We start from the raw sequence: 72,089 nt of genomic DNA, 5'->3' as shown, positions 1-72,089 counted from the left end.
TATAACTTTAGTTACTTTAGACGAAACAATTTTTAGTTTTTTCAAAAATAGATGGTTTATAAAAAAAACATTTAATAAAATAAAATTCAATTAACTTAAACACTTTGAAAATACGATAATAGCAGTTGAAAATACTATAATATAATATATATAATATACTATAATATAATATATATATATACTATAATATATATATATTGAAAATACGATAATACAATAAATTATTGTATAAATTAAAAAAAATAACTAAAAAATATTTGTAATAAAAATTAGATAGAAAACAATAAAATTGTTTTAAAACAGTTATTGATTTCTTACATATTCCTCATTTATATTTTTAGTAAATTAGTTTTCGTATTTTTATGTTAAAATTTATGTTCTGTTTTTAAAAATTACTAATAAAAGAAACGTCAATAAATTGTTTACTAAACGACAAATAAAAGCGCTCAAAATATTTGGTCCTAAGTCCTCTTGCACGAACATACCTTAAAGTTATCGAGTCGCACACCAAAAATATCTTTTAACGTCTTTTCCACGTCGAAAACAATAATGTTTAAAACATAATTAATAGGTGATAGTTTTTCCAAATTTAACAAAGAATTTTTATTTTATTATCACGTAGCAATTTTATATTATTCTTTATCTATATTTTATTTTTATAAACACTGTTAGTTGAAATTTTTTATATAATAAAATATTGTATGTAATACTATTTTGAAATTTAAGTAAAGCACAAAACACAAAACTTTTTACATCAAAAAAAAAAGCTCAAAAATTTTAGATTAATATTTTAATTTTCTTTTTGTAACATTTAATTAACATTTTCCATAAATTTACATTATTTGGTATTTGATTTTTGTAATTTTCTTTAGCTTAATAATTGATATTTTAATTTACTATGAGTTATCCTTAGTAAATATTTTTATTTAGTTATGATTGACTTTGGGAAATTAAATTAGAAGGAAGTTTAAATGGATTGAAACTGAGCGTAATTCTTTTTTTATTTTTTTTTAACTTCTTTTTTTAAAAGTAACACCAACACTACTAATATTAATAAATTATAAACATTTTAAATACTTGTAAAGCTACTATGAATTTTTTTTTTAATGCTGTTTAATTATATTGTTTAACTTATTTTTTTAATTATTTTATTAAATAAATTAAAATTTCTTTCTTTATAAATACTTACTGTTTTTTATACCAATAGTTGTTTAAACATATAACTTTATTCAATATTACAAAATTCTATTAGAAATTAATTCTTATTTCGAAAAAAAATGAACTCGGGTTGATTTTGATCGGGTGGATTTTGAACCGGGTGGATTTTGAACCGGGTGGAATTTGATCGGGTGGATTTTGACTCGGGTTGATTTTGATCGGGTTGATTTTAATCGGGTGGATTTTGAACCGGGTTGATTTTGATCGGGTGGATTTTGAACCGGGTTGATTTTGAACGGGTGGATTTTGACTCGGGTGGATTTTGACTCGGGTTGATTTTGATCGGGTTGATTTTAATCGGGTGGATTTTGAACCTGGTTGATTTTGATCGGGTGGATTTTGAACCGGGTTGATTTTGATCGGGTGGATTTTGACTCGGGTGGATTTTGACTCGGATGGATTTTGATCGGGTGGATTTTGACCCGGGTGGATTTTGATCGGGTGGATTTTGAACCGGGTAGATTTTGATCGGGTGGATTTTGACCCGGGTGGATTTTGATCGGGTGGATTTTGACTCGGGTGGATTTTGATCGGGTGGATTTTGATCGGGTGGATTTTGATCGCGGGTGGATTTTGATTGCGGGTGGTTTTTGAACGTGTCCCTTTCAATAATGTCTTTTTAAGAAAAGAAAACTAATGAGTACTATTGTGATTTGATTTAGAATTAAATACTTTAACCTTCTTCAACTAGTTTCTGTTTAGTTTTATTAAACTATGTTTATTCTTTTATTACTAGTAAATAATGAGACTAGTAAATATACTGCAAAATAAGTATAATGGGCTAGTATAAAATTATAAAATAGAGGATATACTGTGGATAAAAAAAAGTAAGGTCAAAGTAAAGTCATAGTCAAGTACAAATCTAATTTCAAAACGAGCTATATGCTTCATACACAGTTAAAATATCCTACTACTTCAAGGTTAAAAATTACAAGTTAGTTAAAAGAAAATTAATCAAACTATAAAAATTTTCTCAAAGCTATTTAAACATTTAAGAAATTAAAACAGATATAAAAACTAAAAATTTTTATTAATGTCTTCCTCAGAAATAATGTCTTCCTGTAATTGTCATTTTCGGATTAAATATGTTTCTTAAATAAAAACGTTTTTTTTTGAGTTTATGATCTTCTGAGAAAAAAATTGAAGAGTATTTTTTAAAACTAATTGTTCAAGTTCAAGCATCAAACAAACTAATTACTATCATGCTTTTTGATGTACGCTTTGTTCTTTCATAAACTAAATAATTTGTTTTACTTATTAAGACTATATAAGTTTTGAGTCATGCAGTATTCAAACAAAAATTTACAAAAAAATTGGCATTGAAAATAATGTTGTTTACAAAAACTATTTTTGATAGAATCTATTTTAGATATTTACTTACAGGCGTTAATATACTTTTTTACTCAAAAATAAAACTAATTTTAAACTGAACAACTGAAATTTATTTTTTATGGCTATTAGTAATTTTGACCAAAAAATATTCAATAAAATCAAATGGCTTCTCCTTTGAAAAAAGTAAAAGTTTAACGAACCAAAAATAATTTTAAAGGTTATTCATATAAACTAAGTTGCAAGAACTGCTGATTTTTTTTATATAAACTGAAATCAAGATATCAAACAATCCAAATTTTGCAGCAAACAAACATTTCAACATAAGGGTTTTTAGTAAATTAAAGGATTATAAAGTTATAGCTAGATCACAAAAGGTATAATTTTTACAGTTAAAATTAAAAAAGAAAGACAATTTTATTTGAGTATAACAGTATGACCCTTTTAAATTTGCGAGAACAATTCTAGGGCTTAATACATTCATACTAAAACGAAAGTATAGTTGAAGCTGATCTAAAAAAGTTAAGTAGATTTTGTCTTTTTTTAGAAGCTACTCATTTAGCACTCAAAAATTAAAAAAAAACTGAAGTTTTGTTGTCAGATAAAGAAAAATATAAGTAATTGTTTAAAATTTTTGATCTCAAAAGTTTAGTCGAACAATAAAGAAAAAATATAAAACAATAAAATATTTTTAAAATTTGGAACAGATACTTTTAAATACGTTGAGATTTTACTCTATCTGTTGAATAGATTTTTTTAAAGAATTCTTGTAAACTAAATAGTTTTTAGTTAATGGGATCAAAGTTAGAAAAAAAGTTATTAAGCGTATAAAAATATATAGGATGTTTATTAACTAATTGATTAACTATAGCATTAAATCTGTTAATCGATATATTTATTAAATCTCAATTTTAAATTACTATTTAACTACTTAAAAAATCGAAGGACTAATGGACTCAAATGATTTAACAGAATGTTTTAGATTACCAATAGTTAATAAAAGGTCATTATTAAGCTATTTTTATGTTTAATTATATGTAAACAGTCACGAAATAAAACTACGAATTTATTTAATATAGTCAAAAATCAGACAACAAAAAAAATTGCCGGTGAAATTTCTTTAGTTGTTCAATAGATGACCACAAACGCCTTTTTTGCAACAATTATCATAAACAGATGTAACTTAAAACTATGTCTTTGTTTTTATAAAACATGAAATAACTATATCATATAAAAACACTTAAATGACACAATTTAAAAACATCTAACTGTTTTTAAATAATATTACTAAAGGATTTTTGTTGGAAAAATAAATGTTTTTTTAATTTAAAAGTTAATATACGACCATTAGATTAAAGTTTACAGTTAAATAATAATAATTAGTATGAAGTTTATAAATTGAACTTATATTATGTAATAAGTACAAATATAACTATTTTAAACAAACTAAAATAGTGACTTTGTAAAACGATCGAGTCTGATAATCTAACATGTCATGTTTGAATTTTCCAGAGTAATTTTTTAAATTTGAACAGCCATAAACAACTTTATGCATCTAAGAAGTCGAATTGGGAAAAGTTTCATTAAAACTTCCGAAAGTTGAATAGCCATGCATCTATCACAACAAAAACAAGTTTCAAAAAGCTTATCCTACAGAAATTAATTACAACTATAAAAGTTAGACTTGAAAGTACTTAAGATTTAGGTTGCTTTTATAAAGTATGTGTTTTCAAATATTTACTATGTAGTATAATTTTTAGAATTAGACTGACAAACAAAAGTATGTAAAAATAATAAGTAATAAGTAGATTAGTAAAAAAAGTTGTAAAGTAACTTAGTCAAAAATTAAAAATGTTCAAACTCATTTTTTTAAAAGTTAAAAATGAAAATTCTACTGATGTAATATAATTTTTCTTCTGATTAAAAATAATAATAGCTTAAAGATTTCAATGTGAAATTAGTAATAATGCATAATGTACAACACATAATACAAAATATTTATTAATCTCAAATGGAACAAGGTTTCTAGTAGTTTTCATTATTGCATAATGCTGTAACTTTTTTAGTAGTTAATTGCAATTAATGAAATTTAAATACTTAGAAGTCTTGTTAGAAATTGTTTTAACAAGTAGTCTATTAAACTTAGTCTTGTGTAATTATTTCAAAACTAAATTACTAACTAAAAATAGTTTCAGTGTTAGGTCTTTCAAACTGTAAAATGTATGTTGTTAGAGTCCCTGAGAAAAACTGCTACCAGGCTTGTGAACTCTACTGTCCACCTCTAAACAAGAACGAAAATTCAGAATCTACCAAAGTGCCAAAAGTGATCGAAAAAAAGTTTGATTTACCACCAACAGAAATGCATTTAGGTTTACAATGTTTTATTTTAGTTATGATTAATTAAACACGACAAATTTTAAATGTATACAGTAAAAACGTTGTAAAGGAGGTTTTAAATCGGTTTAGTATAATACATTATAAGTATGAACTTTGTGAAGGTGATATCTATATAACAAACATTATACAATCTTTGACAGCCTTATGTTTACTTAGTTGACATTTTACATTGTTTCTGAATGTTTGTCATATTTTTAAATCAAACTTCTTAAAAAACTATTTTCAGTGAACTTATATTAATTATAAATGAAATGAAAAAATAAGAATATATTTTTTTTTGAGATGAATTAAATAGTCAATACTGTTCTCCTTTACACAATTGTTTATGAACGAACAAAATAAAATATAAAATCTAAAATGCTTTTGTTTCTTTAAATTCTCTTAAAAATGAGGGAGCTCATATGAAGAAAACGAATACTGATGATGAATACCAAGGTTTGATTTAAATACAGAAGGCTTTGCTAAAAATTATGAAAACAACAGTTCAATGTTTCAATCAAACTAAAACAAAACAGCGTTTAAAGTAAATGTTAACGAAACATTAATTTTTTTTTTTTTTAGCTTATTATTATTTTTATTTATAAACTTAAATTTTAGCCAAAAGTTAAAGATATAAAACTTTTTTTTTAATTCTTATAAAAACATTACTTTAGCAACCAAAATAGTACAAAAAAAAGTTTAGTCTTTAAGTAGTTTTATATAAGTAAATTATTGAATTTTGCAAGACTAGAGATCATAAAAAACAGTCTTTTTGTTTTATGTACAATGGTTGAGAAGTATTTGATGTACATACCTGCACAGTGCACATACACCAAAAACAATAGGTATCAAAGAAGGACAAATAGTTAATATTCATGATCGGTAAATGAATACTTTTGTTTGATCGTATCTTATATACCAATTAAAATTACTAAACATTACTGTTTTTAATTTAATTTGATTTGTTAAATAGAATGAAACTTAAAGTTAATAGTTTGAAATTAAAACTTTTTAATAAATTAAGAGCTTTCTTAAAATTGTTTTATTTTATATTAGTAACTTGAAATAATTGATACAAAAAGTGTTATTGGAGAGAGAATCGTTCGTAAATGTAAACTAAAATATTAAAAAATATGAAATTTTGGTCAGTTCGTAAATTTTTAACTAAAAAAGTAAATTAGTTTTTTTAAACAGCATCAGCAATTTTCTGTTAAGTAAACTTATGTGCTAGATATAAGTAAAAAAGCTTTTAAAATGTATAAATGAGTTAAAAAGTTTATAATATTTAAAAGATTAAACTAATCATAATTAAGTTAAATTTTTGTCCTCCAACAAACTTTATGTGAGTTTATTAAAGCAAAAGGCACAGCGAAAGTTTATATAAAGTTTCTGCTTATACTCCAGTCATATCTACACCGTCTGGTACTCTTAAACCGTCAGAATTGGAAAAGTGAATAAAGTTCAACATAAGTATTCATCAAAGTATGTCCAAGTTAGTTTAAGTGTTTCTTAGTTTTTTTCAAAAGGTGAAACAAACTATCGAAAGGTGGCATACTTTATGTTGAGAATTTGTCTTAAACAATAAATTAGTGTTTTAAAAACTTATTACAATAGAAGAACAGTAAGCCCAGAATAATTATATAATACTTAAACACTTAAAGTAAATAAGGTTGTCAAAAACTATGAAAATAAAAAGCACCTTTTATAGCATTTTATAATAAACTTTCTACAATTAAGTTCGTCATAAGGTTACTATCCTGATTTTTGCACGATTACAAGACTTGATAAAGAAAATGTTTATTTCATGTACTTCGGTCGACAAATATTTGAAACAGACACACCAATTTCTTTTGCTTTAAAAAAAGGTGACACAATTGACTTTTATGACAAGTAAACAGCAAAGTATTAAATGCACTAAAAAGCTTAGAGTTTCAAATCAACCAGCATAAGTCTATATGTCACTTGTAGTCTAAATTACTACGTATCTAGCTGGTGAAGTCTGTATTAAATGTTAAAGAGTTAAATAAAATTTGAACACAGTAGCATCGAACTTTTTTAAAACAAAATTTTTGATACGTTATACTTAATAAATTCTATTCCAACACAGCTAGTAATGCACAAGGACTTTTTCGTAAATAACTTCAAAACAATATTTATTTATAAACAAGTAGTTGTGTTCTACACAGAAGTCCTGAAGAAAAATTAAGTGTGAAGCCAAATAATGACTAAACGACTCGTGGTGTTGAACCTTTAGACAGTCAAAAGGAAAGTCTTCGTTTTTCTGGTCCATGCAAACAACATTACCACAAAAAAAACTTTTCTACAGTGACAATGATAGCTAAAGAAATTTTCCAATAGTAAATGTTTTATAGTTGTTAATTTATTTATTAAGTTTATTTATACAATACGTATAGTTAGATCAAAACACGTAGTTTAATAACCTGTAGTAGACAATTAAATAACTAGTGTGAGTAGCTTCATGTGTTTAATTAATTAGTTTGATGATTAATTTCTTTACTTTAATTTCTTTACTTTTTCCTAAGACTATTTTCTGAATACTTTGAGAGAAAAAATATCCATAGGGAACAAACCTGGTTCAGTTACAAATGCAGAAATTTGTTGAACTCTTTTAAATATATCTATAAGTTGTCGTTATTTTTTTCAGTTTTTAAATGAATTTTTGCGAAGAAAGTAGTTCTAACGGATTAAATTTATCATATAACTTTACAAGTATAAACAATAATATTTTTACAGGATTTCAACTTATGATTTCAAAGTGAACTCACTAAAAAAGGGAGACATCGTAGACGAAAAAAAAACCTAAAGCTAAAAGAAGAGTCCAGTTTTAATCTTCGTACAAAATCATCGGAAACAAATTGTAACACAGAGCAGAATACTTTAAATAGTAATTGTAATACCACCGAAAACAAGTCTGTTAACCAAAAATCAGAACCTGTTGAAGTGTAAAACGAAAAAATTTAGTTTAAAATTGATACTAACAAAACCATGAAAAAAATTTTAAAATTAAAATTTAAGATCAATTTTATAAACAGTTAAGAGCATTAATAAATGAGCTAATGAAAAAAATAACTGTTTATAGTAAATTATATAAACTAACTGAATAGTACATTTAGATTATCAACTGAATACTGCAAAACGAAAACATGAGTAAAAATCTAGTGTGTTTTACATTTGGTGACCACGAGATATCGGATACAGAAACACTTTTTTCAATATGATTTAAAGAAGGTGATGCTATCAAAATGGACGACAGCGAAATTAACTACTTGGAATAAGTATTTACTAAACGAAGTATAAACTAAATTTAGTACAGCTAAATCAAGCTTTAAAATATAAGGTTTGTTATAATATTTTTTTTAATAGTTATAGTCTGTTTATGAATTTATTATGAAATACTTAAATTGCTAAACTATTTAAATCAATTAAATTTAATTTATGAACGTTCAAGAAAAATAATATTACAGGAAATTCGTAAGCAGCAAACAAAAGAAAGAGATAATTTCTGTGAATGAACAGTTTTCTGCACCTAGCTTAACTTTCGTAAATTCAAAGGACACTAAATTAGTTTAAAAAAACTTCAAATATTTTAAATAAATTCGTAAATAACGAATCAAAGGAACCAATTATTGCTCATGAAAGTACTCAATATATTTCACTGAAATGTTTGATAATGAAAACATGCTGTTCAAAATAAACAGACACAAAAAAGTTGGAAGGTAATAACTTATAATAAACTATTTAAACAAAATGCAAATATGTTATTTATATACCGTATCACAATTAAACTTTTAAAATACACTTGGCTTAAGTTTTTTTAAGATAAAAACTACAATACTTACAGTTGGTATACAAAAATTTCAGACTGGTGTATAACTACTGCAATGTGAATAATATACCAAAAAAAGAATATACAATTCAGCTATAAAGGTAAACCGATATCTGACTTTGAAACGCTTGAGTCATTAGGATTTGAGAAAAGAGAAACTATTGATGCTTGGTTAATATACTGTTTTGTTAATAATTAAATTACTCTACAAAGAAAATTTTAGAGATATATTAAGTTTTCTAAAAACATAGTAATTTTAAAGTTAGTTTTTTCTCTAAAACTTCTAATATATTTAGTTTTAATACATGTATAAAAAATTTATGATATCTAAGAAAAGTCCAGATCCTAACCTTTCTGAAGTTAGCCCACCGTTAAATTAAAAAGACTCTTTGACAAGTTTGAATTAGCATATCTTAAAAAAGCTCACAGTGGTAAAATTGAAAACATACTACAAAAATATAGTAACGAGAAAATTGAAGCTTGCTTAGGTCTTCTAAAAGCAAAGTACTCTTTAGACATAGATGACAGATCAAATAAGTTGGAAGCAATGATAACAGTGACTCCATTTAAAAAAAGAAAAAGTATAAGGATATTAGTATTAACGACAAAGTTAATGCTACATCAGTGAAAGTGCAAAATGTTTCAACGAAAACGAAACTCCACCAGATTCTAAGAAAAAATATTTTTTTTGAAAAAATCTAATGAAAAGGGAGAAAAAATTAGCTTAAGAACAAATTTTCATCAGAAATTGAATAGTTAACAATTTTATAATTTAGTTAACTAAAAGTACTAAAAATAGTTAAATCAGTAATTAATTATTGTAACTAATAATTATTTCATTGTAAACCTTAAAGTAAATTATTACAACAAAAAAGAAAAACTATTTATCAGTTATATGCTGACTATTTTGTAGACTTTCAGGTTATTTAAAAACTTTTGTGTTATTAATCAATTTAAAAGAGATCAGGTTTATTTTGAATATCGTGGTTTTCGAATAACCGACACCGATACACCTAAGTATATTAAGCTGGAAGAAAACATCCAAATTCACTCTTACTTCCGGTAATATTTTACTATTTTAACATGAGTCTGTCATCTGTAGTATAAACAATAAAGCAAATTAATAAAGATTTCTTATGTGTTAGAAAACAAAATTTAATAGTCTGTAACTTCTAGTCTTAAATCTCTATTAACATCCTAATAAACTTAATATTTAGAATCTCTTCTCTTCCCGAACTACCTGAGAATGAAACGTTGATGAATGATAATGACCTTAACGAACTATCATCAAACCGCACAGCGGATTCTAACCAGAAGTCTGTATATAAATCAGTTGCAATTACGACTAAAGATGTGGACAGTCAATGTATTGATAATTTAAAAAGTGCAAACACTTTGGATAATAACTTTATCAATGGAGACCAAATTTTAGTTAAGAACAAAAGTGAAGAAAAGCCTGCTTTATGTAGCGCAGATAGATCAGCAAATTCTTGTTTCATTAAAGAAACAAATGTTTCTTGAAAAATATGTTTCAAACAAAACTTTAACATGTACTGAAGACAGAAAATCTAGAAAAATTACAGCAGGACTGTCAGTCAGGCCTTCTTTAGTTGAAAACAAGGCAGTCGAAAAAATTAAAACTAATGTTTTGTTGCCCGCAGTGGAAAAATATAATAAGTTTTGTTACAGAAACTCCAACAGTTGTGTTGAAAATTGACGATGAGAATAATAGGAAACTAAAGTTTACACTTAATTTGAAAAAAACTATGTTCAAGTGGATTTTTTAATTCAAATATAACAAACTTCTAAAATCAGTGTATATGTTATTACCTGGTTTGATAAACTATTATAGTGAAAAGCATTAAAATTAGAGATTTATTCTACTAAAAAAATAGTATAAACGCAACGTATAAATTAAATCTTTTTAAAAATTAATTAGTCATCAAATAGATTTATTGCTATATAGTAAACAATTATTTTTGTGATTACAGATTATTAAAGTCATACTGCAAGTTGAAAAACATTAAAAAGGAAAAGTTGTACTTTAGTTTCGGTTCCAACTTCATTTTCGGTGAAGATAATCCTAGCTCGTTGGAATTAAAGATGGAAATGTTATCAGTGCAATTTTATTTTAATTGCGTTGAATTGAGTTGTAATTAAATGTTTTTTTTTTTTGCTTTTTTTGTCAAATAATTTCTAATTTTCTTCTGGTAAACTCTTTGTTACTTTTCTCTTAATTGTTTTACTAAAGGAAAACTTCGTTTTAATTATATACTAAGCTTACACTGTATAAAATAAATTATTAAAAAAAAATTAATAGTATATTTTATCTGTATATAAATAGAACAAACTTTAAGTAATATTATAAAGTTTTGTTATAAAGCTTCAAATAATATTTAAAACAAAATATGCAAGCATATCTAAAAAATTTGACATAGTTTTTAATTTTTTCACATTCAAAATTGAAGTACCAAACTGCGAATTATAGTTGTACAATATATAAATTAAATTTTTTGTTGAAAGGCTTAACGTTTCCTAAATTATATTAACTTTTATTTTTGGCGTTCTTAATAAATAAAACTTCTAAATTGCTAAATTTGGAGATTAGAGTTACTATCACTTCAACCGTTGGCATTTTCAATGAGGTTATAATAAGTAAAAACAATTGAAAAAAATGTTTTTTTGAAAACCAGCGGTACTAAATAAGCATAATTTGTAATTTATAATGTCGTAAACATTAAGCTTTATTGACTAGTTTGATTTTCGTCAGTTTTTGTCATTACTTTTAAAGAAATGTACGACTATCTAAAAAATGCTTGAAGCTTTTTTGTATCACAACTTTACATTTGAGAACTTCTAAAACGTCATTTAATAAACTAAAAAGTTAACTTAATATAGTGTTGTAGAATGTATTCTTTAGATTTTCACAAGTATTGTTTATTAAGTCTTCTTTTGTTTTATAATGTTTTCAATTAATACCTCATTAAAAGTTATAACAGTTGAAATGATAGTAACTCTGGTCTTAAGCATAAGCAGTTTTAAAGTATTTTTGAACTTTATGTTTAATTAGAATGTCAGCATTTAAAGTTAATTTATACATTATAACTCTTAAATAAAATGTTTTAGATTTTTACAGTATTTAACTTTTATTTTATTAAAAAAAAACAACTTTTTTCCATCTTTTTCTCATTAAACATCAACCAAATTATATTAATCTTAGTACAACATTGTAAAACCGTTAACTGTTTACCATTGTAAATAGAAATAAAAAGTTACAAAAAGTAAAAATAAACTTACAACACAGAAAATAAAAGTTATATAATTGTACTAGATCTACAACTTAAATATAAGATAAATTTAAACCTAGTATTTTAAAGGTTAATGATTTTTAATCTTACAAACAAACTACTTATGATCAAATAATTAACTAAAGATTTAGACGTACTAAAAAACACAATTGTAAAGATTAAAGTTTAGCTACAAAAAAGGAATATAAACTTATTTTTCAAATAGTAAAAGCTTACTATAAATAATTTACTATTTAGTAATTTTTTTAAACAATTTGTAATAAAAATTTAGTATAGTTACAATGTAATACATATTTATTTAACAATATAAATTTTCTTAAATAGTAAACTTTGTAACTTATTTTTTGAAAAATGTCTTTTGTTTTAATCATAGACAATAAGTTACACAATAATTCTAAGTTTATATGTTTTTGAAGAGTTTTTTGCTTTGTTTTCGAATATTAAGTATAGAATAGAGAAAGTGTTCTTGTTTAAATATAAAGAAACATATTACAACCGTGCTTTAATCACAATCAGATATTTTGTTGTAGTGTATATTGTGAAGAGTGTTCTATATAGTTTTTTATGGTTTACAGTCTTTTTTTTGGAATTTATTTACTTCGCTAGTATTAATTTCTACAAATTTTGTTTATTTATTCAGTAACTGATTAAGTGTAGAAATAGATTAAATAAACTATTTCAAAATGTGTATCTCCTTAAATTGGTTAATCAGTTCTAACTTTTATGCTGTTAGAATTGTTTTTATTCATTTTCTATTTTATAGTTTAAATAAAAGGAGATACATATTTTGGAACAGTAATAAACATATTTGGGATTATGAAAAAAAATATAAATTTTATGTGAGTCTTTTCTCTAATACTTTGTTTAATAAACTTTTTTTGGGCAGTAAAGATTATTTTTTTCAAATAACTTATGTAAAAATTACTATAATTTGAAAACGGTATTGTACAATTTAAAGTCAGTTTGATAAAATTAAAAAACGTAAAGTAAAAAGTAATGATTTAGCGTATTATATTTTGTTGTCATTAAAACGAGGCCTAAAAAATACTGTTAACTTAAAACTACTTTAAAAATAAAGTTTCATATTATATTTAATATTTAAGTTGTTCATATTTTTGTCAACTTATTAACTGAAAAACATGAATTTTATAATTTTACAATTCAAGTGTTTTTTAAACTATTTTTGTGAAAACGAAACTAATGCTAATTCTCGCAAACAGATAGTATCAAAAATAAAGTAGGTATAAAATACAAAGTTAGTTACGTTTTTTTCCATCAAAAAATCAAAAGTAAAATAATATACAAACAACTGTGTTCGAACGGAAACACTGTATTCGATTAACAACGTTTCACTAATTACGAAGGCAGTAATATTTAGAATTTATATTTTTTTTAAATGTCCACTTTGATGCATTTCATAATTTACTAATTTCTAAAAGACCTTAAACATTAGTATAATAAATAATAAACTAAGCTTCAACTAGAAACTGTTTAGATACTTTATAAAAAACTATAAGAATGAATGTTGATAAATTGAATATTCAAACAACAGAATATGAGACTAATAACAACACCTTTCTTACGGAAAATAATGGAACTAATCAAAACTATACAGAAACATATCAGTATCTTTGGATGTGCTCTCAGGCGATTATTCCTTTCAACTTTTTGTTCTGCTTGTGGGCTTTTGTTTCATTGTGGAGGTTTGGAATAATTTCAGGTAAACTAAGAAACAAAAAGAAAAAAAGTGTTTTTTTAATGACACTGATTTCTATAATATTGCCTATTGTAGTTGGCTTTAAAGTCATTTTAACTCAGTCTGTTTTAGTTTTAGGGCGAATTTCTTTTACTGACCATAATAAAGGTAACAACTTTTGTGAAAATTTAATGGATGTTTCTACCTATATGTACTGTGCATCGGTATTAACAACCTATTCGTTTTACTGGGTAAGACAAAGAATACTGTATTCAAAAAAATCTATACGGTATCTGAACACTACTTTTGTTAAATGTTCTAGAGTTTTTGCCCTTCTCTTTATGGTGTTTGGTGCTATAATTGCTACTTTATATACAAAAGAAAACAGATACGTCCTTTTAGAACACGGTTGTGCAAAAAACTTTGAGGCAAATAAAAATGTCTTATACGATTACTTAGCAATATCAACTATGGTCATCTCACAAGTTATTTTGTTTTGCCTTTTCATTTATCCACTTTGCTATTTAAAGCAACAGTCTAAAAGAAATATCAACAAAGCAACATCTGCAACAAAAGAATGTCTTCAAAACGCATTAAATACAGTTACAAAAGGGTTTTTGCTAGGCGTTGCATCTGATTTAGTTTCTTTGTCAATTACTTTATTTAACTTACCACACACTGTTCCAAGAGATTCTTTGCTAACTGTTTACGATGTTGGACTATGCGTCAGCGTATTATCTATCGTTTTGGCATCAGGAAAAATAAAAAAAATTATGTTGTTTTGCAATACTAAAAGTTTGGGAACTTCTCATAAAAAGAAATCAGTTATCAAGAACTACACTCATAGTGGAAGCACTAGTGTTAATAGAACTTAAAAAACATGAAATACATTTGAAATATTGTTGTTTTTACAACGAATTTCTTACTTTAGACAAGCTTTTTTATTAACTAAAAGTTTAATTATTTTAAATCAAAATTCTAAATACCACATTAATTTTTATAGTTTTAATGTTAAAACAACAACTTTATAATAATTTATAACCACAGTCAATTATAGTTTTAAACTTTTTCCACTATATACATATCTTGTTATTTATCACAAAATTTTCTTTTAGGTGGGAATAAATCAAAGTTACATGTTGAGTTAAAATAAAATTTTAAGGGAAACTACTCATAGCGATATATTCCAAACACTACTGATTTCAATTTTGAATTAACTAATAAACTTTGGATAAATGAGAAAAGTTGTTTTTATCTTTTTTAATTTTGCTTAGTTGTAATTAACAAGATTTAACACCAATTAACTTTATCTAATTGGGTATGATTAAATATATCTAAGCAAACCGAATAAAAATTACTCTATTTGACTAACTTTTATATGAACTAATTAAATGGAACACTAGATTAAGTCACAGTATAATCCATTTTTTAATATTTCTTAGCTACTAGTATAGAATAATAATGATAAAAAATAGCGCTCTGTTAATATCAAAAATTTAATGTCAAAAACCTTAATTTGATTAACAAATCTTACTTTGGATTTAAGTTAGTTTAAAAATAATGAGTTAGTTTAACTCTATGCCTTTTTTTGCTAAATCAGTGTAGTTTTACTAAAAGGAGAACTAGCAAAACATTTTATTGCAGTTTTATAGTACGCTTGTTATAAAGTTATTTTGTTTTTAGTATTTAAGTTTAAAGTTTATTTGTTATAATAGTAAAAATAAACAAAATACTAATTTATAAAAGCAACGGTTTAAATTGGTTCACAAACTAGCTAAAATATTATAAACACAAATTTGGACAATACTGTTGTTGTTTATAATAATTTGGATAATACATATTGTTGTGTATTGTAAATGTATATTGTTATTTGTTTGAACGAGTTTAATTCTATTTTAATCCCTAGTATTTTACAATAGAAATACATGTTTTTTCGAGTTGAAGTATTAGACCATTGCAATTTTCAGCAATTGATATGTTAATTTTCGTTTTTTTAGTCGCTGAGATCTGAAATGAAAAAAAAAAAGTTTTATCCTTTATTAAAGTTGCTTATTTTTGGGTGAGATAATATTACTGTTTGTTAACATATGGAAAACAAACTGTTTTGTTTTTGAAAGCTATTTTACTAAAAAACTGAAAGTTATTAGTCTTTAAAGTTAAAAATAAACAACTAAACATTTTATAGTTATTTTTTCATGAAAAAGCTCGCAGGATAGTATTTCGTAAACACATGAAAACTTGACATGTATGGTGAAGCTGTATTTTATGACATATCTTAGCCAAAAACTTGGTATAAAATTATAAAAGGATTTGAAAAATATTTATTTATTATAAATTTAACAGGTTCAGGTACAAAAACATATTGTAAAACAAAAGCAACCAATGTTTAACAGTTTAGAAAGCATTAGCAAGTTTTAATGAAAGCAAGCTTAATTCTTTCTATTATTTTTAAAAAGTGTACAAAGTGAAAACTTTTTTAGTTGAGAACTTTAGAAATAAATCATAAAAAAAGACAACTTAACAAAAAAATGTAATATTTTGTAGTAACAAATTAATTAAAAACATTTTCGTATTAAGAAAAACAACTTTTTTAAAATATTTTTCTAACAATCTACATATGTGAAATAAATTTAGTTTAAAACTTAAACTTAATCATGATTGAGATTATATTAATGAGTTTATAACTTGTTTGTTATATTTGTCGAGAACAGCACTATATTTAGTCTTATTATAGTATAAAAATCTAGCTATTTTAAGCAGTGTAAAATTATAAGTTTGATATATTAATACTGTTAATCAAATAATTTCGAAATTTAACAGGTAAATATTAGTAAAGCAGCTTCAACTAAACATCTTTAAAACATATTGGTATAAGTTTCAAAGAAGTCCAGATGACGCTACAAAATCCTTTTGATAACCATACAAGTTCAATCTTAGTAGAACAAAATGTAACTAGTCGGTTTATTGCTGATGACAAAAATGTTACACATGACATTTATTCAACTTATAATACAGACTGCAACGAATACCAATGTTATTTGTGGATAATTTCCCAAGCTATTACTCCGCTTAATCTAATATTTTGCATTTGGGCATTCGTTGGACTGTGTTTTTACGGAAAGAACTCAGGAAGATTCAAAATAAAAAGCAAAGCTTCTCTGATTATGGTGACATCTTCTACAACTTTACCTGTTTTTGTTTTCTTAAGAGTTATTCTTACTCAATCTGTTACAATTTTAGGAGTTTTAAACATTGATGACAAAAGTTTAGGTACAACTTTATGTGAAAAACTTATTGATGCTAGCTCTTTAACGTACGGTTTTTCCATCTTAGTGATGTATATGTTCTACGGGTCTAGACAACATATTTTATATTCAAAGCAAACTATAGAACATTTAAACACTAAATTTATAAAATTTTGTAGGTTTTTATCTATCATCGTAATATTTTGCGGTCTTGTAGTTACTTCATTGTACGTGAATGAAGACAACTATGTTTTTTCTGATTATGGTTGCATTAAAATATTCAAAGAACACAGAAACTTAGCTTATGACTACCCTGTCATTGCTTCTTTGATTTTATGCCAAACAATCTTGTTCTTTCTTTTTGTATATCCGCTTAAGATCTTAAAAGATACAACTGAGGAAAATTCAGAAATTTCAAGAGTAAAAACTAGAAAAAGACTGCAAAAATCTTTAAAGAAGGTTACGTTAGGATTCGTTCTGAGTTTCGGGTCTGACTTGGTTTCTCTTCTAATAACGTTACTAAAGGTTCCACATACCGTTCCAAGAGAAGCCTTGTTTGCGGTTTACGATTTCGGACTTTGCATTTGCCTTTTTTCTGTTACATTAGCTTCTGGTAAGCTTAAAAGCATTTTTATTTTCTGGAAAGCTGACAACAAACAAGCCTTCACAAGCACTGCTGAAACAAAAAGTGTTAAAAGTAAAGTAAATTCGACTACAGTGGACACTGATAGTTAAACTTTTTTTTAACTCTTGTGTAGACAATTTTCAAGTTAAGTTTTACGTTATATCTTTTGAAAGTCTAGTTATTTATTAAATACATTTTGTAACTGAATTTCTAATGTGTTTTAAAATCTATAAACCTTTATCAATAAATTGAGTAGTGTACTAAAAAATAAAAAAAACATTATCTTGTGTTGAAAATATTACAGTAATAATCAGTTTAGTAAAACTAAAAAGCTTTTAAAAATATAGTTGCGACATTAATAAGCATTAGTTATGAAAACTAATTAACATATTGTAGAAGTAATAGAAACGTTGTATTTTTAGTCTAGAGTTTTCATGTAATAAATTAAGTACAAAAAATTACAAAGCAAAAAAAAACCAATGAATTTACATGTAACACTTTTTAACTCATTTCAAAATTTTATTTTAATGTAGTATTGGGTGTGCGCCTCGACGACCGAGAGGTCTATTTGTGCACCAAGATCCTTGGAAACAGTATTTTTGAACTTTATTTTGTTTTTGTTAAATAAACTTACTGGTATTTGATTATTTTAGAAACTATTACTAGTGTTATATTTTTATTTTGTATAAGACACGGCTGGTGAAACGTATAACATGCGGCCCGCGAGCAATCAAATATCGCCCGAGAAACAATATTTTTAAAACTTACACAAGGTATTCTTAAAGTGAAAACTGAAACTCTAAGTGCGACCCACAAAAATATTTGTTTTTTAAATTTAGCCCGCGACCACCAAATGCCTGCCGACCCGTGATATAGATCAATTTTACATACAGTTTATGAATAAATAAACAAGTTCTTACTTTCCAGCATAGATTTAGATGCAATTTTTTTTCCCAAAATTTATGGCAAAATGAGATCTTTACTCAAAGTAGAGTCGTTTTAAATAAAACTTATATAAATCTAGCGATATTAAATGTTATAACTTTGTGCACTTAATTCATTAAAACTTATCGCATGACGTTTTAAGTTTAAGAAATCATAGTATTTTAAACCTCAAAATGATATAACAATTTTTGTTGGCTATAGAATATTGTTCAATTTATTGTGTAAATTAAAGTTTTATTATTAATAGTTATTATTTAAGTAATAAACGGGATAATTTACTACTTTATTAGTGACCATTTTTGGAAAGAAAAGTCCGAGCTAGTCAAACATTTAACAAAGTAGTGAACTGCACTGTAACAATATTGTTTGCATGATAATTTAAACTTATCCATGCTTGAAAATATAAACAAAAAAAGAAACAAAGACAAAAACCAAAATTTTGATATCATAATGAGTGAAAAGCATGTATAAGAGACCTGCGAACTAATAGGATTAAAAATTCTACAGGGACTAAAAAAACATCCTTGCAAATTTAATAACAGGACTATACAAAGACGACGGAAAAAATACTGTAAAAAAAGGCATGCACAAATTTAATTAAAAAATGGTAACATTTTAATAATAGAAATCCCTGCTGAAAGATCGAAAACTTAAATCTAAATTTTAACCTCCTAAATAATACATTCTACCCACGAAAGGACAACAACAAAAAGTTGTATAGATTTAAAACTGAACCATCCACCAACCATACTCAAAAAATTCCCAAAAGTTATATAGACCAGACTTTGCAAAAATTCGAGAAGTAACAAAAACTATTTAATAACATAAAAAAAAATTATAATGATAGTCGCAAAAAACTGGCATATGCACTTAACCCCGCTTGGTTAGATATCAACAGCGGTTTCTCGCGATATTGCCTGCTTGATGAGTCCTAATAAGGACGAAACCGGTCGTAGGTTGTCTCAGATGCTTTTTTTGATGGTCGTGTGGTGAAGTCCATTACTTGTTATTGATGGCAAATAGCATCTTAACTTTATTGATAATTGCCGAAATAAATACTGCTTGAAATATACAACAAATATTTCGAATAAAATAGCAAACTAAAAAAATACGTGAATAAGGACAATATAAAACTATGTTACAGCTGTTTACCAAATGTTAAAACAATCATAAGAACTGGGAATGGGTCAAATATGCACGAAGGGACATTTTTGTACGAAAAGTTTTTGCACGAAGACACTTTTGCACGAAGGGTCACTTTTACACCAGAGTACAAAAAATAAAAAAATAAGAATCATAAAAAAATATCAAAAAAAAAAACAGAAAAGAAGAAAAAATAAGTTACCGATCGAGGGTAAGGAATAGGATTAACAGTGATAGTAAAAATAAAACAGAAAAAAAATACATAACAAAAAAGAAGCAAGAAGAATAAAATAAAAATAAATTAAAAAACAAAAACCAAGAACAAAAAAGTAACCGACTGAGGGTAAGGGTTAGGGGTAACAGTGATAATAATTTTTTTATTAATTATGATAACTAATAAAGGTTTTTAGATAGAAAACAAGAAAAAAAAGTTACTGACCGAGGGTAAGGGTTTGGAGTAACAGTGATAGTAAAAATAAAACTAAAAAAGTATAAATAATTTGAAAAATTTCAACCTGTGCAATAGTTGTCTTCGTGCAAAATTGACACCGTGTTAAGTGTCTTTGTGAAAAAATGTCCTTTCGTGCATATTTAACACCTTTCCTAAAAAGCTATAACAAAAGAGCTGATATATAACAAAAATAAAATAGAGAGGTTACATGACAATTCAAACTCGGACAACTCAAGTTCCGACAGTTCAAATTCTTAAAAGAATATATAAAAGACTAAATCTCAAATAGTAATATAAATTTAAAAAAATAAAAACTACATATGTAGATCTTATAAACATCTACAAGCCACTTTTTTCTTTTTTGCAAAGTCTAAAATATTTTTTAAGATATTTTAAAATTACTAAAAATAACTATGTTTTTTACTTTATTAAAGCCATATCTCAAAAAATAATTAATTTTTTGAAAAACGAAAAAAATGGCTTGTTGATATTAATATGATTTACATATGTAATTTTATTTTTGACAAATATACATTACTTTTTTATTTGTGACCGTTTCAATTTTTTTTTTTAATTTGAGTTGTCGGAATTTGAATTTTCCGAATTCGAATAGTCGTGCACCCAACAAACAAGCTCTTTAAAGGAGGAAAATGTTGAATAGAAAACGTAATTTACAAGGCAACATTTGAAACAGAAAATAAAAAAGTATATACATTGAACTAGGTGCAAACTAGCTAGACAAATGAAAAGCAACATAAAAAACTACAATCAACAGTAAACGTGATGACAGAAATTACCTTCTGTACAAACAAGCCAGTGAACTATTAAAACTAATACACGAATTTAAAAATGAAAAAAACTATCTACAAGTTTATTCGGAAAAAATTAAAAAGAGAAAAATAATCTGAAATACTCGAATCCAATAAAAACTACATTAACAAAAGAACAGAATTCATGCAGACACATGCATAGTTTTTTAATAACTAAGGATGTACCGAACCCGGATCCAGACTTTTTTTCAAATTAGGATCCGGCCGGACCCGGATCCGGACTTTTTTTCCAAATTAGAATCCGGCCGGATCCGGATATTAGACAAAAATGGCAATATCCGGCCGGATCCGGACCCGGATAGTGAGTCCAGTACATCACTAGTTTTCACATAAAAAGTAGAACTTACATTTGTAGTTTCAAAATTTCATTTCTATAAAATCAAAAAAAAATATGAATAACTTTAAATTTAGTATAAGGAAAATTGATAGAAAGATAAAATACATCACATAAACAATATCTGGTAGCTAAGATTAAAATCTATTAAATAAGACCAACTTGTAAAATCAAGGAGGACCCCCCCCCCTATAGCCTTACCAATCTAAAATCAATTAAAATCAAGTTCTTGAACAAAACTTAAACTCATTCAAAATTAAAAAGAAAACTAGCCTGAGTTTTTCAAAAAATCTTAAAACTAGCCTAACAATTTGGTAGTAAAGTTTTTAATTTTACAACATAGGTAAAGAGTTGCATTTCTAAAATGTTTATTTCATAGTTTTAATGTAAACAAATGTAAATTAGTCACGTGTTCAAAATGAGCCAATCACGGTAGGTGTTTAATTTTAACTAGCGAAAATGACTCTTTTGAATTTACAAAGGGTTGGTTTTTGAAAAAATACTTTTCTGTATGTTCTTTTTTACTAACTAGATCCGAATCGGCCGGATCTCTGTTAGAATCCGGCCGTAACCGGATCCAGACTTTTTTTTCAAATTAGGATCCGGCCGGAACCGGATCCGGACTTTTTTTTCAAACAAGGATCCGGCCGGAACCGGATCCAAACTTTTTTTTCATATCAAGATCCGGCCGGATCCGGATATCAGACAAAAATGGCAATAACTGTCCGGATCCGGACCCGGAAAGTGAGTCCGGTACATCACTACTAATAACTAACATGAAAGAAACTAAGACTTAAAAGTGTCGATACCGGTAAAAAATAATTCTTAATTTTTTCATTGATTTCGAAGTCTTTTTGATGTTTCTTAAATAACTGGTTTAAATTAATTTTAAGTTTTTTTATAAACTTTTTAGATAACCTTTTGTTTCATTCAAGTTTTAAATTTTGACTAGTTGCGTAAATTTTACTCTTAAAAATTAGTCCATATTTTATCAAAATTCATTTAAAATTTATCACTTGACAATGAAACTCGTACAGTTTTGAAAAGCTTTGTGTAATAAAATATAATACAAAATGAATAATCTATTGATATTAAGTTGCAAATGGTATATAAAAATTTGAAAGGCTTAAACAGCAACATCTAAGTTTATGTTTTCGAGCATCAAATTCAAATCAGATTTTTTCTCAACGAAATCAGTCGAAAATAAAATAATAAATTAGCACGTTTATTTTTCAACCTCTAAATTAACAATATAGTTTAAAACAACTCTCCTTCCAAGTAAACAGCAGGGGCGTCGCTTTGGGTAGATCATTGTATAAAATGCTCCCCTAAAGTAACTAAACAACTTATTATAATATCATAAAATAGATAAAAAGTTTATTATTAGTAAACTTTTGTTTACAAACGATTTGTTATAACTTTAGTACTTTTATGTAACTAGAAGAGTTTAAAATAAAATAAAATTGTAGGTTTTTTTAAATATTTGAAAATTTCAAGCACCCCTTAATGAAAATACTACGCTTTGCAATTGGTATACAGTATACTTTCGTTGTTGTAAAACTTATATTAACTCAAGTATAATTAAGAAAATAAAAATCTTCATAATAAAAGTATCAAAAATTGCTTTAAAAAATAAAAAATAAATTTACAAACTTATTTATGCTTCAAAAGTTTTAAGCGGAATATTTATAAAAGCTAGTTCTAAAATTTACTACCTTATTTTTTGTGTACATAATTAAGTATCAAAGTAAAACAAAAAGATAATTTTTAAGATATAAATTTATAATTTTAAAATTAGAAACAAATTTCAACTAGTAATTTTATAACTTTATTTATCTATTTACATAATAAATCAGAATAACACACCACAGTTATTTTGGAAACAATCAAGTTGTACGAAAAGGTTCTTTAGCCATATATTAGGAAGTGTAAAAGTTTAAATTAAGTTTTTTAAAACTCGTTCTGTAAGGAAAATTTTGATTTTCTATATTTTTTGTTAATTAGTTATAAATATAACAACATTGTAAAAAAATATATTTGAAATTATTTATAACTTAAAAAAACTTTTTTAGAAAAAAAAAAGATACAGGCTATCTTTATTTCATTTTTTTTTAACTTTGACCAGTTAAAAAAGTTAACATAGATTAATATAATAATTGTAATAGTAAAATTAATAACCGATAACCATGAACAAACTTTTAGAAAACTAAACTTTAGGTTATAGATTTTTAAACTTAGTTTTTTATTGTTTCTAGTTTAGTAGTTATAAAATTTCTAAATATAAAGAGTTAAATAATAGAGCTGCATTAATATTAAACATAATAAACTACTTTGGAAACAATAAATATTCAAAACTTATTAACAAATATAAAAGGATTTTTAACAAATAAAACTGATTAAGGTTCATTTACTTGTAAAAAATAATGTTATAAATGCATACAAATTAAGTTAAGTATAAAAAAAAGTAATGCTGTAAAATAACAAGTCTAAAATTAAAATATATGTTTTTACCAAAAAAATACAGTTAAAAAGAAATATATCGAATGTATAGCATATTAATAATTTAAACTTTTTATCGGGGGTCTTTTAGATTATTGCAAAAAAGTTTTAATTATGTAGTATCTAAAAAAAACCAAAAACTATAATTGCTTGAAAATGTCTACACTTTCTTTAAGCTACAATAAGATGTCAAAAAAGCATAGTGGCTAAATAATGTAACTTAAAAAAAATAAACAAACAACTATTAACTTTTAAAGTTTTATGAATGACTATAAAAGTTTACTTAAAAGTAGTATTGTTCCTAAAAAAAAAAATTCTAAAAAGAATAAACTAAATTTATCTCAAAAATGTAATTTATTTTTTAAATACATAGTTAGTTTACTGTTAAATAAACTAAGAAAAAATTAAATTAATTGTTAAATTGTTGATATTTGTAAGTTATTTGCGACGATGTAAGTGACAAAAAACTAAGTAAAGAAAAATAGTTCTTATAAAAACTTGGCTAATCGAAGTACGCTTTGATGGTAATATTTTTATTAAAAATAAATGGCAATAAATAAACTATTATCTAAAGCTTACTGCAAAATAAAAATAGAAAACGAAAAAATAAAAGTTATATAAGAATTGAAAATACTTTTTATCTATTATCAAAAAATAAATGTTATACTTATATGTTTGATACTGATAAGCATTTTACTTTTTCTCTTAAAACTGAGAAAAACTTTAAAGCAAAATACTTAAAATAATTTAAAACCCAAGTTAAAACTAATTTCTACAATGTTTTTTTAATCATAATTTTAAGTAATATTATTAACTTTAACTTTTAAAGAATTATACACTAAAGCTAAAAAAAATTCGAACTTTTATTACCTTAAGTAAACAAAATTTATTATTCTAGTATGTTTAATTTTTAAATAGTTGAAGTTTTATTGACATAGGAAATCTAAATATATAACATAACCTATTAGTTAGTAATTTTGTTGTTCAGAGTGTAAGAAGCAACGTCATAAACAAGTTTAAATTTGAACTTGATCGTTACAAACGATTATTGTTGTTTATTTTTTTCTTTTTAAGCACTAGACGTCAGTTTTTGTTAAATAAAAAAATGTATAAAAATGTTTGTGAAATAATGAAGCACAGCCTTTTCTTTATACTGATTTAAAAAGTAACTTCTAGAATTGGTGTTTGTTGGCTTTAGAAATTAAAAATGTTAAAATACTAGTTTTAACATAAATTTAGTCTAACAACTTTCAACTTAGCATAAATTATAACTATAAACGAAATCAAATTTTCTAAGCTTTAAACTTACCAACACTTAGTAAGTACTTTTAGAATATGTTTATTAATTTATTATCTTATATTTTTTACTTTTTTGTTATTTTAAACTTAGATATTAGGCTAACATTTAGTCGAAATTTATTTGGTTAAACAGTTTATATTATTCAATTAAAAAAATTAAAACTTTTTGTGTAAAGAGTAATTTTTCTTAATAAGTAAGATAAAAATACTTTGTTAAACCTAGCTTGGAAAAATTCTTAAACCTACTCAATCACTAGTAAATTAACACGCTAAACTTAATTTATAGTTTACCTTTACAATAAAAAAACGTAGCCAGCTTACGATAAATTTTTTTGTCTTAAAACTTGATACTAGTTGAAACTTTTTTTCTGGTTAATAACATTAATATGCGTATTAAAATGTATTTAAAAACCTTGATTTATTAATAAGTATTACACAACAAAATTATTTTGACTTCATTAATCATAAAAATATAAAAATTAATTGTAGTATTTATAAATTTTGCGAGTAAACAACTTTACTTTATTTATTAAAAATTAAAAATTTTACACTAATAAAAAGTTAGTTTTCAAAAACTTACTTTTCTTATCATAAATGTATTGTATATATTTTATTTAGTTTAGGAGGTTTATTTTCTTCTTTAGTTATACTAAAACAATACTAATCATTTTTTTGAATATTTTTAAACTGATCAAACTATTTTTTTAAGTAATTTACTTCGACAAATAAAAACATATCATTTTATGTCATTGAATAAATTATTAGTTTCATATTCTAAAATTAAAGATTAAAATTATAGTACTTTAGTAGAAAACAAAACTTAACAATTTAAAACCAGTGCATAAGTATCATACAAAATCATAAATTGCAAACAAGAACAGAGCTAACAAAAAAAGCTTAGATAAAAAAAATAACACTTATGATTATCTTAAAAAACAGACTTTTTTTAAACCACATTTTACTCATGGAGTTCTGTCAAAATGAAAATATTGTTATGAAATACGAAACAAAAAAGCTAAACAAAAGTTCTAGTGACTACTCACTTATCTGTCTTGCGTTTAAAAATACAAACATTCAAAAACGAGGGTTTCCCAAAATAAAAAGCATAATTGATATATATAGTATAAAAGAAGTGTTCTGCAATGTTCATAAGCCAAATAAAAGTAGTTTGCTACTCTTTCATGGGACAGAAAAACAAAATGTTTCTAAAATACTCAAAACAGGGTTTAAAGAATCAAAGGACGGTTGTCTTGGTAATGGAGTTTACCTGACACAATCTATTTCAATAGCATTATTGTACGCAGATAGAGCTTGTAAAAAAGGAAGAGTTTTTGTATTTGTTTGTCAAGTTTTTGATTCAGATAAAATGAATGAAGTAAACTCAATACCTTATTCTTTTGCAAAAAAGAATAACCACTTTGAAAAACTATCAGGCATAATAGGCACTAATCCTAGAAATAATTTAAAAGACAGTTTTGATAGGACAATAAATATTGGTCCTATGATTCAAAATAAAAACTCAGCCACTAATTTTTTTGTTGAAGAGTTTGTCGTAAGTTCAGAAAGAATTAACCCAGTTTATTTAATCGAATTAATTTTACAGTAAAACTGTTACAACTTTCCGTAAAAGTATTCTGTTATATTTTCAAACATCTATAGTATCTGTTTAAAAAGTTTTAAGTTATATAGTTTTTATTTTCTAATTAAATATATTTTTACATATCAATTTTTGGTAACTTTTAGCAAACGTAATAGTTTTGTTTTTTTTTGTTTTTAATTTTTTCAAAGCGTATACTTTTTTCAATAAAAGACATCATAACTTTACTCTTTTTTTTGTTAAAGATGTCCTAATAATAAATTATACAAAATTGTTAACCTAAATTGTTAAATATAAAAATACATCTTCTGAATTAATTTACTTAAGATATTAGTTTGTTTAAATACTTTTTAGCTATCAGTTTTCTTTCTACAAGTATAGTTTAAAAAAAAAGTTTAATCACAAGTTATTTTCTTTTTTAGTATGAATTAAAAGTTTTTATATCAATATGACTTGTTTATAACACAATTTAGTAGAGATAGTGTAAATAACGAGTTTTAAATAAACATTAACAACTGGTAACTGCTCGACGTGATACTGATGATTTTTGATAACTTTCAAATATTTATTTAGAAATATTTTTATTATTGTAGAAAAAGATAAAAGTAATACTGTGCATTTTATTAAATTAAGGAATGTTATATTTGTTTTAAAATTAAATCAATTGCAACACTTTATTTATCGTTAAACTTCATGCATTTAAAGATATATTAACAAGAAAAGCTATAAAATAAAAGTATTAAATAATTAGAAAGAAAGGATTTTAATTAACTGTAAAAAAAACTAAATTGTTTTTTTTTGTATTTGTCAAATTTTAACGATGTAAGTTTTCAAAGTATATATACTTTTTTTGGCAAGTTGTGTTTACTTCAGTTATAGAACTCATTCATCAAAAAGAGATACATAACTTTAAATAACTTACATTTGTAAGAAACTTAAGTAAGAAAATTTAAATTCAAATTTCACTTACCAGACAAGTCATTTTTTTTTGAGTAAATTTTGCTTTAAACATGTTTAATAATGCTAATTGAATACTTAAGTGAAATTTGAATTTAAATTTTCTTACTTTATACTTCTAACAGAGGTCTATAACAACTGAATTATAAAAAACAACTACTTTTTTAACAAAAAGTTTAACAATTTTACATTTTTAAGTGAGTAAAGCCTCTTTTTTATTTTGTTCATACTTAAATACAGCAAGTACAATAGTGTAAAAATGTCTAAACTGCTATTTAATGTAAGAATTACTTTAAAGTAGTTTTAGTTTTTTTATAAATACATGGCTGAAGATCAAAAAGTTGTTCTAATTTTAATTTTTATTAAAAACTTTTGAAATTGTACAATAAATTTACAGATTTAGTATTATATTTTTTAGCTGTAATTTTACGGTGAAAAGTATGTCTGTTTTTTAAATAGAGTCGTTAAAAATAAAACTTACTTAGTCTAGCAATGTCTAGCAAATTTTTAAACTTTTTCACCTAATTCCTTTAGACTAAACGTTTGACGGTGGAAGTACAAAAATGAAAGGCAAAACTAGTTTTAGTGTATAATTTTATGCATATTAATATAAATATGTATTTACATACACAGTTTGTTCTTAAAAAAGTTAAAATAATTTTTTTCAAAGAAGAGTGATCTTTAATGACATTATCAGGCTTTTAGTTGATTATAATTAGAATTTTATAAGAAACGAATTAAGCTATTTTTAATTAAATGTAAAACAACCTATAATTTACGTATTTTAGTTCTAATTAATAACATAACTAAAAAAGAAGCAAAACTTCCAGATTCATTTTAAGTCATTAAAAAATTCCTGTGTACTTATAAAAGCTATTGGTTATTAAAACTGCATACTTTAATATTTTACAGCTTATGTTTATCTTTGAAGTTGTAAAGTTGCGACCCATTGACTGTGCTGTACTTAAAGTTTTCTTTTAAATATTTTGATTTGTTTGCGTTTTTGTTTGTTTTTCAATTCTATTGTTAACTTTAAAACAAATCTACTTTTTAAATTCAAAAAAATTTAGGTACGATGTTTTTAAATTGAGATATACTTTACTTTTTTATTTCAACAAACTAATTTACTTTTTTGAATAGAAAACAAATTTTACCGTATTTTAAAAATATGTATATAATATCTAAAGGAAGTTATATAAAACTTTTTTTTTAACTGTATTGCTAACGGTTGATAATGTTTTCTAATACTTTATTTTTGATTTAATAACCATTATCTATAAATTATATTTTTTCTTACAGTTTTTTAAACCAGACTTTTTTGCTAATGAATATTCAGGACTATAAGTTGATTAATGTTTAAAATAAATATTACATTTTGTAACTTTGTTTTTAAAATTTTGTCCATAAATTCCAACAATATTTTTTGTTAAAACAAATAGTTTTAAAAAATTAGGTTACAATCTCTATCAAATCACTTTTGAAAGAGATTAAAATTAAATTTAACGTTCAAAAGTCCCTTCACCACATGAAAAAAGTTTAAAGAAATAGATAAGTACAAACAAAAGTAATTCTATTTTTACACTCTAAGAGAAACCTTTTGTAAACAATATACATATTTATTTATTTATTAACCTATTAATTTTCAATCATAAGCATTAAGCTTTAGGGTGTATTTAAATATTCTGAATTACTGTTTTCTATAAAATTGTAGATGCAGAATTTAATGTAGTATTAGCATAGTGTAGTATACTATATTTATGGTTTACCAAACGCAAAAAAAAAAACACTCAAATTATTTGGACCCTGGACTTGGTGCACGAAGAACCTTTCGGTTATAGAGTCGCATACCACTTGGGTAGCTTTTAGCGTTTCGTCCAGGACAATTTACAAGTTATAGTACTAAAAACAATATTAAATACTTTATTTGATGTTTTCAACGTTCTATAGTCATGCAACTCAATGTTTATTTCGGGAGCCGATCATTTCTAACCCGCTATCACTTCTAACCCGATTACTTCTAACTCGATTACTTCTAACCCGATCATACCTAATCCGATCACTTCTGACTCGATCACTTCTAACCCGATCATTTCTAACAAGATCATTTCTAACACGTTCATTTCTAACCCAATCATTTCTAACCCGATTATTTCTAAGCTGATCATTTCTAATCCGATCACTTCTAACCCGATCGTTTCTAACCCATTCTACTTGTTTATTTTATTTAATTTTTAATCTGGATTTCATGTAAAAACATACTAATCTTGATAAAGTTATTATTTTTTTTATTTATATTTTTAGTTTCTTTAAAACACTTTGATTTTAATGTGTTACGTAAAAAACATTGTTAGTATAAGCTTTAATTTTAGTATAAACTTAACATAAGTTTAACTTATTTTTATTACTTCATTTTTTGATATTTCATCCTACACATAATTTCAATATTTTTTCATTATTTCATAATTTTTTGTTCTTTCAATCTACTTAAACAGACGATTTTAGTTAATCATATACAATTCCCTAAGTTGTTAAATTGTACTCTTCTTTGTAAGATTTTAGAGTAAACAGTTATAAATATATTTAAGTTGGATCTTATAGTAATTCACGTGGATATAATAACTTTAACATAAGCAAATTTTAAAAAGTAAACCTTTACAATTGTAATATTCAGATACAAAAACTTTATATTACGGTCTAAAAACTACATTGAAAGTCTGTTGTAAATGTTGTATTATTGCTGACTAATGTATTAACGTTTTATAGGAGGTTAGTTTTAAGTTAAGTTTTAATAACTTTTACAAATTGTTATACAACTTGCATAGGCCTATTAAGATAATGGAATTCAAACAAACATTATGAGAAATTAAATACTTTTGTTATATTAAGTGGAAAAGCATGATTTTTAGGTATAAGCTAGATATTAAAACACTTATGTCATTTAAAAACCGCAAAAGTATGTTACGTCGATTTACCGTCTTGATTTCACATAATTAATAAATTCCTTCTTAGTCCTAGAGCAAAAAAAAAGTCACTAATAGTTAAACAGACATGTTTATTTGTATAACAAGTCCGAGGTTAATCAAATCTCGCCTAGGTAATCTTCTTTAAAACCTTCACTTAAATCTATATAATATACAAAATGTTTCAATTACGACTTAAATTAGTACTTTAGTTGAAAAAAAATTCTTTAAAATTTACTTTTTTATGAATAGTTTAAATAACATAAGTAAAAACGAAATAAGTACTGAAAAAACTTTTTGAAATACAATAATAAATTACTTATAGTTAAATTAAGTATAACTTGGAGCAGAAGTTTATAAAAACTCCATTAAGTTCTTTGTTTCCTTTAATCAACTATTTTTTCAGACGATTATTACACGCAACATATTTGCTTTTTATTCATTACAGTTAAGCCAGCTTAAAGTCTATTGACTTTATTCTCGGTGGTTTTTTGCACCTCTAAATTTCTATAAATGTCATGAGTTTTTTCTTTATCAGAAATTTACCTGTATTTTTTATGTGCTTTAGAATTTAAATTTTAAATTTAGTGGTTAGTCAATGCGCTTAAATGTTTGACTTTTTTTTACAATTGTCTGTACCTTAATTCTTATAATGTTTATTTTATTGTATCGATTATGATTTGGCAAACCGACTAAAATAATTGAAAAAAAAAAAAGAAATACCAAACGGTTGCACAAATGTACAGAACCTAACTCTAAAAGTCAGGATGTGTATATCTGGTTGAGGTGTGAACAAGAATAATTTTTTTTAATGAAATTTTGTATTTTGTTTGAATTCTGAAATTCTAGTATGTTCTAAATGAATTTTTTAAAAGTAACTATGAACCTTATTTTAATGAAGAAGTGCATGATTCAGACTATTTTGCTGGTGGCTGCACTAAAATCATTGAAATAAATTACTAAATCGTCTCAATATGTGTTGTTGAACTTTGAAGAAAAGCTTTTTTGAAAAGAAATCGGAAGTTAATTTTAAATTGAAAGATTGTGCAGCTGTGTTTGGTTTTATTGGAACTGACTGATCGATAAAAGAATTGGTGTTATTTACTATGGAATAAAAACCAAATTTGCTAAAAACCTTCTCCTTCAAAGCATAAATAAGTCATTTAGTATTATACTAAAGTGTAAACTTCTTTTGCTGTTAATCTATAAATATTAGATAAAACTGTGTTTTTTATTTTAAAGTATATAAACTTTTGTCTCTTTGTTAAGTGTTATTCAGTTTAAGCGGCCCGGATTTTGATTTCTGGGTCTAGTGTAGGATAACAAACTTCTAATAGCCATAAATAACAAAAATAAAAACTTAACAAAAGCTATCTGAACATTCAGTTTATTTTAAACAAAAAAAACTAATTTTCATTAAAAAAACAACTTTGTTGAGATTAATTTGTTTTTAAAACAAACCCTTATATTAAAACAATAATAAATAAACATATTAATACAGATCGGGTTAATAATTGTCTGGTTAGAAACAATCGGGTTAGAAATGATCGCGTTAGGTATGATCGGGTTAGAAGTGATCGGGTTAGAAATTATCGGGTTAAAAGTGATCGGGTTAGAAATGATAGCGAGTTAGAAATGATTGTAAACCGTTCTTTTTTTTCATAAGTGATGTAACAAAATACCATTTTTGGTCTGAAAAAACTTCTTTTATTAAAATTTTTTAAATACTTAAAAATGTTTTATAGATTGCTGTACAAGTTTTGTAATTTTGCAAATTAGTCACAAACTTATTTTTTGCCATTTAAGTCGTAAGTGATATTTGAAAAAATTGATTTAAACAAAAAAATTATCAAAAAGTTTTTAACTTTTTTATGTTTGTTTTTGTTGAAAAACAGTGTTTGAATTCGTTTTAGTTGATATGTTGTGTTGTAGTAACCAACATTAAGGTTTTTTATTTTTGTTATAACCCTCTTTTTGCTAGCACATTATGCTGGTCTGCTTATGTATTTGGAATTTGGCTTAGGCCGATCCATATGAGTAGGCTGACTAGAACAAGAAGTCTTTTGAGCTGTTGTATGCGCAAAATATGTTTATTATCCATCTTACAGAGACTAGACGCCAAAAAAAAATTCTGTTTCTTGTTTCTACCACTTCTACCGACATCTACTTGTAGTTTACAATCTAGAAGTAAGTGCTACTCAATATGAATTAGAGCTAATATGTAAATAGTATATTGTACAACAAAATAAAACGCTCAAAATATTTGGTTGTAAGACCTGGTGCACGAAAAACCTTTCAGTCATCGAGTCGCACAGCACGGATACCTTTTAACGTCTTGTCCAGACTCCAGGACACATGCAAGTTGCTACTTTAGTGCTTAAAGAATAATCTCTAATCTTAACTATGCAAGTAAATTTTATGTAAGAAACACTAATTAAGCTGTAATTGAATGCTTAAATCAAACCACGAACAATTAAATTGTAAAACTAAATTAAATGTATCTAACTATAAACAGTTTATATTCAAAAATATTTTCTAACTGCTTATGGATTTGTTCATAAAGTCGAAACAACAAATATTGACAAATAATCATTTGATTATTTCTGATTCAAAAGAAAATTTTATCGTAATAAAAAATAAATCTTTTATATTATATTTTAATGCTGTACAATAGGATGCATCTGTTGCCCCTCAAAAATCAAAATTTTTGAATTTCGCTTACTAAAATTTTTTGAAGTTGGGAAATCACATAATTACACAGCACAAAAAAAAAAAGTTTCATAGTTTTAAGTCTGCTGGAAAAAATTACTTTTGAAATTTTTGCTTTATATCGGTATACTTACAAAGAGGAAAAAGACTATTTCACTAAAAATTTATTTTCTCCTACGTTTTTTGAGATAATTACCTGAAACGGTTAGGAAATGTTCCTTGCCATGTTTAGAAAATTCTGTATAAACAAAGTTTAAAAAAAAAAAAAAAATTCTATGCAAATATAACGAAAAAAATACAGTTCTATTTTTAATTTTTTTTTTAATTTTTTTAACTTTTTTATTTTTTTTAAAGTTTACTTATGCGGAATTTGTAAATATGACAAGGAACATTTCCTAACCGTTCCAGGTAATAATCTCAAAAAACGTGAGAGAAAATAAATTTTTAGTGAATATATTTTTCCCTTTTTTAAATATACTGATTACCAATATAAAGCAAAATTTTCAAAAATAATTTGCTCCAGCAGATTAAAGCTTGGAAACTAATTTTTTGTGCTTTCTACTTATGTGATTTCCCAACGTCAAAAAGTTTTACTAAGCGAAATTCTAAGGTCAGGGCAACAGATGATATGCACCCTACTGTACAATAACTCATGCTTACAAAAAATTGAGCTAATGGCTTTATAGAAATAAAAAAGATTGTATGTAAAAGTAAAATTTTTTAAAACTTTGTTTCTAAATGTTTTTTATTGTTATTATTGAAAATTGTTATTTATTTTTTGTTTCAATGTGAACACTACATGTTATCTTAACTGGTGAATGTAGTAAGTGAAACCACATTAAAAAACTGTCTAAAACTAAAACTATACAATGTAGTGTATCAGTTATCATGGCCATGACTAAGGGGATGTTTTAGTTTTGCTTTACTTACAAAGAAGGAAAATGAAAACGCTACTACTTTTGTAAATAGTTGTGTTAAAAAAAATTATAATCTATAAAGAAAGAAAAATGTGAATGCTCACAACTAAGGTCAATGGATTGGTGTGGAGAAAGACCTTTTGGTCATCGAGCTGCACACCATTTACTTGTAACTAATACTTTGAGCTAACTTTAAAACAATAGTGAAAAATAAAAACAAAAAACTTGAAAAATAACTATATATACATTTTTTTTTAAAGTTTAAAAATTGTAAGCACCTTTTTTTAACTAAATACTGCCAATATTGACCATGGAAATCATAGTCTACCATGGGCTCCACACCATCTCCTCCCCTAGATTTCGATTTTTATGGTCATGTACATTCACATTTTTCTTGTTGCCCTCTCTACAAGAGCAATTACAAAAAATGCAACAAATATCTCAAAATTAAATAAATGGGGAGAGTTAGTAAAGTCAGTAAACTTAAAATATTTAGTAATTTCATAAAACTGTAAGAGCACCATGTATTTTAAAATAGTGTCTTCAAATTTCTAGTATAGGTGTTTGTAGGTAAATAAAAATTAGAGCAAAAAAAAAATGTTTAACTGTTTTATAGATTTGTAAAAAATTCAGTTTTTATCAATAAAATCTAGCACTAATAATTGATTAAATTTGTTTAAACTACTTAAAATAAAATCACTCCTAACACTAAACAGCTAAATTTAAAAAAATAAAACTTAACAAATATTCTAAAAAAAATAAAGCAATAATAAAAGTTTTTTATTTGAGTTAAATAAACTGTTTGTAAACGTAAAACTAATATTTATCAAATAAAATTAAATAACCAGAATGTCTAGAAAATATCAAGTTTTTACACCTAAATTTAGAATCTCTATCTTCTGAAACAAATAAACACTAAACTTCAAGTAAACAAAAAACTACAAAATAGAATTAAAAAAGAAAAATGTTACATCTACTTGTTTAATCACACTGTCAATGAGGACAAAACAACACTATTAATTTTTATATACAAGAAACAAATTAAAAAATATATATAGTAAACAAAATAAAATAAAATAATAAAACCAACTTACACAAATCCAGCTCTACTTACACCCAGTTTATGAGACCAACAGCAATCAGCCCAAAAAAGTACAAATACAAAGATATTAGTTTAATTTTTGGTATAGTAATTTTGTTTACAAAACAATATATCTCAATAAACTTAAACTAAAGCTCATGAATATGGTTGAAATATTTGGTATGGAGAATTTATTTTTGTTCATCAAGATAATTCAATTTTTTAATTGTTTTAAGCTATATATTGCAATAGTTTAAATAGTAAAAAAACACTTTAAAGAAAAAACATGAGAAGTTAAACATGAACAAAATATATAACAAGACATCACACAAAAGTTAATCAAAAAGAAAAAAAAATATAGACATAAACTCATGCTTATTAAAACTAGCAAGTAGTAGATGTTTTCATAGACTTCTTGTTTAGGGCAGTTTTTTTTATGGTGTAATGCTATTGGCATTCTCTCCTTTTTGAGAGAGCTATTTTGTATTTAAAGTAAAGTTACGCTTAAAACTGGCTTTTTTTACAGAAATGTGAAGACAAAGTAGTTTTAAATATAGTAAGTAACAATAGAGTAAGACACATACAATGAGTAAAAGTGTCCTGTTTTACTTGCAAGATGAGCAGCTATATAAACTAGGAGGAGGAAACATTGTATAGGGAAGAGCCTATGACTTTAACAAGTAGAACATTTGCTTTAGATGTTGCTAGCTTGGACTTTTAACAGTTGAAGCTCTTCTGTAGCATCCTAGATATCCCAGGACTGCTAGATCCTTACAACATGGTGCATCAGAGAGTAATCCATAGCACTTTGATAAACCGTATCAAATTTATTTAGCAGTTATAAGTAAGCATTAATTTGACAATGTATTTCAGCATGTTAATAGTAAGGCTATTATTTCTATCATAAGTGATGGTATTTACCAAAATTGGATGATGTAAGTGTTGGAATAATTCAAAAACAGATGTAGTTCTTCATATGGATGCATACAGTGGTAAGTTTTTAAATTTTAGAATCATGAATAAGTTTTTCAAAACTTGCACCCATCATACAAAAAGAGTTAGTGCTAATGAAATTTTTAATTGTAGGGAAAAAAACATATTGCTGAGGACAGATGTTCCAGTATATTTATGAAGGTCCCTCCACTGAAATGGAAAAGTTTGCTATTTATGATAAGTTTCTCAAGTCTTTGGCCTGAAACCTGATGTACAGGTATTTAGTTGGAGATGGTGACTCCAAGTCTTTTTTGGATGTCTAGAATGTTTATGCAGCGGGCATTTATTGCCATCAAGTCAGAAACATCATTAACGAGAGAAGTTCAAAGGATTATGAGCAATGGACAAAAAGGTGAACTACAAAAAATACACTGCTAGCTATGATGAATCAAGGTCATCTTTTTTTGCTATACAAAATATGGACTGCATACAACATGTTGGGAAATGCTTTAGTTGAAAATTTGAGCAAATTGCATAGTATAAACTTTATGCTAGCAATTGCAAAATTTGAAATAAGGGAAGGCAAACTTGATAAAATTGCAAGGGCTAACTCCAAAAGAATTTTACTAAACGTATCAAACATCATAAAAGAGCAGGTATCTGGAGTATAGCAGAGCAAGATGAAGTAGCAGCAGAACTGAAACAAAGTAAAATGACATCTTTGTACCCTAATCTCAAAAATGTTAACATTAAGAGGAGGCATTACTTTTGCCCACCTCAGATTTGGTGTGCGCATAAGAAAGGTTTTGAGGTTGTAGAAATAGCTTAGCATTTAGATGCCTGTTTTAAAAAAATGTTGCTTTCTTTTTACAAGCGTTACACATCACATCCTATGCTTAATAAGCTATTTACAATTTTCACTACTAATGAGCTTAAGACATTTAATTTCACCATGGAACAGGCCATGAGTAAGCTACATGGATAGAAGCGGGTAGAGAAAGCTTTGTTGTTGTGGGAAAGTGGGAAAGCTGACCTTCTATCTGTTGTAACCTCTACTGCTATTGAAAATAATAGTGAGGCTGGTAGTATTTTGAGCAGCATGACACTAAAAGAAATAAGTTGAAGTAATAGGCTCAAAATAGAAATTAGAAAAAATATTTTTGATGTTTAAAGCTTTGGAAATATTTACAGGTAAATCATACTTTTCTGGGATTTAAAGTAATGCTGCAGCTTCTCTGGAGATATGGATTTAGTTCCTAGAATTTATTCTAGTGTGACTGACTCTTTCTCCATTAAGCAGTGTGTTGTTTTGCTTTATGGCCCAAAGTGGTTTTCTGCATGAGTTGAAGGTGTAATTTCTCATTCAAATAATGTTGAAGTCCTATACCTAGATTTATAAGATCAATATGAAACATTTATTGAATCTGACGAACCTCAGTGTTGTGAGTTCCCAGATTCTCAACTTTTTACCAGGTTTCATTACAATTTTTCTTAATATGTAGTTGCTAGGGCAAATACAGCATTTGCTCAATGGGAGCAGCATAGAAAAGACAGAAAAGTTTGACTTACCTGAAATTTTTAACAAATTTTTACTTTTTATTTATTTTTAATGTTTCTTTTTTGTGTTAATTTCAAAAACTAGTTTTTTTTACATTATGTTTAGTTAAATACTTTTTTTAAAGAAAACATAGCAAATTTGTCTGTTTAAAACAAACTGTTTTGTTAAAAAAGAAAACTAGTAATTGATTACTTTAATACCATAATTAATAATTTAAATTTATTTTATTCTTTAGGTAAATTTAAAGTTTTTTTTTGAATTTAGTTTTATAATTAAAGTTATATATTTAGGTATATGTTTTAATACAATACATTCTTCTATGATTAATTTTGGACACTAGTTTCTAACATCTCTTCGAACAACCTCTTATAAAATCTAAATTTGTTGAAAATAAGTCTATAATGTTATTTTTGACCAAAAAAAGCTTGTATGTTTTAAAAGTTCCGGTAAGTATTTTGATTTAATTTTTGAGTTAAAAAGTTACAAAGTTGTTGGAGAGATAAACACAAGGAAAACTAGAGTTTAATTTTTGAAGGGCACAGTTTAAAATCAATAAAAAGACTAAATTTCTATGCACACTGTGAGGGCATTTGCTATAAGTATTTTTAATTAAGTACAAACTGTTATAGCTGATTGTTCAAGACTAAATCTTAAGTTGTTTTTAAACTTGATTTTAACTTATATGTTTATTGCGTTTTTCATTTTTTACCTAGTCTACTTTAACATTGTATTTTAGAACTACTATTCTACCTATCTCAGTAAAGGTTTTCTAAAAAATGTATTTTGATACAAAAATTTAAGTTTTTATTACAGTATCAGAGTTAAGTTCTTTTAGTAATACTCTATAATACTAACAATTAAACTTATTTGAAAATCTTATGGGAGCATCAGTTATATTACCTAATAATTAAACTTATATTCATGTGTAGTTAATTACTTAGTTTTTTAGGAATTATACTGGTCATGACGTATTTAAATGGATTTTATTGAGTTAAAGTGTTAACCATGCGTACTAATCTTTTATTTTCAGCAAACCTGTATTTTAAAAACATATGTGAACGTTTTCTTTGTTAAATTTAGAGTATGTACTATGATATATATTTAATTTACTATAATAGTATTTAAATGTATACTAAAAACATTGTCTATTCTGTTTAAGTATATTGTGTTGTTGTTTTAAAGTATATAGCACTTTATAATTATACAAAAACAAATTATAAATAATGAGAAAACTATTTTTATTCATACTCACCAAAAAGTTACTTGAGTTTTTATCGAATATATTTAAATTTTAATTATTGTACCAAATAAATGTAAATTGTTAAATTGTTTTCTCAATAAAATACTCGCTAGTAGTTTATAGTACAACTTTATATATCTTTACGTATTGCTGTACCATTTCTAATATTTTTTTTTCAGACTTAAGTTTAGCAGTTTATTCATATTTTTAAAATGCTAATAGCTGATATAAATGAGTTTGTTCTTTGTTCGTGGAAAGAAAACTGGAACAATGAAGAATGGTTCCATCAAGTTAAAAGGTTTTAGGAGGTTTTCTGTATTTCAAAAAAAAAAAAGACATGTTATTCACCAAAATGTATATAGTATATACTTTCTAGCTTGGTTTAATTTTTTTAAAGTAAAAAATAAAACAATGTATATTTACTTTTTTAAGCTATGAATTTTAATGTTTTAAGTAATATTAAGTTAGACTAAACAAAAAAACGAAGTTTACAAATAAAACATTTTACTAAATTATAAGCTTTGAAAAATAATATTGAATCATATTTTCAGGTTCATTTGCACTGCAACTGAAAAAGAAAGTTTAGTAAACTCTTTAATGGATCATGCTTTCATAGGTTCCCTACCAAATACAAAAATGATTGCTAATCTAAAGCTTTCTGTCAGAAAATCATTAATTGGCTATGCTTCAGTAATAAATGCCTTTTCCAAGTACACAAACTTTGAAAAAGAAAACATAACAAAATGTATTTACAACATTCTTGAAAATTTTCTAGACAATATTAATACTACTAATCAACAGCAAGTTGTAGATGAAAGTTTAACATTATGTGCATCATTAAGTAACCTTATGCTATGGTTACTTTTGAATATTGAGTATTTTATTAATAATAATAATTCATTTATGACCAAGTTTGCCTGTAAATTAGTTTTAAAATTAACAAGTCAGCCTAAAACAGTGTCAATGCTTAAAATAGCTAGATATGAAGAAACTAGTTTTTGGAATAAAATTGACAATACTTTGCTACAGATAAAAAATAAACCTTCAAATAATGTTTTCATTACTCAAATAAATGCAGTTTTCAAAAGTGTTGCAAACCTGTCTCGTAAAGAAGTTCAAAAAAGACCTTCTTATACAGGCATAACATCATCTACAACCTTCTGTCCTCCTGTTGTGCTACTTATAGTTTCAGAAATAGAAGCTAATAAGCTGTCAGATGTCAAAGTATTAGGAGAACAACTTATATCTGCTGGAAAAATGTGTGGTATTAGTTTATCAGACCTCTTCTACAATATTATTTCAACTAGCTTATTATCAATTAAAAATTGTAAAAATCTTCCAGATTCTTTAAACAGTTGGTTTTGCATGTTATTTGTTTACGTACCCAAACTTTTTGAAGGGTTGAAACAGCTAGTAACAGAAAATTTAACAAATTCTCAAAAGGTTACTGAATATAAACATGACTTGTTTCTTGCTATAAATTTAGTTATTGAGCATGGAAGTATGCTTGATGCAGTAGATCATCTCATTCCTAAGCTTAGTGTTGTTGAAATTCTAACTGCTTCGTTTAAAAAACACCAACTTTTAGATGATGAAATTTTAAATCAACTTTCTCAATCAAGGGCAGTTAAAAAATGTATTTTAAGCTCAGATTTAGTACAATCAAACTTTTGTGAAGTAAAAAAAGAAGATCTAGAAGATATCTGGAACTTTTCAGATAAGCTTGTTGAGGTCCTAAACAATATTAAGAAGGATATGAACCAACAATTTAATTACTTAAAAAATACTTTTAATGTTCAAAATCTCAGCATGGTTATTTCATCTGCTGTAGGTGAAAAACAAAACAATTTACTAAAATGTTTGAGTGAATTTAATAGCTTAATGAACTGTGCTTCACCTGATAGTAATGAAACTCAACAAGATGCTTTAGTAAGAGCTTCATTGTTTGACTTCTCTTTTCTATTTGTTGTACAATTAGTAGATATGTATGGTGAAGAGGCGTTACTTAGCAATAGTTTGCTGTTTTCACAAACTTTTAGTAACTACTTACAAACCTGGTTGAAAAAGTGGTGGCCAGTCAAAAGAGTAATTGAAGAAATTTTACCCTCAGTAGGACCAAATCAAAAAAAGGTAGAAAGTCTAATATATATTTTACGAGGGCAGTCTGATATGACAATTATGAGTCAAAAATGGACTGAGGTTACTGATAATCTACCTCAAGCTTTTATAGAACTTTTAAGAGCCTATCAAAGTGGTATATTTGACGAAAATGAGTTAGTAAGTGCATGTAACTTAATAAGTCAGCAGTTTCCTTTTTGTTCCATTCTAACAATAGTATGTAGTCTCAGTAGAGTGCCACATCTAATACAATACAAGGTTTATACCAAAGCAATAAAGTTATTGCTTGTTGCTTCTGAGGATAAGTCAGTCAAATTACCTTTACATGAGTTAAGATTAAAGCTTTTTTTAAAGCTGGCAAGCAAGTTTTCAAAGATAACAGTATCTTCTAATGATAGCTTTTTAAATACTTCTGAGTTTTTTTATAAAAACTTTAATGAATCACTTGAAAAAGGACTAGTAACTCCAATAATATTAAGCAACTTTAAAAAGTGCTTAGCAGTAATGGGTGTGCCTCTTTTTGTTGAAACTGTTTGTGATCAAGTTCTTAACAAGCACCCATCTCTGCAACATATTAAAGAAGCTACAGACATTGCTTTTACTCTACTCCTAATACAACCTGAAACTGCTAGTGTTTATTTGCTAAAAGTTTATATTATGCGTTTGATTAAAATGGAGCCAAACAAACTTTTAGAGCCAACAGCTAATTGTTTTATCTCTCTAATAGTTTCTACTATTGAAATAGCATTGACTAATGCAAGAAATAAGTACAAATTGTCTCAGTCGTCTAATAGTATACACTCCAGAACTGAAAAAACAGATCTAAACCCTTTTTTGTTTGATCAGTCTAGTTCAGCTCCAAATGAAAATAGATTGAGGCGAATGCTAAGCTGCTCAACTGAGCATGACCTAAACTCAAATAACAGCAATGAACTGTCACCTAGCGACCCCATAGTTTCTGTATTATTATCATTTTTCAAACAAGTTCAGTCTCACTTTAATATCTTACCTGCCAAAAAGGTTGGACCTCAGTATGAGTTTGTTTACTCTTTTATCAAATTGTGTTTAACATCATCTGAAATTTTATCACAGACTGTCAAAGAAATCATGACCTTGGAGTTCTTTAGTTTGTTAAGTTCAAGGTTAGCTAGTGAAGATTTTGAATTACTTTTTTTAGCTTGTGATCTTAATAAATCAAATTTTCGAAAAGTAGCCGCTGATTCTGTTTTGTTTAGTTTCAAGTATGACAAAGACTAAAAGTTATTTGCGCAAACTAATTTAATAATATATTTAATATTTGCTTTACACTAATTTTTGGACATAGTTTTTATAGAAAATTAAAACAAATGTATAATTTAAACAAGTATTGTGTCAATAGTAGATTGATTATGAACAAGCCCGGTTTCTACTACATTTTTTTTTACTATATTATAAACAATAGTTGTAGTGTTGTATTTTTTAATGATTAAACAGATATAGAAAAAGATAGTTTTCAAACAAAGGTTCATAATTTTTTTAGTAATGAAATTTATGCTAATTATATGTTTGAAATTCAAATATTCCTGAGTAATTGTTAATGTTTTTTAAGTCTAATTTTATTATTTTCACACATAATTTTTATCTTTAAAATAAGTACATATATTTTAATTAAAACATAATTATCCTTTTTGTGTTTTATATTTTTGACGTGTATTTTTTTATTTAACTGTATCAATCATACATTTTACCGTTTTGTTTACATGTCTTGCTTCTATAACAACAAGTAATAATTTTTCTGTACTTGTAAATAATTTTTTTTTTAGTAAAAAAACATTGAATAAATGATTTTTTAGATATTTGTGGTATGTGTTTTTGCTTTTTTATCTGTGATGATTTTTAATTAACAAAATTTTCACTTTTAGTTTTATCTACTATACAGTAAAAATATGTATAGTGAAATTACAAAGCAGTATATTATTTGTAGAATAAAAAAAAATTAAAATGAATTGGTCTAAAAACAATGATTCTTTGGCTCGAACTTTGAGTAGAAGAGATTTCGATCCAATTAAATGTAAGTTTAAATTAACTAGTTTTTCTCCAAATTTTATAATGACCTTCTTTATCTTTAATGTCAGACTATTTGAAAATCTGTAGTAATAAATAAAAAAGACTAAAGTTTTATGACCAGAAAACCAAAAAAAATAGAACTATAAAATATATTTTTGGCAAAAATTTATCAATTTGGCACGACATATTTTTTTTAATATTGCAAAGAACATTTACTGAACTTAAAAGTATTTATCTCGAAAACCGTTGGAGGAGATAGATTTTCAGTGAATTTAATTTATTCACCGTTTTAGTTTTCTGTGCCAATATTGTACCTATTGTACTCTCCAACTTTAAGCAACTAGTTATAAAATAAAGTTTGAATATTTAAAATCTGTAAAAAGTAACTTATAGCCTAACTCAAAATCTACAAAATAAAACAAAAATTTAAAAAGTAATTTAATTCCCTTTCTATGCCTTAATCTTTTTTTTCTTTCTTACTATAAATTACCCCTAAATATAAGAATAAGGTTGTTTTAGTTGTGATCTACGGGATCGAGATTTGGATACTTTTTAAATTAAGATCCGGTAGGATCTAAATATTTTTCTCCAAACTAAGATCAGATTGATCTGAAATAGTAATAGCTGACAGGATCTGCATACTGGATCCGGTAGCTTACTATTAGCTAGATTTATATAGACTAGTGATTTTTGATTAATTGCAACGCTTGTTTTTGATGCTTATTTACATAATTTATATTATTAATTTAAGAATATCTTTATTTACTATGACATTTCTAAGCTACGGTAGGTTATAAATAATAAACAATGAATTCACCGCACGGTCAACAACAACAGCATCCGAGACAACCTTCGACCGGTTTCGTCTTAATTGGGACTCATCAGGTAGGCAAAGTCGCAAGAAACCGCTGTTGTGCAGAAATCGGTCGTCGGTTGTGTCGATGCTGTTTGTAGTTGATCGTGCGGTGAAGTTAATTGTTTGTTATCGATGGCGAAACACATCTTAACTTTACTTAGTTGATGATGGCCGAAATAAATACTGGCTACAGTAGGTTAAAAAGGGTATTTAGCAAAATAGATTTTTTCTGACTTGAAAATAAAACCAATTGTTATACATAGTTGTGTAAAAGTTATATTATATTTCCAAAACTGTTTTTGTTCTTTTCTGTTTTAAAAGTATTTAAAAAATTTAAATGCAACTAGGCTTTACTGTTTTCAGTTTAAATTTTTTATAGTTTTTGTCAAAAAATGGCTCGTAAAACCTACACAAAAATACCTGAAATACTCATTTACAAATCTTTTTTTACCATTTTTATAAATATAGTACAGTATGTATTGAAAAACAATATAAGTTGTTTGAAAACTCAAAATTTTAAAACTTTTTTCTTAAAGCATAGATAAGATTCAAAATATTGGTTGCAAAAACAAAAAAGTAAGGTATATGCCACCAGTAAGAATTTTATAAAGTTTTTTTTATAAATTAAGAAAGTAACTAAATGTTTTGAGTCTTTTTGACACTTTATTTTATTTTTTAATAAACACTATACTATATCAAAGAAAACCTTTAAAAAAAGGTCACATATAAGCATTTGATATACCATTACGTAACTGTTGCAACCATTAGTTTTGACATGATTTCAAGAATTTTCTAGTAAATTTAGAACTAGTATATAACAAAAAAATACCGCATTTAAATTCTTATAACCTATGAAATACTTAATGAAAATAAAAAAAACACATTTTTTAAAAGGAGAAACCAGCTTTACACTTTCTTTGTGTGAGCTTCTCTAAATACAAAATTATATATTAGATATATATAAATATACGGGAACGTGTCTAAATTGCACGAAGACAAAATTTCACGAGGTTACTAAATTGCACGAAGCCAAATTTACACAAGGGCACAAAATTGCACGAGTCACATTTTTGTTAAGAGTAAAAAAATACAAAAAAAAAACTAAAAAATAATAAATAAAAAAAAAGATAAAAAAAAGTTACAGACTGAGGGTAAGGGGTAACAGTGATAAGAAAAATATAGTAATTACCAATAAAAATATTATAAAAGTAAAAAACTAATTAAATAAAAAAGCAACCAACCGAGGGTAAGGGTTATGGGTAACAGCGATAGTAAAAAATAAGTTTGAAAATTATTTATTAAAAGAAAAAATAAAAATTATTAAACAACTTTAATCAAAAAAAAAAATTACTTACCGACCGAGGGTAAGGGTTAGAGGTAACACTGATAGTAAAAAATAAAATTAACTCGTGCAAAAGTATCTTTGTGCAATTTACACAAGTATCTTTGTGCACTCGTGCAATTTTGTACGCTCGTGCAATTTAGACAGCTACCCATATATACACATGTATTTTTAAATTAAGTTTTTGTACTATTTCTTTTCTAAAAACTGTTTTAATTTAAGTTGAGCTTTTAAAATAGACGCTCACAGTATTAGCAAAGAGTCTGATGGTGATAAAGATTTGATAGAAAATCGTCAAAGAGTTAAAATGTTGGGTGAGCAAACTGCACAAATTCTCAAAAAGCAAGTATACAAAAATTACCAGCTTTTCATAGATACTGCTAAAGAAATTTCTTGTAAGTTGTTTAAAAAGCATTTTAAGAATAAGATATGGTATTATTTTTATTAAACAAACTTTGCAATTTATACAATACTACATCTAAAGTTTTGAAGTTTTTGTATCTTGATTAAAAAAGTTATGTTAATTTTTAATTAGATTTTTCAAGTTAAATATATATGAAGTTCATTAATTATGGTAACATATACTTTAGATTTAAGTTAAGATATTCAAAAAAATATTTAAATATATTTTTAAAATATAATGCTTTATTTTTGATAAAAAAAATTTGTTGGAAAATATTATATTTTGCTATGTCATACAGTTATCTGTATTAACTAAAATATATTGCTCAATTTACTGTAAAATAAGAGCTTATTTATATACTACTATTTTTCTGTGTCTAAAATAAACAATTTTTTCAAACCAGTTTTAGAGGGAGAGATGTTTCAGCTAAACAACATTTTAACGGACCAGAAAACATTAATGGACGACATGATAAAGACATTTCAACCAAAAGATCAGCACGCTGGTAAAAAAGATATAATTAGTTATAGACTTTGTTTATTTATATTAATTTTTTTTTTAATAATAGCTATTTTCAGATGAAAAGTTACAAGAGAATAAATTCCAGAACAACAATGTCAATAAGGAGCTTGAAAGAAAAAAGATAATGAAGTCATTGCTAACTAAAGTAGAAGGCTGTGAGGTTGGTATATATATTAATATTACTATTAATATCTGTTTTAAGTAAATGTATTAGAACAGACAGGTTTGCACCATAAGTCGGTTTTGCATAGATTCAGTTTTGCACGAATAGTCACTTATGAATTTTGTTCATATAAAACACATTTTAAGTAGCACTAAAGTATCTTTTCAGTAGTTGAAATATATTTTAACCGGTTGCACGACTATTTAAATTTGGATAATTCAAATTCATAAAATTTTAATTCTTTAAAAAATGTTTGTAGGGCCATAACTCAAAAAGTAATACATATTTAGAAAGGTAAAAAAAAAAACAATTGTAGCTCTAATTAATACCTAGGAAATTTTTTTTTTCTGCAAAATTATAGTTTTTTTTTTGAGATTTGGCTAAAATAAATTTTAAATGTAGTAGTTTATAGACTGGCAATAATTCTCTATATATAGATACTTTTTCAAAACTTGTTACTATTATAATCCAATCAATTAGACCTACAACTTTTTTTTTTTAATTTATTAAATTTCAAGTTGTGTCTAGTAACCTTCTAACCATAAATTAATTTTCTACTAAAAAGAAACAAGTAAACTTTTACTATTAAAAACCTGGAAAAAATCAGAAAACTTAGAAGAAGTTTCTTAAAAACCAATGACCCCATTGCATAAATTATTGAGTTACTTTCTTTATGTCGATTAAAGGACTATTATGCGCTAAGGAGGCTTGAACATGGAGTAAACGGTAGGAGAAATACGCAATGAGCATTCCTGATAAGTCCGGATGGATTTCTAGATAATTTAAATTTTAATGTGTGCATTCTCATAGGTTTCAAATTTAGATTTTTACTTTAAATTTTCAAAACTAGCTATAACAAAGTTTTACTTAATTATTCTACAATCCAATCTGCTTTATAAGATTTAATATCTTGTCAATCTTCTTTAGATATTTTTTTTCTGCTTTAATTCAACTAAAGGTAATGTAGTACAGTGTATATTCACTTATCTGGACATGTTGGGAACATTTTTTTCTGTAATCATGTCCGGATAAGCATTTTTCCGGAAAGTACCAAAAATTTTCTTAATAAAATACTATAACTGCTGTATATTGTGCAATGCATAATAACTAATAAAAGCTCAGCTACTTTTTATCTGCTTTAAACATTCACAAACTTTTCTTCACTTTTCAAAATGTCGTACAATTGTTTTTACTATTTTACAAACTTCTAGTTTATTTTCAATGGTTAGTCAACTCGTTTTTTTATGTCTTTTCCATTTTTAAAACATGGTATGTTGAGTGTGTCAAACTTATTAAAATGTTTTTATTTAACGATTGTTACTTTAGGTGACACTATTTCTCCTGCAAGGATCTTCAGAGCTTTTTAAGTAATAATGTGTCAAACAGAGTGTCAAACTTATAAAACTTAATTAAAATTTTGATGTACTTCATCTTAAACAAAAGTATATAAATTAAAAACTTTTATAATATAGTTTTAACTAAAAATCAAACATAAAAGAACTGTTATACATTTATTTTCGAAAAAAAAAACTTAGAATTTAATCAACTTTCAAAAAAACTTCATAAGTTTACATAAAAAATTTTAAGTCGTATTTTAAATAACATTGTTTTGAATTAATAATGAGCTAAAATGAAGAATTTATAAAATCACTCAAAATTTTCTTACAGCATGAAAACTAAAATATTTGTAACACACAAAAATGTTTTTGTTTGATATTGAAAACTTTTAAACATACTTCTCGACTGAAACTGTCCGGATAAGTGAAGTCCGGATAAGTAAATAAGCACTGTACTATGTAGCTCATTGTATTGTATTTTGTTATTTATTGTTATCATTACAGATCGTTTATTACTTGAAAAAAACTAAAACAAATTAATTTAAGAGTTATTATTCAAATACGGTTTTTAATCTTACCTTAGTCATTTTTGATGAAATACTAATTGCTCAGATTAGAATCTGTGAACTAATTTTTTCTTAAATTTCCGAAAATTATATATAAAAAGTTTTTTCTTTTGTTTGTATCGATATTTTTACAAAACTAACTCTATCTCAAATATCGTTTTATTTTTTATTTTCTATAAAAAATATCATATCGCTCATACTTTAATCTTTAAAATAATCATTAGTTGTTCTAAAAAATGTTGTACCACATTATGTCGGCCATTCTATTGTCTTAAATTAAACTTGAAATGTAAGTCAGTATTTATTTTATGATAATATGGTAAAATTTTGTTTATAGACGCTATTAGAATTTTTAAAATGTTATTTTTCATTAATGTAGTTTAATACTATTTAAGATATTGCTGGTTTACTTTTAGTAATAATGCTTATAGTCAGTTGTGAACAATCCATCAAGATACTTGGTCCATGACGGAGATGTTGTCGAGTTAGACGTGGACTCATTTGAAATCATCAACAAATTTCACTTGTTTCTTTTTAATGACTGGTGGGTTTTTATTACTTTGTTTGAAACTTTATATGAGATTTTATTTTTTGTTTTAGAACTTGAAATAAGAATTTTGTAAACTTTTGAAGGTGAAAAAAGTATTTATATTTTATTTACTTTATGATTACTTTGTTAAAATATAAATGCAGATACTTAATATCATGTTAGCTTTGTATTCAACTGATAAGAAGAACTGAAATATATCTTCTTAACAGAATTTGTGTGTTCTTTCTTTAACTAAATTGTTGTTAGTTATTCGTTTTTAAATAATAATTTTCCTATGATGTTAAGTACTTAGAATTATAAAATTGTACTTACTTATTTTTGTTGCTTTTTAGCTTCTTACATGGTTTCTCCTAAATTTGAATAACAGAGTCGAAAGTTCAAATTCATCAAAATTACAGCATAAAAATTTACTACGACTTTTATATAATTAATAATGTTATTATGCATATATTTTGTTTTTCACTTTTCTTGTTTAGTGATTTAGTCTTGTCTGCTTTATCTATTTCGATTATTTTTAGGTTATAAAGTTTGCAACCAAATTTAGTATTAGATTTTTATTTTGTTCTACTTAGTATTTCCCATTTTATCTTAAAAACCGTATTTTTACCTTTTTTAGTTCCCAAATATATTTAGCAAGTTCTGTTGTACTTCTTTTATTTAAATTGATTAATGAAGTTTTATGATTCATATATCTATCTTTGAAACTGTTTCCCGTAGACCCTACGTACTGTTTAGTTGCTTTATTGGATGTTAGTGTTGCACTATAGATTTTATTAGAAGTTAGACATTGGTTGTTTAAAGGGCAGGGTTTACTAAACAAGAAAAGCGAAATGAAAAACATATGCATACATTATCAGAAATTATTTTTTAGCAAAAATAAACCCAATTAAATTAAAATCAAAGTAAAATTAAGCAGCGTACACCAACGGTTTAAAACATTTGTCTATTTCACTCTTTTCTCGTCCGTACTTTACAAAATTTTTTATAGCAGTTACTAAAACTTTTTCAATATTCACAAGTTCTTAAACTAAAACAAAACGAAAAACAGCGTATTTTCAAACTTAACTTACTGCACAAAAACCTTCATTATTACTACATCACAATATTTATAAAAATTTTAAATTATTAGTTTCTGAAAAACATCTCTATTAAATTAAAGCTGTTTTGAGATGTAAAACAGCTGTAAAAAGCTGTCGTTTAACATATAATTAAATATTTAGCTCCAAATTTTAATTGTCGAGCACTATTGACCGAAACTTAAAAAAAAAACTTTAAATAGATATAACTATTCAAAAATATAATTTAAGCGTTTGTTAGTAAAGATCCAAGCGAAACAAGTTCACTGGAATATAATAATAACAAATTAAACAGTGTTCTTTTTTTATTACCTTAACACATGTTTCTAGGTCTTAACGGGATAACACACTACAACGGAGCTATAAAAATCAAAAAAATACTATAAATGAATAAATATATATATACATTATATTTTTTTGAATGATTAGTAACCAGTAATTATTTAGAATTAGTACTTCCTTCATTTCATGTAAGTAGTTTATATTATGATTAATTTTTTTATTTTGTATTTTTAATTTATTTATTTTAGACTTAATTATAACAAATATTATATAGTTTTATAACAGTCGGATTTAACATTACGTATTTTATCTATTATTAACCATTAACCTATAAAAATCTATAGCAATTACATTTATTTTTAATAGACACATGTATACACCTACTTTAGCTTCTACTCTTTACTTAAAGTATTTTTTTACAGAACTCCGTTAAAGTGTGTTAATCCGTTAACCTACAGAAACATGTGTTAGTGTAATAAAAGAAGGATACTGTATAATTTGTTATTGTTATACATTCCAGTGAACTTGTTTCGCTGGGGTATTTTGTTAACAAACGCTTGAATTTATAATTTGAATATATATATATATATATATATAAATCAATTAAAGTCCAAAAAGTTCAAATCCTACAATACGGTTATTTATTATTAAACTAAGATTAAACTGAGAAAGTTTAATTTAGAGAAACTAAAAATGAATGCTTAAAAACTAGGTTTTTTATGATTTTTTTTTTTTGCTATTTTACTTTAATCCCTTCTATAAGGAACCTATTGAACTCTTTGACTTTGTACCCTTATAATATACCATAATTTGAGTTTTACCGAACGGTAAAAATCAAGTTCAATCTCAATAAAGCTCTTTGAAATAAATTCAATTTGCAAAAAAGTGTCTTACCCACTATGGCCTTCCTTGATCATCAAGAATAGTCTTGCTTAATGTTTAAATTTGTTCTTTTAACATGTGACAGTCTGATGCTGACGGCACCTATCCAGTCGGCACATCAACGCGGGAGGGGAAAGCAGGTTGCAAGCGTTGACAAGTTCATGTACAAGTTCGTAGCTAACTGGCAAATTGACACATTAGCCATGGTCAATGCTCGTGATATGCAACGTAAGCAAGTTAAATGGTTGTACTCTATGTTGTAATTTTTTTGTTTAAAGTCTTAAGTTGTAAGGTTTGTTACGCTGTAAAAAGTATCTATTAGCTTAGATAAATTTGCTTGCAAAGGAAATTATTTTTTTGAGTTAAATGTGTTGACTACATTTATGGTAAGTTTTAAATATAAATCGCAACAAAACCTCTTTTTTTATTAAAACCTTATTAACTAAAATTTATATTCAAAATGTTTTTGACAATGTTTATCTTATAACTTTTTTGTTTTTGCTTTTGCTTTAAATTGTTTGAAATTTCTTACAGGTGTAAAAAATGCCTTCAAAATATTGGTGTTAGCAAATGCTAGAATGTTTCAGTGTGAAAATGCAAAAGAAAAAGTAAGTTGCTATAATAACTTTAATAACTTATTTTCTTAAATTATGTAAATAATTCCAATCGTAACTTATCTCGTCAGGTTTATTCTTTGTCAAGCAAAGCAGTATTGTTTTCTCCTATCACTAGTATGAAAAAGAATTAAAATTGTAGCACAGTTTGTTTATTAGTTATAGATAATTTTTTAGACTTTTATAAATTAGATATGAGTTATTATTAATGAGTTAAGAAAATATTTAAATATAAATAAATGGTTAACTAAGTCAAAATCATTATACATATCTTGATTTTATTACATAAACGATTCTTGAAATATTTAAATAAAGGATTAAAACTTTTTAAGGTCAAAATATTTTTTTTGTTTTTTTTAAACTAACATTAGTCTATGTTTAAAAGTTTTAAGTATATACTGATTGATACTTTGTATTAAGTACAAAACAATAAAAACTTTTTTATTGAGATATAGCCAGTTTTAAAAGCAAGTTAACACTACAAAATCATAGACAAGAAGTTTTTATGACTAATTTTCTTGATTTCTAAAATAAAATTACTGAAAGTCTATCTTCTCACGCGTTCTGAGAGCCGTTTACCTCAATTACTCGAAAAATTTTCTTGCAGTTTTAAAAACAATTTCCCAGAGCATTTAAAAAAGGTAAAATAAAATCCTTGTTTTTGAAAATAAAACAGTTTTTAATAATTTTTTTTTACAAATAGTATTGTTTTATAAAGACTAGACTGTTAAAATTTTTAAACGATTGTTTAAAAGCTGTAGGAGGAATTAGATTCTTAATTAAACAGTATTTTTTTACCTTCATAAGGAGCATATTTAACTCTCCAACTTTTATTGTTTTGATCTCAAAAATTACATTTAAAATTCAGTAAAAAGCTACTAGTAGCTAAGTTATTAAAGTATAAAATAAGATCAACTGTTTAAAAAGTGATGTAACCTCTATGTCCTTAATAAGTTCAATTCAACTTTACTTTTTTTTTAATGTGACTTAGTGGGCCCGAATCGCGTTTGACTGGAAATAGGAAGTGAATTTTCTTAAAAAATCAACATTTGTAAATCTTTACAATTATTTGATTTTAATATAATCTAAGGTTGTATTTGTCAAGTTTTCAAAACTAAAAAAAAATCTAACTTAATAAAAGTTATTGGACTTTAAGTAGTAGCTCTTATAAAATTGTTTTGATTAATACAGTATTTAATTACAAATATCTTTGTTTTTGAAATAAGATATAAATTAAATCAAACTTATACTTTTATAAGTTTTGCTTTTTATCAGCTTGTAGATGTTTAGTAGATACTAAATATAAAGTTATAGTTATGAAAAAATATTCTTTATACTAAAATTATGTAGTCAACACTTTTTTAAATAGATTCCACAGCAGCGGTTCTTCCTTTTTTCCATGTTTTACCCCTTTATGGAAAGCAATTTCCTAATTTACCCCAATATCTAAGTTTTATTTAAATTTGATTTTGAGGAAAAAAACAAGATTTTTGAACTATAAGCTTATTAGATATAGAAATCCTAAAGTTTTAAGAGTTTATTTAACTTAAAAAAATACAGTTTAATTCTAACTTATAAATTAAAGATTCAATTAGTAAACATTAATTAACAAAACTTGTAATAAAGAAAATTTACCCCCTAAAATAAGGGAATTTACCCCAGGTTAAGAATCGCTGTTCTATAGGGTATTTTTAGTAAAATCTTTGACTATTTCTTTCTAGAATGCTTTTTATTAAAAAAATTTGGGTAGGTGGATAATGTTTTGTTTGTGTTTTTTAATCAAGTAAATCTGAGGATTTAAACAATATATACATACATATATAAATGTTATCCACCTATTCAAAGTTTTTGTTATTTTAAAAAGTTTACTAGAATGTCTATATAAATAAATAAAAAAAGTACTTTTTTTTAACGAGACAAAATAAAGTTTTTAAATTTAATGGTTTTTTTTCAAAATTAATGACAATTTTTTTAATTATCTTATTTAAATTCTGTAAAAAGTAATCAAGTACTTTGATATTAAAGTAGTTTTTTATTTAAGCGTTGATTTTCTGTTTTTAAAGATTTTAAATCAAATCGCCTTGCGCCAAGTGACATAACTTTAATTTTAGATGAATTTTTTAGTTTTGTTTGAAGCCCTAAATGCGCAAGAATCTTGGCTTTATACCCACAAACTTTTAAAAAGAAGTTTTTTTTTGCTATTTCCAGTTGCGGGCCAACTGTGGGTAACTTGTTTACATAATGTGTTTCACTCAAATGAGTAACTTGATAAGGGCACATATTGGGTTAAAAATTAAAAAAATATATATATATTTGTATATGAAAGCTTGAAGTATCAACTACAAGTAATTTCTACAGAATTAAAAAAATAATTAAGTTAGGAGATATAGTCAACTTCTACAAAGTCTCCATGACAATCACCAGGAGCCGCAATTTTTTAATTATCTATTCTCTTTTTTATACTATTGACCACAGATTTCTAGTAAATATTTATTGCAATATTATATAATTGCTTTTGAAATTATAAGAAATAAAAATTGAGTAATTTATATAAAAGAGAACAAAAATTTAAACTTTTATTGGTTATAGAAACGTATATGCGTTAAAACAAATTTTTAAAAGTTTCTACCAACGCATTATTTGTTTTAAGTAAAAAAATTAGACTGAAATAGTTTGAGAATATTTGCTCAAAAAATGTAGGAGAAGGTAGGTATGAAATGAAATAGTCTTTTGTTTGCTTTTTTACTTGAACTTTCCATAGGGAACCTATTGAAATCTCAAAATTTTTATCTTTATATCTCAAGAACTAATTTAAATTTAAAAAAAAGGTAAAAAAGCCAGTATGTACTAGCTAAGTTAAATTTTTTTAAATCATATCAATATGTAAAAAAGTGCTTTACCCGTATATCTCCTTAAATTAAGTAAAACAACAATAATTAAATGAAATACGGTTACTTGTTTGTTTTTGAAATAGTGTTAATAATTTTTAAATAGATGTTATTTTATACCGTGAAATTATTAGCGCGAGTGGATTGAAGTTATGGATTTAACAAAACGCCAGCATCTCAGTGAAGAGTCAAATGAACCAAAAATTGTTCAGCCAAATTCTCCCATTTCCCCCGTTACACCTAAAAGTCAGTTGATTTTTACTAATTCTTTTTAAACAGTTTTCCATATCAACTTTCATAAATGCCAGCAAAGTAATATAAACTATCATAAATATTGTTATTGAAATTGATTTGTATAATGTTTTTATTTGTCAGAAAATATAAAAAGCATAAAATTTTGAAAGAAGTGTACAGATAAGAATAATTTTTGAAATTAAACATTTGAAGAAGTTTTTAGTGTTCTACATTGTTAAATACTTAAATGGTTTTTTATATTTTAGCTTTAATAGTTGGTTAGGAATACCAAATTGTTTTTTTTTAACTAAATTTTTAACAAACATTAAGTGGTTTTTTCAACAGACCCTTTCGAGTTTGCATCTCCATCCAAGTCAAAAGTGGAAAAACTAATGGAAGTAAACAACGCAGAGGAAAGTCGTATTATGATGTCACAGTTTAACAATGAGTTTGAAGATTTAGACGTTTTTATTGCCCAACGAATGTTTGAAAGAGCAGTTGATTCCTTACTTAAATGTTAGTTTTGAATAAAAGAAAATATATAGGTATTACATTTCAGTGATATCAGCTTTTGCTGCGACAAAACTAATCATTTTACATTATGTTTCTTTTTATGTAAAACTAAAATTATACTTAAAAGCACACTGTTTTGGAGCATTAATCAATATAAACATTATAAAATAAGATTTTTTTATGACTTTTAAGTCACGATTCCGCTATTATATTTCAAAATAGTTTTTAAATTGGTTGTAGTGCTGTGAAAAAAGTTATAACTTTAAAACTATATAAAATTACATTATTTTCTTCTTTAGTTCATATTTTAGACTGTAATTATAAATTTCTAAATTTTCCGTCAATTTTTACTCACTAAGTTATGAAAAAATATATTTTATGCGTATAGTTTTTTTACATTAACAACAAGACTAATAAGTTAATAAAAATAAATAAAACATGATATTCACAACAATTAAGTTAACTATATAGTTCATACAAATATAATTTTTACTATTTAAGTAAAACACAACATTTTTATCTAAAGCAAGTGTTTCACTGACCTTTAAAGGGATAATATATATATTCAGTTACTTTAAAAAAAAATCAATCAAAATGTAAAAATTTAAATAGGAGTCTTAAGCAACGGTACATCATTAAATTATTCCGTTAAAATTGTATACATTAAAGTACATAGCTGAAAAATTCCAATTTTTTTTTAAACGACATATACAAAAATGCTGGCAGTTAACGTCTTTTCTTGTGCTAGATTTTAAATAAATTTTGCAACATTATTTCTTATCAGCTATATAGTAAATTAAATTTTAACTACAGTTGATGACTTGGAAGTTTTCAATTAAATCTAAAAGTATTTTATCGAAATGCTGTTTACAAAAAATACTTTTTATTTAGTTTATTTTCTGTTAACTTTTTTTCAGTGAAAAAATTGGTTGCAAATATCCCAAGCGAAAAGCCTCGAAAAAGTTGTGAGGAAAAACTAGAAGCTCGAAACTCACAGCTTGTAGATGTTTTGTGCAAGTAAGTGATTTAAAATTATTTATGTTCTAACATAATTTTTAAAGCAAATAAAATTTGAATGTTTATTTCCGTTTACTTATATTTAATAATTGCTTTATAAGTTTATTCAGTTATACTTATCCTGGATTATTCAACTGGGTTTTTACGGATAATTGTATGAATGTACATGTTTTATCTAGATACGGTAATGTAAAAAATAAATATTATTCAACTCTTTTAAAAATTAAATTTTTAATCGCGAATTTAAAAAAACTTTGATATTCTTAAGAGCCAATAGTAAAAATTTAAGTATTTTTTTAGTGAATTGAAAAGCACTCCAGATAGATCTCTTCGGAGAGGTTGCTCCGTTCTTAGAAGACCTGTTACACTGCTCATCAAACAAGGACAAGTTTTCAAGGTTTAATATGTTGTTATTTTTGTTAAGAAGATTTTCAAGAGTAGATTAGTATTTATATTTACATATATATTTATGATTTCACGAGGTTTATTGCTATTTATGAGTTTTATAAAAAATACTTGCCAAAAGAGTTAACTAATTTATGATATATATACACATACAACATGTAAAAAAGTCTGTGTAACATTTATTTAATAAAATAAATATAAAACGTTTTTAATACAGGCATGTGATTTGTTTTTAAAGAACCGAAGCTCGGCAATTGAGTTCGCGTTGCAGCAGTTGAGAACTGAAGGGTCAATTACTCTTTTCATCAACAAGCTGTCAAAAATTTTCTTTTCAAACATCAATGAAACTGCTGATGAGTTCCAACATGCTTTTGGCGAAATATCTGGTTGTTTTTCAGGTATAAAAATTCCTGAGTTGTTTGCTGTACTATCTATAGCTAAATATGTTGTTCATGACGTTGTTTCTTAGCGTGTTTTCGGAGTATTTGAATAAATTTAGTGTTAAGGGCGTAGGGGATTTGATTAGTTTTTGGGATATAGACGTTTTTGTAAATAGTTTCCAATACAAATGTATGGACGGATATTTTTCAGAGAAATTAAAAAATTCACTAACAATCTATCTCCTCCTTAGTTTTTCGAGCTAGAGACCTCAATTTTTCAGAAAACATTCTTTTTATAATTTAAAAGACTTTTAATCGAGTTTTTAAAAATATTGAAAAATATAAATTTTAGAAAGAAAAACAAAAAAAACTAGTGGTTTTTTAAATAAAACTTTTATTTTTCAAAATTAAACTCCTGCATCAAATCGGTTTAAATATTAGTAATAGACTAACTGTAAAAAATTGAAGAAGATAGGTTACAAAATGAAGGAGGAGATAGATGTTAATTTAAATAGTCTTTTTTGCATTTTCTAGGAACCTATTTAGGTCACCGACTTTTATCGCTTATATCTTGAAAGTTACTTTGAATTTTGTTAAGTGGTTAAAAACGTCTGATAGCTCAGATTAAACTCTACAAAATAAAGTCAACTTGTAAAAAACAAGGTGGACCCTCTATGCCCTTAATTAAAGAATGCAGAATTAAAAATTTTTATTTATTTTGACTTTACGTCAATTTTTTAACTTGGTTTTAGAAAGTGTTTAAAACGTTTCTTAGTTTTCTATAAGTTAGTGTTTTTGGTTACTACAAGATTAGTTTAAATAATAATACTAATTTAAGTCCATCGAAATGTTTTCCTGTTGAGTAATTTAAAATTAATTTAAGTTTTTATATAAAAACTTCATTTTAACTACAACTCACAATATTTTTTCACTTAACCACTTTTTATAGGTATGTTTAATAATAGGTGTTAAGAAGCTGTCCTTGAAATTCAATAAATTTTACTCAGTAAAGTTTTGTTTTTATGTTGTGAATTTGTTGATTATTTTCTTACTTTTTCAAGTTGTAAGTAGTTCTATAAAGCTTGTGGTATGCAGAGTACAATCTCCACTAGGTCATTTCTGACTAGCATTTTTTTTTGAAGTTTACTTTGTGCAGGGCTGCTGCACTTTCAGGATAAAACAAGCTAGTTTAAATTTATCTTTGGAAAATTCAGGTTAGTTTGTATTTTTTGTGCAAAACTCATACCAGTTTTGATATTGGTCATAAGCTTCAGGCCGTTTTTTTGAATAGTTTGTTTGATCATTGTATTTGTGATAAACTCATTTTATTATATTGGTATTTTCAGTTATTTAAGCTTGATTAACTGTATTTTTTTTTATTTTGAGGCTCTTTTTAAATACATACTTAATTTTCCTACAAACTCTGCCCAACTCAAGCTAACTTGATATTTTTCAGGCTAGATTTTGGTCAAGAAACTTTTTTGCTTTAAACAGGGCTGCCACAAGGTCAGGAAAGTCAGGAAAAATGAGGGTCTTTGAAAAAATTCAAGAAATTTGACAAAATTTGAAAAAACGTCAGATTTTGTCAGTTTAAATTTACAAAATTCCTTATTTTCCAAAGCCTACAAATGGTAATAAATTATTTAAAAATCCTTTAAAGTCAGACTAAAATTGCAAAATATTCCTAGAATTTTACAAAACTACTTAGTTTCTTAAGCCTTTATCTGGTAAAAATTAATAAAATATCCTTTATAAAACCGAAAAAATTTTCTTTTAACATATTGAACAACTACCCTACTCGAACAAGCAGTTTTTGTATGCTTTTTAGTATTGATGATCTGTGCAAGGACACTTCCATAGTGAAACTGTGATATATACACAAAAGTTTATGTTGCAGAATTTTAGAATCAAAGTGTTTTTGTTCAAGTAAACAATTAAATTCTTCATAATTAAGCACCAAGTTAGTATTTTATGTAACAAGTTTATGTGTATACCTTCCTCTTTATAACTTTTTCAAAGTGTTCAAATTTGAAAAATTAGTTATAAAAGAGGTATATGACATGGTTAAAGTTTACTTATTAGTATTTTTTTGTAGAATAACTTAAGTTTTGAAAATAAATAAGAGTAGCTTTATTTGTTAAAAATTTAATACTAAATGATAAGAGAAAAATTTTATATAACATACATAGTTTACAAATTGTGTTTATAAGCTAGAAGTAACAAGTATTTTGCTGATATAGCTGTTTATTGCAAATACATCAATCATACACAGGTGGTTGAAGTGATGTAATGAAAGTTAGATGATTGAGTTCAGCAAAAAAACTGTTGTTTAACCTGTATAAAAATAAGATTGAAAGCTTTATATATACAGTTTCAAATGTTTGATTATGTATTTTAGAATAAGTTTGATTTAGAAAAGTCAGGAAATTTTTCTCAGCTTGATCTGTGGCAACCCTGTTTGAAAAGTGGCAATCCTGTTTATGATCCCATAAACTTTCTGCTTGCACTTTTCAATTTTTTCAATTTAATATTTTACTTAGTTTTATCTACAATATATAGGTGGTAGGTTGCATATTATAGTAGGTAGTTATCAATGTATACAGTTTATTATCAATATTCGTTTTATTTTATTAGCGTTCGGAGTTTGGGTTGAGAGTGAAATGAAAACGTTTGTAAACAAGTTGTCAGAACAAGTGTTTAGTGGAAACCAACACATAAGTGATATTGCTGAATGTGTTCATCATGCTCAATTGTACTGTGGTAAAGTAAGTTTTAATCTAAAAGATATACTAAAGTGAATAAATTATTTTTACTGTGTTACCTTTTAACTAAATTGCTAGAATGGTATTTTTATATTAGATTCAGTTAAAACGCTTTTTAAGTCTTATTATCAGAAGTTAAAATATTTTCCTTCATAGTAAATTACATTTTTCAGTATATATTTACTTAAGTTCATACTATAGTTGTATTCTAGTCAAAAAAAATCTTTATTCAAGTTTTTAGCTTCTGTTTTTATTTAATTTTATAAAAATCTTCTATATATATATACTAAATGCATATAATTAAGTATAGTAGGACATCGATAAGGTACATACTTAACAAAAGTGCGTACATTACGTGGATGCTTGCCTTTTAAAGTTCCTACCTTATCTATGTATTACCGTACTGTCTACATTTTTTGTATTTATAGTGAAAAATTATTATACTGATCTGTACTCCATATTGGTTATATACTGACAATTAAATTTGATTTAAATACACTGAAAGTTTTTGAATATAGAAGAGTATAAAAACAATAAATATGTTTAAATAGTTATTATCGACAGTGAATCCAATTAATTTAATTTTAAGTTTTTATAACTTTACATAGTATTACTTGTAAAATTACACATGATAAAGTTTTAATTTTAAATTCATTCTTACATTTTTTCAAAGGCAAGGCTTTTAAATAGTTTTCATTCATACTAATAATCTTTTAAAAACTTAATTTTTTTAATTCTTGCAGCTTTTAATGTTTTAACTAAATTATATAATTACTATTTGTTTTAGTTGCAAACTAGAGGACTTGACTTGAATTTTCTTCTCAATAACTTGCTCCATGATCAATTAAGTAAATCGTTAAAAGGACATCGGCAAAAGGTGATAGATGCTACTAATCTAAGAAATTCGGAAGAAGTCTGGAGACAAATAAATACTGGAACTCCTCAAGTTAGTTTTATTTTATCAAGTTGTTTATGTTTTTGTAATTTTTTAAAATTGTAGTTTTGTATAAATACTGGAATATAGGCTGTTTTTGATTTTAAAACTTTAGCTAAAAGTATTATACTTATACAAAATTAGACGTTCAAATGTAAATTTTCTAAATAAAGAATAAAATATCTTTTAATAGACTCGAAGTAACTATCAGTAAAATATATATAAATTTTTAACCACCACATTAACATCGAGTTTAGTTCTTAATAAATTTGGTTGTTATTTGCGTCGTAGGCTGCAGAAAAATTAGTTGATGAAATGGGCAGCTTGGGTGTGAACAATTTCGCAGATTTCAAATTTGACGGATGTTTTTTCAATCTCACAGCTTCGAGCATCGCTTTTACCAGAGCTCTGCTGTCCCACGTTGACGCCTGTACAAAAGTAAATTTTAAGCTTTATCTTTTAAGTTTTATCGCAAACATTATTATTGCTTAAAAATTAATTTTAGGTATCAATTTTTATTGTGGATATTCAAATTTCATTTGGTTTTAAAATAACAAAAAAAGCTACTAACTGATAAGCAGTATTTTTTAAAGAATAATTTGCTTCACAATATTTTTCAGCAATGACCTTTACTATTTACTGCACATAATTCATCAAATGTCATTTAGAAACTTTTAATAACGATTTGGTTCAATTTAATTCAAAGTTTGCTTATTTATCAAACGATAAACAGATATCTACATTGGAAATGGAAAAGTTGATACTGAAGGGAATACACGAGATTGAAAGCTGTGCCACTCAATTTATAATAGGCTGCATGAATGCAGAGCGTAGCAATAAGAAGAAATTCTCCCTTATAAAGCAAAACGCGAAATTTCTTGCAATTTCAGTTTTTCCTTTAGTAGAATCGAAAATAAAGGTATTTTTATTTAGTTCGATTTCAGTTTCACGAGTTTTAGAACTGACTAAAACTTCAAAATTGTGCATAATTGTGCTTAACAAGGAGTTATTTGTCTTTCAATAAATTTAGTTAGCTTTTAATTATTTTATTTATTAAAAACTAGTTTTTTTTTCTATACTACATTAACATACTAACAAGCATTTATGTATAAATAAAATTGCTTAAAGTTTGGTATTAATATTTTTTTTGTCATGGTTTTTAGCTTAAACTTAGGAAAATCTCTGTTATTATTTTTAGTTATTACTAATGTGATTTTTGTAAAGTAGGTATATCAAAAAAATATTAAGGTTTAATTGTTTCTCAATTTGATTAGTTTGTTAAGTATAGTCGAATAAAAACTTACTTTTAACTATTACTTTATTACACAAAGTTTTATAGAAAAATTGTACTTACATTTAGTTAATAATGTTTAAAGTTCTGTTTTGCAAAATACAAAAAGTAATTTTTTTTTGTCCAACATAATCTAAAGATGTTAACACTTAATTATTATTAATCTACCAATACAAAAAGTTATTTTTTGATATGAATTATTTAATTTATTAATTAGTAAGTTTTAAATAGACTTTTTAGATGATATAAAAGTTAAAAAGATATTTTGTTTATTTAAAACCTCTTAATTTTTGCATAGTTTTTGCTATAGTATATTTTACGATTTTAGTGTTTTTAAATTAAACAAGTTTTAATCATACCAATTAGATCACCAGACTAAAGCTTTCGGTAGACGAAATCTATATCTCGAAACTTATTAATTTATATTAATTATGTGTTATTATTAAAAGTTTAAGTTGTACGTAATAATGCTGTATGAGTTATTTATTTTCAGGAAAACCTAAATCATAAACCAGAAGAACTTCGAAAATTAAGAACATCGTTTCTTCAAGAGGTATCAAAATGATTAAGAATTGTTTCAAGCTTTCTCTCTACACTGCTTAACATTTCTTGCAATATAACTTTACTCAGTTTTTTATTGTGATCATTGTTTAGTTTTATGCCTTTTTTTACAAATTTATTATCAGTTTAACTTACAGATTTAATTTGAAAACAAACCTTTAAAGATTTTTTACAAAATTAAATATATGTAACATCTACTATTTTCATTGTTTAAGTTAATTTTAATACATTTACTTTCATGAATTAAACTATATCTTACTTTTTTATACTAATTACAATAAATACTAGTCAAATTATTTCTTTTAAAAAACAGTTTACCTACTAACAAAGTAAACAGTTCACTTCAAATATCACTACTTAAAATCTGATTTTGTTGAAAAGTTTAGTCTTTGAACTTTAAACGATGTATAAGCAGAGGTCGGAAGCCTTTGAAAAGTAACTGACCAGATTTACTAGAAAATATATTCCCTTGGCCTTATCTGTTTTGCCGTTTTTTACTCTTAACAAATAGCTACTGAAAAGTTGAAGGCAACGTAAACGTTTGTCAGGGTTGCCAAAAACCCTTAAAATTTTGAAGTACCTTGAATTTGGCAATTTAGGTAAAAAACCTGGAATTTGAGAAATTTGCAAAAATCCTGAAATTTTGAACAAAAATCACTAAAAAACCTCAATTTAAAACAAATTTTACATGTAAAATAACGAAACTTAGACTAGAAACAATAAAAAAAATTGTGTTGTTTACAGTTTTTTTTATTACATGACGTATTTAAAATAACATTAAGGTATCTTTTATACCAATTAAGACCTTAAGTTTTATGTAATTTTTATGGTAGACTAAAAAACTTGTTCTTTGAAAAACCTAGAAGAAATTTTCAAAAAACTCTTAACACTATAGTTTGTTCTTTCTATAGATGGGATGTTATACTAAAGGGTCGTCAACGATATGAAATCTTTGCTTACGTTTTACCAGATATACAACCGTTTGTGTTTAAATGTCTTGTTGGCTTAGTTGTACACAGAATATTGTTATTCACTGTAACACGACTACTAATATAACTGACTTGTTACATTTTATCCTTTTATAACCACTAACCTAATTAAGTTATTTTGTAAATATTTTATTTACAAAGAATTTAGGTAATATAAGGTATAAAAGCGTAAAGTATATACTATAAGTGGTGATAAACACAGATTTTTAACTTAATTAAATAGTTCTAGAGTAGATTTTTTATTACATCAAAGCACTAAGTTGTAAAAATAAAATCAGCACTTAAGTTTGTTCTCAACATAATTTATATAACTATTTACGATCTTAGAGCAGAAATATCTGGCTTGCGACGTGTTTTTCATATTGAAAACAATTTCTGCGTAACAATTAAAGATGTAATTTTCTATAACAAATATTTTCAAATGTGCTGTAGATTTAAAACGACATTACTAGTATTAATATAATGATTTTTTCATTACAAATGTTCCTTATCAAAAAACAGTAAAATTTTCTAAAATTAAACAGTCCATCAATAATTATTTTTAGTACTATAACTAGAAAAGTTGCCCACCCCTTTTTAAAAATAGTAAACAAAATAAAAAACATATAAAATAATTAATTTAGCATCAAAAATTTTAAACTATCCACAATTTAATTGAATAAAGATCTAGATTTGGTAAATTAGTGAATTAAATTTTCAAAATTTAAATGAATAAAGTTTAAAAGTAATATAAAATAGAACTTTTGTAAAATAGTTTGAATAATAGATACTTCTAGTAATCACAAGTTATTTTTTGATAAAATGTTTTAGAAAACTTGTCTATTAAGTGTACATAAGGTAACCAATGGACGTACGAAAATCAAATAGCTTTTTAATAATAGTTGTTTGGGTTTCTTTTAGAAGTCCTAAATCAAATTTAAAAATTGTCAACTTTTTGTACCTGAAATTTAATGAAAAATAGGCAAACTTTAAATAATATTAGAGCTAAGTATGTTTTTTCAATAAACTATATACTTTTTAATCTATTTGAACTGTCCTCGTTTATATTTTTTTAATGACGACTCTTAAGATAAACATTTTTCAATTGTATGGGTTTTTTTTAAGTTTACAACATTTTGATAATTTATGTTTTTGTTGGATTAATGTTTTCGCATCCGATAATATATAAAATGATCTCGTGATTTTGTAAGGTTATGGATACTTCATTAAATAGTAATTTTTTCAATCATTTACTTTTATAGTTGATAAATTTGCTGTTACTTTGTATAGCTTATTTGATATTGCAGTCTTTTGTAACTTTTTTCTAAAACTCTACAGTAAACACTTTGTAAAATGATTTTTTTTAAGTTGTTTTTATCATTGGTTTTACGCCTTTTATGACAAAAAACTTTTTATATTCTAAAAACAACTTCTAAAGGGTATTTTACAAACATATATATTATTTTTAAAGTTAATATTATTGATTCATTTATCTGTATGACTTCTACCGAAGTTAACACAGAACTGTTAAACTTTAACTCAAAAATTAAAAACAAATGTTTAATAAATCATATAAACGGTACTTAGTGTACTTCTTATATTTTAGAATAATGCAGAATATAACATAAATTTTAAATAGATAAAAGCCTTTTTTCAAATAAAATATACATAAAAAATATTTAGTGTAAAAAAAAATGATGTGTAAGTCATGATTTTTTTTTCAATGCAGACCATATTTGCCCGCGGGTCGGCTGCAATTTTCCGACCCTTGTCTACAGTAAAAACACAAAAATAGTATACTAGTTTAAGAGATAGCCCGTGAGGCTTAGTTTTATGTGATATAAGTATGAAAAATTATGTTATCAGCTTAGAAAGTTTGATAATTTATTACAAACATACAAATAGTTTTATTTGATCATGTAAAAAAATATTTTGACTTGAATATAAATTTATAGGTATACTTACAGTGACTATTAAACTGCAAAGTGAATAGACCATGCTATAACTAAAATAGTTTATTAAACTTATAAAAACACAGTAAATCACAATTTTCTTAGTTTTTTTATTAATTGAAAAGCTGTGTATCTTGCATATTGTAAAACTCAGAATGCAAACTTTTATGTTTCATGAAAACTAATTGTAGCAAAGTATAAAAATCTATTACAATTAAAAAAACAAAAGCTAGAAAATTGTTTTCTTTAATTGGTCAGCTAATGACCTTATTTCGTATTGTTTATTTAAAAGTCGAATAAAGTTTTCTTTTTCTGTATTCTTCATTGAATTTTTTAATAGAAGCAGAACTCTCTCATGTAAATGCAAAACTAAATCTCTGTTTTTGATAAATTTGCAACCTAAAATAAAAAAAAGTCAAGCAAAAAGCTTAATGTAGAGGATTAAAAGAAGATTTAATAAGTTTATTTTATTAAACATTTATTTAAAGTATTTATTTTGTTTATTCAACTTTTTTTTTTTTAATAGTTTTTAGTTCTTTTTTAGAGTATCACAAGTACATTACCTGGATTTAACAATAAAAGTGAGCAATAAAGTGAAAGTTCTTTTTTTGTAAAATTGAAGATAGCCATGTGATAGAAGAAATCAAAAAGATTATTTACAACACTTTCCATACCTGTTCAAAAATATTCGATTTAAAGAAAGAGAAAAGTTAATGATAACTAAAAAACAAAACATTACTACCTTTTTTAACATTACACTCTTGCAACTGTTTTTTCTTCCCATGTACCTTGATAGTATGATACTCTGAATCATATAAAGAGCTCATTTTTACCACTAAAATCTGTTTATAAATATTTAGTATAAATTGTTTTCTAGTACAGGTCAAAAAAATAGCATTTAATATTCTTATTAAGGTGCTTTAAAAAGAATATTTTTAACTTGAATATAAAAAACTTTAAAAAACTCTTCACAATCAAAGACTTTTGGCTTGTTAATTTGTTAAAGATATTTTTTTTGAAGCTTGGGATTAATAAAAACTATAAGTTAAAATAACATTAAAGTATAAAATGTTTGTGGCACAGAATAAGTTTTTAAAGCTTTTCAATTTTTTTTTCATATAACCTAGCTTAAAAAACTGATAATAATAAGATATTTAAACAGGTTTTGATCATTAAACTAACCTATTTAGTTAATAACACTCATGAAAGTATTAGATACATTATAATTAAATTATAAAACATTGTAATTGATAATTAAAATCACGTAGATGTATAACATCTAAATTTATAGTTAAAAAATTAAAGCCTGTTTGTTAGAAAAGTTTTGTGTTATACTCATTTATATTATTCCTTAAAAATTTTTTTTTATTTATTTTAATAGTATAAACTTGAACAACATAACGTTTTATTACTAAAACTTAAATAATAGTATTGCTCTAACCTAACTTTGTCAAAAACTTATTTTTAAAAGCACTTTTAATTGTTATGAACTTTATTCAAAGATTATAATTTTTGTATTTACGAGTTTCCACTACTAGTATTAGCCTATTTTACATCAATAATTTGATTGAGAAAAATGAAACAAATGAAGTTAATAAAATATAAACTCCAAAATGTTTTATTAAGGTTTATGCTGTAAAAAAATGAAGAGAAAGATTAAACAAATTTTAGGTAAGAGCGGTCGGCATTTTTTCAGAAATAACAGATAAATTTTATACTTAACAGTGTTTGCCAGCTCCTTAACTCCTGCGTCGACCTTTTACTGACTCAAAAATTTCGACATGCTTATTTATAATTATATACAAAGTAGATAACATTTTAACTTACACAAAATTAGCATTTGAAATTTCTATGTTATCTTTTTTTTGAAACTTTAGAAAGTTAGAGGTTTTACTGAAAAGTTATAATTTTTTTAAGAACAAAAATTTAAACAATTAGATATTGTTCCGATATTTAATGTATTTAAATTATGAAATAATAATTATAAAAACAATTTAAAAAGTTTACATCGTAAGCTGCTGCTTCTGTCATCGCTTTTATATCGTCATAGCAGAAGTTTTCTTTTACAAGTAAATAACTAGAAAATTTGCAAATGTCCAACATTTCTTGTTTAAAGTAAACCTCTTCAATAAAACTTTTGTTATCCTTAACTCCAAAAGGTAAATCACAGTTGTTCAGCTAGAAACAGTCATAAATACTTTTGTTTAAACAAAAACAGCTTTTTTTTTTCAATTTAAAATATTATGGTTTTAAAAATTTTAAACTTGATTTTTTTTACAAAAGCTTAACAAATATTATTTTTAAGATTACTAGTATTAAAATTCATTAAACTTAATTCGAAAATAAAAACGAAATCAGTTTAAAGCATTTATCAATCTTGTATTAAAAACTTAGTGTAGTGTTAGTTTATCGTACTAAATAACAAGGTATATCGTTTACATTTAATAATACAATTTATGTAATTCACCTCCTTTTCTCGGTTGAATAAGTTGTTTATAAAAAATAGCTCTTTTTCATTTGAGTAATCAATAGTAGCTAAATAACTATTATATATCGCACTTTCGGTGTTCTGTAATAGTTTTATTTTTTATTACTTATTGTTATAAAGTCATTAAATAATTTGAAAACTATTAAATTTATATTATTTTACTAAACTTTGTTCAGTTTGAATAGTTCTTAAATATTAAATTAATTATTTTGATTGCAATCTAATATAATTAAAAGTTATACCATACTTTATATATTTACAGCATTTCTAACAACTTTATAAGAAAATAAGATTATTTTGACTAACTGAATGTAAGCTAATATTTTATTAACACATAAAAAACTAAACTTACTATAAATGAAGAATTTTTTGTTAAATTATCTATCTCGGAAGATTTATAAAGCAAAATTTTGTAGTTTATATCTAATTCGTTGTGTTGGTTTTTTACTGCATGCTCAACAAAATCACTTTTAATAGGTATTTCATTTATTTTGCCTGTAAACACATCTTCTAAAAAAGTTTTCTTTCGAAGGTTAGTAGTAATGTGTGTAAGTGAATCATCTTGTACGTCTTGATTGAAGTGAAAATATGTATTTGTATTAGAATCAACTGGTTTTGTGGTCGTCAGAGAAAGATTGTCAAATTTATGATTTCCTATTCCTTGGTTTGCTACATTGTCTGAGCCTGAGTTTTGGTTACAAAAGGTTGAAAAAGAGTTTAATTTTTCCATGTTTTGAGTTGAATCTGATACAAGCATGTTTATAGATTTAAAACACTGATCATACTTTTTCTGCAAGATTTGATAGATGTTCAAGTTTGAAAAGTGAGGAAACTGAAATTTAGAAATGTCATTCATTATCATTGGTGAGAAATTGTTAATCTGCATACTTTTGTTGTTGCATGTTAAAAACGGAGCTTTTTGTTCAAAAAAGTTATTTACTTTTTCGTTGTCTAACAATTTCCAAGGATGGAATTTTGCAGATGCTTGATTAGGTGTAGAAAAATAACTTTCACTTGGCGTTTCACTTTTTAGATATGACTTTTCGGTCACAATAGGATTAGAATTTTTCAAAGTGTTATCAAAACTATTACTTTGAACTCTAATATTGTTGTCAAACCTACTGTAGTTTTTAAATTTTTCAAAATATTCCTTAATCTCAAAACAGCTTAAATTTTTTTCGAACATTCTCTCCGTGGTGTTTGTATTACGTTGATTTTTTCTACTGTGTTGTATTTTTGCTAACGATTCTTTCAAATAACTTATGTCGTTGAAGTTACTTTGAAATGTTTTAAAATTCATTTGAGGCTGTAAACTTTTATATGCACTCAAAAATTGGTAGCTTGGGTGATTTGGAAAATTAGAATCAATCGAACTTGTTTGGATTCTTTTCGCTTTTAGTGGTATTCTATTTTCATCTCTGTTGACGAGTGAAATAAATTGATTCACAAGACAAATTTGTACATGTATGCTTACAACTCTGCATTTTTAATTTGCGATTTTTTTGTAGAAAAAAAGTTTGTAGCTTTTACAAAACATTAAAAACTGAAAAATGTAAGATTTTTCTTTAATTGTAAAAATCGTATTTTCATCTTTGTATTTTTACTTTTTTATGAAACAAGTCTCTAAACACGTTGATTATATGAACTTTTTAAAATGTCTTATTTAAAAAAGCTACTTACATCATTTCTCTAATTCTTTTCCATCGGTTTTTTTCTTGTCTAACTTTTTCGTTTTTTGGAATTCTTCCATACTTCACAGCTGAGATAGAAGTAAAATGTTTTAAATGATTCAAAATTTTTATATTGATTGGAAGCTTTTTTTTTTAACTTTAATATTTTGTTTTTAATATTTATTACAGGTTATTTACAGATATAAACGGGTCTAGATGTTTCCACTTTGTACTAAAATACTTAGTCTTAAGGCGTTACTGTTGTTAAGAAAATATATTACGTATAAATCATGAAGTATCACATAAGTTTTACTACTATTTAAAAAAATAAATTTCAAAGTTAAAGGAACTTCTTTGTTTAAGTATGTTGAATACAAATAGGCTACTTTATGTTTACTGATAATAATTGAATCTTATTTTTTCAACAACAAAAATGATAAAATTTGTTTTTTTCTATGTTTTATGTGTAAAAAAAGTTTTTTCGAAAACGTTCAAAAAAAATAAGTTAGATTAGGAAATGGCTTTACCTATTTAATAAAATGCCTACAAAGTATTTAAACTTATACTAAAAATAAATTGTTTTTAATAAATAACTTTCATTTAATTTTTTTTTATTTTATATAAAACATAGTAAAAAATTGAACAAAACTTGTTTTAAAGTTTTAATGTTTAGAAGTTTTAAATATTTGCTCTTTATTTATTTAATTTCTGCTTTATATGTTTGAAATATAATACAAATAAACAAAAATCTTGATATTAAAAAATAAACAATTTAAATTTGTTAAAATTAAAATTATTTGAAAAAAATCACTGATCAAAACAAATAAACAAGCAAAGTAGACGTTTGTTAGTTGAATATACACTAAATTTAAAGATTAATAATAATTGTTGGTATTTTTACATTATTAAAAAATTTTTATATTTCAGTATTTTTAAATATTCTTAACGTACTTGAGCGTTTTTGAACGTATTTAAAATGATTAGAAATACTTCAAAGCTAAATAAAACACTAAATTTTTCAAAAAACTAAAAAAAATTTTTTTGGTATATCTTGAAGTAAATACAGGCTAACAAATAATTAATTGTGTTTAGGTATGTATTTTTTCATTCGTAACTAACCATCTCTAGACATTCCAACTTCAAGACACTTTTTTATTCTGCATGATTGACATTTGTTTCTTGTATCCTTTGTAATCTGGCAATTTCCATGAAGACATTCACGATAAATAAGGTTTTTGTGAGTTGTACGTCGAAAAAATCCCTTTTTTATCAAGCATTTGTTTTTTAGATTGGTTTTTTATATACTTTTCAAATCAAATGCTTTTTTGAATATAGTTGTTGATTACTGATAAAACTACTATTATAATGATTCTTTTTTAAATAGGTGTATTCAATAAATATGTTCAAAAACTAAAATAAATTTCCGTGTAATTTAATTTAATCATTCGTATTTGTGTAAACCTGTTGAAGTTTTCAGTACTTAATATTTAAGTTCTTATCTACCAACATACTTTCTTTTTAGAAACAAATCTAATTTTTGATTGCAAAATTGGAACTTTATGTGGTAACAATTAGAATATAAAAGAGAACTAAATAAATCCTTCATTAAATATATTAGTTTGAATATTATATTTAAAAAATCCCTATTGCATAAGTTTTTTATTTAAATAGTTTAAAATAGTTATAATTAAGATTTGTTTTCAAAAAAGTGTTTAAGCTCATACAAAAATTATAAACTTTTAAGTTTTCTTGTACAAAAAAAGAAAAATATTTTAAAACAGTTAGTAATTTTTTAACAATCTAAAAGTTATTAGCAAATTTAGTGGCTCATAATATTTTTATTTCGTTTCAGACTTAAAAAGTTATTACTTCTATTATTCAAACTTTAGGTACTTAGAGTTTAAAACCACGTCAAATAGATTTTATTTTAAACTATTACAGTTATTTAAATTGTATTTTAATTTTTGTTTTTGCTAAAATTTTTAAAAATAAATTTTCTCTTATAAAATTTTAGTAGACATGTAAATAGAGTTTATTTTAAAATGTTTATTTTTTGGTTTATAGATTTTTTTTATAACATGTAAGAAAGGTAAAGCATAGTTTTGTAATAACGAAGAGTAGATGTCAGTAAAGTGAGGGAAGTGTGTATAAATTACAAGTATTAAAAATAAC

The 72,089-nt window shown here is 25.1% G+C and overlaps 2 protein-coding genes and 1 long non-coding RNA gene across 3 annotated transcripts; 2 read left to right on the top strand and 1 right to left on the bottom strand.

Moving 5' to 3' along the window:
• The first annotated feature begins 39,274 nt into the window (after positions 1 to 39,274).
• LOC145834203 (mediator of RNA polymerase II transcription subunit 24-like) lies at positions 39,275 to 42,711 on the top strand. Its single transcript, XM_082941579.1, has 2 exons — positions 39,275 to 39,395; positions 39,649 to 42,711. The coding sequence occupies exons 1-2, from the start codon at positions 39,310 to 39,312 to the stop codon at positions 42,470 to 42,472; spliced, it is 2,910 nt and encodes a 969-aa protein (XP_082797705.1). The 5' UTR covers positions 39,275 to 39,309; the 3' UTR covers positions 42,473 to 42,711.
• A 465-nt stretch (positions 42,712 to 43,176) lies between these two features.
• Positions 43,177 to 63,392, top strand: LOC145834032 (exocyst complex component 8-like). Its single transcript, XM_082941346.1, has 17 exons — positions 43,177 to 43,265; positions 45,699 to 45,854; positions 46,266 to 46,367; positions 46,441 to 46,544; positions 48,882 to 48,994; positions 51,326 to 51,468; positions 51,775 to 51,848; positions 54,877 to 54,988; positions 55,322 to 55,492; positions 56,407 to 56,506; positions 56,807 to 56,903; positions 57,129 to 57,309; positions 59,926 to 60,056; positions 60,841 to 60,999; positions 61,279 to 61,425; positions 61,721 to 61,906; positions 62,772 to 63,392. Exons 1-17 carry the CDS (start codon positions 43,196 to 43,198, stop codon positions 62,841 to 62,843), a joined length of 2,118 nt encoding a protein of 705 aa, XP_082797472.1. The 5' UTR covers positions 43,177 to 43,195; the 3' UTR covers positions 62,844 to 63,392.
• A 3,028-nt stretch (positions 63,393 to 66,420) lies between these two features.
• LOC145835299 (uncharacterized) lies at positions 66,421 to 67,854 on the bottom strand. The gene is made up of 3 exons (XR_014369851.1): positions 67,767 to 67,854; positions 66,502 to 66,601; positions 66,421 to 66,433 (listed from the first exon to the last, which is right to left on the bottom strand). It is a non-coding gene; the product is annotated as an uncharacterized LOC145835299 (long non-coding RNA).
• Between the last annotated feature and the right edge of the window lie 4,235 nt (positions 67,855 to 72,089).

Source organism: Thalia democratica, chromosome 4 (genome assembly GCF_965202585.1).
Source record: "Thalia democratica chromosome 4, ktThaDemo2.hap1.1, whole genome shotgun sequence".
In the NCBI taxonomy this organism is placed as follows: domain Eukaryota; kingdom Metazoa; phylum Chordata; class Thaliacea; order Salpida; family Salpidae; genus Thalia; species Thalia democratica.
Note: the sequence above shows the minus strand (reverse complement) of the source record. Positions and strands in the feature narration are given on the sequence as shown.

Coding starts and splice junctions, on each gene's coding strand:
- LOC145834203 (XM_082941579.1), top strand. CDS start 39,310: ATGCTAATAGCTGATATAAATGAGTTTGTTCTTTGTTCGTGGAAAGAA. Junction 39,396..39,648: donor TGGTTCCATCAAGTTAAAAG/GTTTTAGGAGGT, acceptor TCATATTTTCAG/GTTCATTTGCACTGCAACTG.
- LOC145834032 (XM_082941346.1), top strand. CDS start 43,196: ATGAATTGGTCTAAAAACAATGATTCTTTGGCTCGAACTTTGAGTAGA. Junction 46,545..48,881: donor CTAAAGTAGAAGGCTGTGAG/GTTGGTATATAT, acceptor TAATGCTTATAG/TCAGTTGTGAACAATCCATC. Junction 51,849..54,876: donor GTGAAAATGCAAAAGAAAAA/GTAAGTTGCTAT, acceptor TGAAATTATTAG/CGCGAGTGGATTGAAGTTAT.